This window comes from Dreissena polymorpha, chromosome 1, assembly GCF_020536995.1.
Source record: "Dreissena polymorpha isolate Duluth1 chromosome 1, UMN_Dpol_1.0, whole genome shotgun sequence".
Taxonomy (NCBI): domain Eukaryota; kingdom Metazoa; phylum Mollusca; class Bivalvia; order Myida; family Dreissenidae; genus Dreissena; species Dreissena polymorpha.
In genome coordinates this window covers 156,224,390-156,288,631 of record NC_068355.1, presented here as the reverse complement: position 1 = coordinate 156,288,631, position 64,242 = coordinate 156,224,390, and the positions used below count along the sequence as shown (strand labels likewise).

General features: G+C 36.4%; 2 protein-coding genes and 1 long non-coding RNA gene across 5 annotated transcripts in view; 1 reads left to right on the top strand and 2 right to left on the bottom strand.

Moving 5' to 3' along the window:
• Window positions 1-7,302: 7,302 nt before the first annotated feature.
• Window positions 7,303-8,120, top strand: LOC127857511 (uncharacterized). Its single transcript, XR_008038394.1, has 3 exons — window positions 7,303-7,457; window positions 7,726-7,798; window positions 8,007-8,120. It is a non-coding gene; the product is annotated as an uncharacterized LOC127857511 (long non-coding RNA).
• Window positions 8,121-13,307: 5,187 nt separating this feature from the next.
• Window positions 13,308-24,504, bottom strand: LOC127857464 (beta-1,3-galactosyl-O-glycosyl-glycoprotein beta-1,6-N-acetylglucosaminyltransferase-like). Of its 3 annotated transcripts, none has more exons than XM_052393862.1 (4): window positions 24,209-24,503; window positions 22,900-23,981; window positions 16,604-16,824; window positions 13,308-14,521 (listed from the first exon to the last, which is right to left on the bottom strand). In XM_052393862.1, the coding sequence occupies exons 2-4, from the start codon at window positions 23,943-23,945 to the stop codon at window positions 14,334-14,336; spliced, it is 1,455 nt and encodes a 484-aa protein (XP_052249822.1). In that variant the 5' UTR covers window positions 23,946-23,981; window positions 24,209-24,503; the 3' UTR covers window positions 13,308-14,333. The 3 variants fall into 3 exon arrangements, with proteins under 3 accessions (XP_052249822.1, XP_052249830.1, XP_052249836.1); XM_052393870.1 differs by having other exon boundaries at window positions 24,303-24,503; XM_052393876.1 differs by lacking the exon at window positions 16,604-16,824 and having other exon boundaries at window positions 24,209-24,504.
• Window positions 24,505-52,937: 28,433 nt separating this feature from the next.
• The window catches only part of LOC127857454 (uncharacterized protein C12orf56-like), a 45,485-nt gene continuing 34,180 nt past the window's right edge, over window positions 52,938-64,242 (bottom strand). The window contains exons 11-13 of the mRNA XM_052393852.1: window positions 62,606-62,683; window positions 61,153-61,334; window positions 52,938-58,713 (exon numbers count right to left, since the gene is read on the bottom strand). Of these exons, the coding sequence (XP_052249812.1) occupies window positions 58,575-58,713; window positions 61,153-61,334; window positions 62,606-62,683 (399 nt within the window). The 3' untranslated portion in view covers window positions 52,938-58,574. The remainder of the gene's footprint in view (window positions 58,714-61,152; window positions 61,335-62,605; window positions 62,684-64,242) is intronic.

Below are 64,242 nucleotides of genomic sequence, written 5' to 3'. Positions count from 1 at the left end.
ACAAACGCCGTGTTCATCCGGTCCTCCTCCGCTATGTTCACCTGCCAGTAAGCTGAGTTGGCATCAAGCTTTGAAAACCAAATACTGCCTGCCAGCGTATCAAGAAAATCATCAATCAAGGGTAAGGGGAACACATCCTTAACTGTGACGTCGTTCAATTTCCGGTAGTCGATGCACCACCTGACACTACCGTGTCGCTTCCGGATCAGCACTGGGGCTGAGGACCACTCCGACGTCGATTCCTCGATCACACCGGCCCTCAACATCTTTTCAAGATGTGACTCCTCCTCCTTTACAAACATGGCGGGTGTCCGCCGCATACGCTCGGTGACAGGTAGGGCGTTTCCGGTATCTGGTATCTATAGTATGAGAAATAGCCGTGAAATTTCCCATGTCAAATTCGTCCCTGGCGAACACATCCTGATACTCAGTCAACAGGTCCGCCAGCTGCTTTCGCTCTAACTCATTTAGATGCTCTTCAGAACGTTCGTACAAATCCCGGATGTGCTCCGGTAATGCTTTCATCATTACTGGATCCACAAGAGAGCAGGCTTGTACCCGGCATCCCCCTGAGTCTGGGGTGGCAGAGTCATTGGAAAGATACTCTGCAACCGGATACGCCCTTGCAATAAGAAAGTTCTTTTTAACTAATTGAACGCGGTCCGTAGGGTTAAGTAGGCACAATACGGGGTCAGAACCCGCAGACAGTACCACCCTAGGGACAAGCAACTTTGAATTGCCGAACGATTCCACCACATAGTCTGTCTCAAATTTAGACATATTGCATTTAACCTTTACAACAGAATTGGGGGGTATCACTCTTCTCTTCCCCACTCGCACCTCAGCGACTCGTGGTTGTCCGTCTGTTGACCCAAGATTAAGGCTCAGAACCTGTCCATCAAATATAAGAGTGGCCTCCGCCATGTTAAGGATGGCTTTTCCCGTATTGACCAGAATATCAAATCCAAGAAGCATATCTGTGTCAATCGGGGCTACATACAATTGTTCTTTGTACCAACAATTGCCAATTTTCAACTTAATTGGGCCCACAATAAAACCTTGCATGGACATTTCCTTGCCCGCAGTCAACAGCTAAACGTCGCGTAGGAGGAGGGTGCTTCATGGACTTATAAACTTTTTCGGATATGATGCTGACCTCGGACGCAGAGTCAACAACAGCATTAACTACAATGTCGCCCACCTGCACATTCATGCAGAACAGTGAAATTGAACTTGTATGGCTTACACGAACTACTTCCTGTTGGACCGACTGTTTAGCCATAACGGCTATCGGTACAGGCATCTTCTCCTTTTTGGCCGCGGACGTCAAGGTCGGACATGGGCCGCAGTGCCCGACCTTCTCTAGTTTAAATTTCTTTGTGGGGCTTGATTGGACATTGAACATTCCCGTTGGAAATGGCCTACAGTGCCACATTTAAAACAAGCTCCATTGTTCCTATTGCCAGGGGCCGGGTTGGGTTTTGGGCATTCGCGTTGGAAATGGCCCACAGTGCCACACTTAAAACAAGCTCCATTATTTCTATTATCGGGTCTCCTACCGAGACCTTGAGGCTGACGTACGTCAGGGTTCACCGCCGGCTGGTTGGGATACCCACGATTGACGTAAGGATGATTCCCTCTCCCCCGGCGCCCCTTCCGAAGGCGTTAGGCCCTTGATAACCCCTTCCGCCACCTTTACCTCCAATGAACATGCCCTGACGTTGGGTATTGTACCCTTGGTTTCTAGCGTTCCCTGGATAGGGGCCTTCTTGACGTTGCCCACCATTTGCTCCACCTGTCCCAGGACGGTTAAATGGGACTGGCGGTTTGACATGGGAATCAATACCCGAACTCCCACAAGAGATATTCAGTTTTTCAACCGCACCTTGTAATTGGGCCATGACTTGTGTAAGTTTATCAACAGCCAACCCACTTACAGGCTGGGTTGTCTGGTCTGGGTTCACTATGTGAACACGCTTAGGTTCATCCGATTTGCCTTTATGGCCATCCCTTTGAGAAGGGGCACAAGCCAATTGAATATGATTAAACATTTTAATTTTTTCAATCGACTTCGGTTGCTGCATGCTAAACTGCCTGCCGGTTTCTCTGTCCTGTAACCCGTGCCAGAACTCTGCCACTGCCTGCTTGGTGGCGTATACTTGGGGCAGATCTCGGAATGCCTTAGTGGCTAGCGTTAGTACGCGATCTGACCACTCATCCAATGATTCTCCTACCGCCTGAGAAATCGCCTGGAAACGCCCTTGCGCATTAGCAGGGAGCTCTTTGGCATCGAAACGCTCTTCCAGACGATGCAGTAACTCCTTATAAGAGACAGTTTCACTGCCTTCAGTTAATACAGCATAGAAATCCGCAGCTTTTCCCACCAAACACCAAACCAACCCATCAGCGCGCTCATCATCTGACCATTTGTGCAATTTGGCATAGCGCTCGAACTTTCCCCGGAAAACTGGCCAATTGATACGACCGTCAAAATGTAAGGTTTTAGGTATTCGGGTAATCACATCCCGATAACTCGGAGTAGCAGGGTTTGGTGTAGTTGCAGGCGGGAGTGCAACAGGAAGGCTCGGTATTACCGGCTGGTTGATGCACGCCAGAGTAGCCTGCTGATTGGGTATGCTAGGTTGGTTTATGGGCACTGGATTAGCAGGCTGATTTTGTACCGGATGGTTAATTGGTACCAACGTAGCAGGCTGATTGTACATGCTAGGTTGGTTAATAGGTACCTGGTTAGCAGGCTGATTTTGTACCGGATGGTTAATGGGTACCAACGTAGCAGGCTGATTGTACATGCTAGGTTGGTTGATGGGTACCTGGTTAGCAGGCTGATTTTGTACCGGTTGGTTGATGGGTACCAACGTAGCAGGCTGATTGTACATGTTAGGTTGGTTGATGGGTACCTGGTTAGCAGGCTGATTGTATATGCTAGGTTGGTTGATAGGTACCGGATTTGCAGACTGATTGTATAGGCTTGGTTGATTGATGGGTACCTGGTTAACAGGCTGATTGTATACAGGTTGATTGCTGGGTACCGGTTAAGAAGGCTGATTGTATAGGCTTGGTTAATTGATGGGTACTCGGTTAACAGGCTGATTGTAAACAGGTTTATTGATGGGTACCGGGTTAGCAGGCTGATTGTATACAGGTTGTTTGATGGGTACCTGGTTAGATAGCACAGACCCATTTTTTGGAAAAATAAAGTAAGGTGTGATTTTGGTCGGGAGATTGGGAAGTTCTTGCAATGCCTTCATGAGGGTCGCTAGGGGTAGGGACGTCGCAATTTTTCCTCCAAATGCGCCCCGGTGCACGCGTGATTGGTATGTGGGGGAATGTTCCTCGGTTTTATAGGTGACCGGACTGCGCCACCTAAGAACCGCCTCGCTATCTGTTCTTCCCCATGGCAACTTCCGTTCCTTACGTCCAGCGGGGGTATGGGATAAATATGGGGGTATGGGGGTATGTGACAAAGTCTGCAAGAAAAGGTCTTGACCTGGAGGAGGGGCTGGGTGTCGATATTTGGTCTGGCAAAGCCAACTGGTGTTGTACATAAATAGGAAGGGATCTTTAGACAAGGGGTTGTGACCAATCTTGAAACTGCGATTGCAGTTCTGAGATACTTTCCTCCTTCCTCCAGGGTATTTATCTCCGCGGCAAGCTCAGCCTTTTCTCGAGCGTCTAGCCGGTTCCTATGCGCACCTAACCCCCATTTTTTGTGTGAGACTGACTCACCAGTAAACAACCGCCCCATATCTTCTTCATGGGTTTCTTCATCTTCCTCCAACGTTATTGCAAATAACCTTGGATTAGGACGGAAGTCCAGCATCTGCATGGCCTCTTCATCCAGAGGTCGCCGCATGAGTATTCCCAGAGATACGGGATATAGGTTACCAGCATTCTCCCGGAGATTTACAATGGCTTTAGCCAATTTTGGTCCAATCCCGGAATAGATGTCAAAATGTGAGGAGGGTCAAAGTTTACCTGTACCTTCCTGTGTGATACCGGTGTCCTTGGTGTGGCGGGTCTACTGCCCATATCCGCCATTTTAGTTTAAGATGTTTAATAGACAACAACAACCAACAAAAAAAAACAACAACAGGAATTCAAGAAAGAAAAATTCGTGTGACAATGACAATGAAAATAATGTAAAAAAAAAACGTTTTCCTTTAACATATAACTACCTCAGACTGGCCCACCTAACACGTGAATTTAAACCCCGATTTCATGTAACGCACATGTGACCTGGAAATTCAAATATTTCCCATATCCATTGTTAATTGAGAACTTTACAAATAAATGAAGAAAATTTAAACAAAACAAAAAAACGGACTGGAAGTTACTAAATCCAAAAATTCTTAAATGAAAACTTGTGCTAAAATGGTAAGGACAATAAAAACGTTTTTCAAAAGAAACAATAAATTTCCTACCAAATGCTTAACTTCCACGTGATCTTAAGCCCTAAATTGTGGTAACAACAACAAAGATGGCCGACACGGACGAGTTAACACGTGGCCGGGAAATTCAAATATTTCTTATAATTTAATACAATAATAATAATAGCAGAAATAACTTTGCTATAAAATTTGACAAATGGTTACGATACAGCGTGGTTTCAATGCAGCATGGTGCAATCCCCTATTTCTCAATTTTTTCAAACACGTGGTCAAGCAAAAGATACAACCTACAAACACAAGTCGACACTAAAACCCCACCCGTACTACGAATAAAGTGTTTATCTAGGTTAACTTTTGCTCGGGGATACTAGTACTGGTAGTCTATCAGGAAAACACTTAAAACTATAACACTTACGTTACGTTGAAGCGTGAAGTTCTTCTTAGAATTTTTAGCGCAGTCGGACACAACCTTTCTCGTCAGCAGTCCAGCAAGAAGAGAGCGAGGTTCTCGTCTCGCGCAACGATCTTCGAGAACTCTTTTCTCGTGCCTCGGCTAACTTCCACCAATCATGCTTGCTGCGGCCAGTTCCCTCATCGCAAGCGACTGGTGCCCGGCACAACAATACTTTTATTTATGTTAAGATTTATAGTTTTCTATGAATTGAATACAAAAAGCCTATTATTGTGAAGTCGATTTATGTTTTTGTTGATGTTTGTCAATGTTTACAACTGTTTCTTTTTTCGAAAGCCAAACAATGTCACGTTATGCACGCACCGTTTTTGTGACGACAGGAAAAGTGCAGACGAATGGTTTCTTGAATTTTGCAGATTTTGTTTTGTAAACATAATGTTCATTGATGTAATAGTTAAGTATTATGTGTCCTTACAGAAGTAAGAATGCTCAGAAACCAAATTTAATGCGTACCATATAAAATAAGCATCAGAGCTGCAACTCGGGATTTAGTGAATAACGGACATGTGGTGACCCATATTCAGGAATGTGGGGATTGTCTCAAAGTAAATATAAACTCAATTGATGTTGTCCAATACACATGTGGTTAGCGTGTGGCTATGATATTAACAAGTGAAAACATCAATTTTAATGAAAAATAATCGAATTATAACGGAAAATCGATTTCTCTGAAAACATATTTTCCACTATCAAATCTATATAAAGATTCAACTCAAAATGACCCGAATATAGGGTGCATCGCTTTGAACAGCCATTACTTCATCAATTGTGCAGCGATTTCCATGAACTTGGTCTTATTAAACGCAGAAATGTATTTCCCTTCTGGAAATGTACATATATTGCAATTATTTTTTACAAATGCTGTTTTAAATTTCAAGAAATAACACGATACACATGTAATCCGATAAAGACCTAAGCGATCCGGTAATGGCTGAATCAGTGTACCATGAAATTTGCGCTGTAAACAAATAATATTTTTCGGAAATTTAAAACCGCTGGCATGTTTCGATAGGAAAGACATGTTTCTATCTAGGTTTAATGGTTTAGTTACTGAATGCATGGTTTTTACGTTGAAATGAGACTCGAAGTCCTTAGCTATCCGTTATACACCAATCGACTGTATTAGTTTGCACTATGTTTTAGGTTAATTTTTATGTAATTTAAGATGATCTACAAAAATCAACCACCCCTGCAGGAATATGTAACCTAAGTAAACCAGGGGGTACCATTCCAAATAGTAAGTTAAGCTGATGATTTCATTAGTTGTATGATATTTATTAACTTTTTTTAAAATTACAACGGATTTGTGTTCAGACACATTACGGTATATACACTTATGTATGTATATATATATATATATATATATATATATATATATATATATATATATATATATAGTCAAGTCGAGTGGTTAAGGAAACAACTTAAATAATTTCTGAATTAATTCAAACCATGCCGCAATAAACGATGTATTTTAAAGATTTATTTCATTCCCGTTCAACCAATGTCAGAATTGTTTATTTACAGTGTGTTTAACCACTCAAAGCCGATAGTGCCATACACACCCGAAAATGACATACACTACGCGCGTTGTTTACCTTGAGTCGAGAGGTCACATCCGAAAAGCGAGAGTACTCGATTGCAATAGGCAGGAGGTCAACAAAACTTCGAAAATTCAAATCACTGAACAAATTTAGAGAAACTGAAAGATTAATATAACTTTTTTCATATCTTCTATTTTACCATTTAACAAGTTTCTGTTTTATCTGTCGATCTTCGTTTGAGCAACATTGACACGAAAAAGTGCTCAAGAGTTGAAAAAGAAATAACATTCACAATTTGTTCAAATAAAATTTTGGCATATATATGTTATTATTAAACGATTTGATAAAATTATCATCCAATCGGGACAGGGCTTACCCACTGAACGTGTGTATATCGTCATGTAACCTATTTTTGCGATGTGCGTTCACAGATTGTTTCATGCACCTTTTTCTGGGAATCGTGAAAAAAATAAAGAATTTTCATCCAAATAAATCAAATACATGAGTTTGTTGTGTTTAAACTAGCGCAGTGGTCTTCAATTTATGTGCAAGTTTAATGAAGAGTACCGAAACAAAATGCAAGAAATAGGCATAAATTTGGATTATTTTAGTTGAAGTAAGATTTTTAAATACAATTAATGTGGTTTTTTTCCTCATATTAGCCGTGTCCGTATTTATTTTCAAGCGTAGTAATATTAGTAAAACAAAATACTCGGAGCGCATGCGTGTGACGTCATCATGAGAGCTGCTTTCTAAAAGGTTATGCTCGAAATAAGGGAATCGTACGATATATATATATATATATATATATATATATATATATATATATATATATATATATATATATATATATATATATATATATATATATATATATATATATATATATATATATATACAAAATAAAACAAATATAAAAATTCATATATGATATCGAATATACACATTTTTATTAATTTTCAACAGTGGACGGACTCATCCTCAAGCAGCGAGGAAATATTGGTCCGTGAGAAGACCAACAGCATCGAAATAGTAAGTGAATCTGCTGATTTGATTACTCGTATTATATTTCTTAAATGGTTTCAAAATTTACAACTGATTTGTGCTCAGACACATGACGGCATATAGATTGTTATATAAATATATATATATAAGTATATCTTTTTATATATATATATATATATATATATATATATATATATATATATATATATATATATATATATATACAATACATAGTAAAAAACAAATGAATCATATATGATATCGAATATAAACGTGTTTTATTCATTTTCAACAGTGGACGGACTCGTCCTCAAGTAGCGAGGAAATAGAGGTCTGTGAGGCGTGAGAAGACCAACAGCATCGAAATAGTAGGTGAATCTGCTTATTTCATTACTTGTATTATATTTATTAAATGGTTCCAAATTTACAATGGATTTGTGCTCAGACACATGACAGCATATAAAAAAAAATTATAAATACATATATATAAGTATATCTTTATAAATAGATACATAGTAAAATAAAATTAATCATATATGATATCGAATATACACGTGTTTTATTCATTTATAACAGTGGACAGAGTCTTCATCTTCGTCCTGTGAGTCATCAACACCAATAGGTATTATCGACATTGACTGGTCCCATGACGAGGTATTCGAGTCGCCCGCCCTCGTACATGATGAGGTCTTGGAGCCGTTGACCCTCAAAGTGTCAACATCAACGGACTCCACCAGTGACGCAGACACAGTGTTGTTAAGGGTTAGGTTAAACATTGACCTTTTACCTTGAAGGATGACCTTAACCATTCACCGCTCATAATGCGCAACTCTATGAGATACACATGCATGCTAAATATCAACTTGCTATCTTCAATATTTTTGACCGTAACAATGGCCAGGGGGGATGTCTACGATAGGTTTACCCATAAGGGCTTGAGATATCTCAAAACGGACTTAAGATTCATGTTCAGCATTGAATCCTAACTTAGACTAACACGTAAGGTGTTGTTTGGAGTGTTTCACCCTCAGGTTGAAAATTTTCACTCTGAACTATACATCAGTGTAAGAAATTTCACCCTGAGAGATAGGGTTCTAGGTTGGAATTCTAACTTGGTTTCTTGGGTTAGGATTCAACGCTGAACACGAATCTGAAGTCCGTTTTGAGATATCTCAAGCCCTTATGAGTAAATTAATCGCCTCCCCCCTGCCATTTTTACTGTTCATTATAAATGGACCGAGCAATGTCCTACGGTCCCGGCAATAGAGACTTACCCAGGTAATCGACTTCTCTACAAATTATAGCCAGAACCCCTAGGTCACCCTCTCGGCTGGTACTATATACAATATGGTTATAATTGACCGTAAAATGGCCGGGAGTTGGCGATGGTTTCAACCATAAGGGCTTAAGATATCTGGAAACGGACTTCAGATTCGTACTCAGCGTTGATTCCTAACCCAAGAAACCGAGTTTATATCCCAACCTCGAACATTGATCTCTGGGGTGAAATATTCACCCTGAGGGTTAGGGTTCTAGGTTGTGATTCAAACTTGGTTTCTTGGGTTCGGATTCAACGCTGAACACGAATCTGAAGTCCGTTTTGAGTTATTTCAAGCCCTTATGGGTAAACCCATCGCCCCCTACCTGGACATTTTTACTTTCAAAAATATATGCTCAAACCCGATCACCAGATATGGTTTTTTCAACTACTTTGCACCATCTCAGACCAAAGTATACACTCAAAGTACACTGCATTTTCGGCTAAATAACCGTACCACAACAAATACGATACATGTTTATCATTTATATAGACACATTTCAACCACCTGAAGGCACTTTTGGTCCCAGATTTCAACCAATAACCTGGCTAGGCTTCAATTTCTGGACGTTTACCATCAGTTGGCACTGAAAAAAGGCTCAAAATCCACAGACAGACCAGCACTGGTGTCCTCATATGCATAGCAGAGACTTACAACGTGCGTTACAGGTCAACTTTCACCTCCCTTTTTTCACTCATAAATTAAGCCCTCCCGGAAAACCAAAAGCTGGCCTGAAAGCACTCAGCCGTACCAAAATTCGACAATATAATGCATTCAAAACCCTCTTTATCAAGTGCCATCCATGTAGGGTCAAAGTAGGGGTATTTTGCACCAACAGTACCCTGTTTCAACGCCCCCCCCCCTTAGGTCCCAAAAAAAACGGTAGGCCCTTCAAACGTTTGTTTTTTATATCCTATACATCCTACTACAACATTCAAGCAGAGAGCACGATATTCAGGCAGACAAACAGTTCTACAGGAAAACCAGTTTAAATTTTACGATTTTCTAGGGTAAATTATTTTTTTTATTATCTCCCCTTGAGGTTATGTCCCTTTTTTTCTAGTTATGGACCCTAATAAGAGAGCCAAGGTCACGCCAGGTTTGATCTTACGTTGCAAATAAAAATTTGCGCAGCCAATAAAGCAAGAACAGACTCAAGGCTGTCAGTTTTTATACACATATCACCAGGGGGAAATAACTGTTTTTTCTTACATTTATTATCGCCCTTTAACTATTTATAACAAATTATACCAAGTATAACCTTTTTATTATAAATTGTATTTCATACCGTAAAAATGTTCGAAATCGTAACAATGTTCGCTGGGGGCGTAACAATGTTCGCTAAAGCGTAACCATAAACCACATCCTTCTTGGAAAAATGGTTGTGAAAACAAATGTGACTTCAAGAGTGTTTTTTTATCTTGATTTAGTGACATTGTTTTTACCGCAATTAATCCAGTTTCGATCTCATCAGAGATATAATTGAAACAAAAGTTAACGTCTAGAGTGTTCAGAAGCTTTATATTTAATTATGCTCCCCCCCCCAACAAAAATAATTGGGGGGAGCATATAGTCTCTGCTTCGTCTGTCCGACGGTGTGTCCGTCCGTGCACAATTTTTGTCCGGGCTATTTCTCAGCAACTGATGACCGGAATTCAATTAACCTTTATGGTAAGCTTCACTACCAAGAGGAGCTGTGCATATTATCAGTCGGTTCTGGTCGAATGATTTTTCAAAGAGTTATGGCCCTTTGAAATTTTCCATTAACTTTACATATAGTGCAATTCTTGTCCGGGCTATTTCTCAGCAACTAATAACCGGAATTCAATTGAACTTTATGGGAAGCTTCACTACCAAGAGGAGATGTGCATATTATCAGCGGGTTCTGGTCGGATGATTTTTCACAGAGTTATGGCCCTTTGAAATTTTAAATTAACTTTACATATAGTGCAATTCTTGCCCGGGCTATTTCTCAGCAACTAATGACCGGAATTCAATGAAACTTTATGGGAAGCTTCACTACCAAGAGGAAATGTGCATATTATCAGCCGGTTCTGGTCGGATGATTTTTTACAGAGTTATGGCCCTTTGAAATGTTCCATTGTACATATAGAGCAATTCTTGTCCGAGCTATCTCTCAGCAACTTATTACGGGAATTCAATGAAACTTTATGGGAAGCTTCACTACCAACAGGAGATGTGCATATTATCAGACGGTTATGGTCGGATGCTTTTTTTCACAGAGTTATGGCCCTTTGAAATTTTCCATTGTACATATAGTGCAATTCTTGGCCGAGCTATTTCTCAGCAATTTATCACGGGAATTCAATGAAACTTTATGGGAAGCTTCACTACCAACAGGAGATGTGCATATAATCAGACGGTTATGGTCGGATGATTTTTCACAGAGTTATGGCCCATTGAAATTTTCTATAAACTGTACATATAGTGCAATTCTTGTCCGGGCCATTTTTCCCCAACTACTGACTGGACTTTAATGAAGCTTTATGGGAAGCTTAACTACCTCGAGGAGATGCGCATGTTAATAGTGGGTTCTGGTTAGATGATTTATTTAGAGAGTTAATGCCCTTTGAAATTTTTAAGTTGCTTAACCATGAATCGTATTTTTTTGTCCAAAGTTATGCCCCTCAAGACGTTTTCTTTTGTCTGAATATATAGTGCAATATTGCGACAAAAAAACCTTTGGGGAACATCACCCGTATCCGACGGTTTCTTTTTTTAAATATGTTCAAATCACGAAACAATAGCTCGTGGTTTTCTCGTGGGGATATTTTTTATTGTGTTAAGCTCTAACGTTATGTCTATTTAATTAAAATAATCTAATGTATTGACGGACAAATTTGGCCACACCGGAGGATAAAATGAAAATGAATTACCATATGAGTCGTGTTTTGAGAAAACTGGGAATACGCATGTGCGTAAAGTGTCGTCCCAGATTAGCCTGTGCAATCCGCACAGGCTAATCAGGATCGACACTTTCCGCTTTTATGACATTTTACGTTAAAATGAAGTCTCTTCTTAGCAAAAATTCAATTTAGGCGGAAAGTGTCGTTCCTGATTAGCCTGTGCGGACTGACAGGCTAACCTGGGACGACAGTTTACGCACATGCATTATGCCCAGTTTTCTCAGAGCGCGGCCCATATCTATGAACATGTATACCCAGGCTGAGTTGTGTAATCAGCATTACAAACAGGATACACTTACGACCGCGCTCTCAAACGGATGTATTGCTAGCCTTTATCGAACATAAATCAAATTTCTTAATTATCAATACAATTATTTAAATTTAATCAAGTGCACGTAACGTTATATAAAAGACAACGATCATTGCAAATATTTACAAATAATGAAAAATTTAATGTACACAAAAAGCACACCATCGAACCAATCACTAAGTATCAAAGCTAAGTAGTTTGAAAGAATCGTTAAATACGCGTGACGAGATACCTGTATCATCATATAATAAATGTGCCTTAAGCATACATGGGTATTTCGCATTGAAAACACGTTATTAATTTATTTCTTCACATGTTCTATATAAACGTGTTTTATATAAACAAAAGCAGTGGCATTCAAAATATCATGTGTGCAATATATATAACCGAATATTTGAGGTTTGTAACTGTATTTGAATCCGAAAAAGAATAGAAATGCTTTATACAATGACGAAAAATCGCATGCTATAATAACAACTGGCTCACTTTTCAAATAAACTTTAAAATGGAAAAGTGCATATGCATTTTAAGAAAATAATTTAAAACAAACCACTGCGCAAACCACTGCGCACTCAGACAAGCAATACGAATTCCAGTGTGTTGACGTATTGACCATAGGCAATTGCACATGATTAATCTATGTACATGATATCACTCTGATTTAAACATGTTCAAACAAGTTTCATATAACATATATTTTTCATTCAAGTTTTTATATCAATGATACAATATTATATAAACAGTTTTTTAAACGCATCAATATTCACAGAAATATGTAGAAAAAAGAAGCAAACGCATGGGAATTTTTATTACAACCTAAAGCATGATGTGAAGAAAAGATATCATTGAAATTTTGGTTTCACAATACGGCTTAACTAATAAAAATATTTTACAACGCATTTAACAAAATGCAATATGTGAATACCACATCGTATTTCTTTAGCTTTTGAACTTGATGAAAACCAAAATTTTTTTTTTCTATTTTAGAATCAATTTCCTTGTTTTAAATGTCTTACGTAGTATCCATGATTCATTGCTTCGAAGCATTCCAACCAATGTTAATATAATATATATAATACAATTTATTTATTGCACATTTACATCATTATTATTACGAATTTACGCATATAAATAAACGCAAACTAATATGCTTTCCATGTTAAATTATATTTTGTTCTTAACAAAGCCAAAAGTCCCGTAATATCTTGAATCAAACGCGAGATCGCCGAGGTAAATATCTCGGGTGCGGTTTGCGATGAGCTCCTCAAGGCAATCGTAGCCAAAGGGATGGAAGTTCTGATGGAATTTTTTTCGGCGTAAGCTGAATAAGCCAGCTTTTCACCCTGACTTGACCTTTGTAAGTGTCCAATAATACTCAAATAAAATTTCCCGCGGCTAGGTACGAATGAATACACTTCATTTATTCCATTGGCTGATTTGAGTATAACACCAGAACATTGGAAACATATCCGCGTCTTTGTAACACTGTTTTACTGCATGAAACAATTTTATCTCTAATGAAAAGGCCCAATAGATAGAACAGTTTTACAATCAATTTTCGACATAAATACAGTTTGTGCGTTCACCTTTTATTTTCAGAGAATTACCAGCGCAAAAGCGTTTAACTAAAGGCTATGTTGTCATATTTAGTACTTACTTGCATTGCATTTCAACACGCGAGGTTTCGGGTCAATACGCGGTCATTTTGTGAAAGTCAGAGTTTATATACAGTTCATCACCGGAGTTCGCAAAAGGGGTTGCGATCATTGTGTCTTACTGACAATAACGTAGTGACTGTAATGCATTGCATTCCAATCCGCAAGGTATCAAGGTCAGTTTGCGGTCAGTTGCAGAAATCTTTATATAAACGCCGTCTCGTAAACTTTGTGCACTTGAAGTCTGTTTTGATCAGAAAGATACTAAATAAAGATATTCTGCGATATTATTGTGGTATGTCAATCATCGATTTTTAATATGGTTTCAAAATTTGCATGATAAGGACCAATTTTGATAAAATTAATTAGAAATATTTATCCATTTAGACCAGTTTATTAAGCATGTCCACAATAATTCGCTATACTATAATTATGCAATTAAATAAGATTCGAGTATTGCCGGCTGACCTATATGCACTCGTTTATTTTGATGTTTCTTGTGTTTTTCTATTCTGTAAATATAGATATCTGAGTAATAATATCACATAAAGCAAAATAAGCCACGAAATCTGGCGCAACACCCCGTAATTGATTTGCTTATGATGTAGCTAACAACTGCGCAGAAAAAAAGGCATCCGCTACTTTTTATCTCATAGAGATAACTTTTGATCGTTCAAAAACATCGACCACAATCAACGCCGTATATCTTTTTTAAAGATATTTCTTGTCACGAATAGCTTCTTGCTCTGGGCCAGCTCCGGCAGATCGCCTGTGCCTATGACGCAGACACCACGCACGCGTTTGCCATGACACTTTCTTGCGCCCCAATCCTTGAATCGCGCCATGAATGGCTTTATCACATCGTCTTTCTCGGGTACCCCTGCAGTGAAATCTTTTTTTGAACACAAAATTCACTGATAAATCACATGTGCTTTACATTGTAAACATAATGATATGTACACATTTGATGCAAATTGTGGACGTTACTTTTTTAAGTCGCGATAATCAAGTGCACCTACGGCATCTTTCAGAAACACAACTTTAAGATTGAGCATTATTTTTTCTCAAACATGTTCGCAAATGTAAACTAGCACTAGGCAAATGGTCCACAGCAGTTGATATATATGGACGTGGGTATAAAAATCTCCTGAAATCAGCACACGGAATGGGCCGATTGTTACCGAACCGTTTAGAAAAGAGCGCAATCTTTGATTTTTCCCGGGTTGGTAATTGGTTAAAGATATTCTGGATTTGCTATTTATTTAAGTAAACAACAGATGCATGTAATATAATCTGTCATATAAATCAATATATACACACGTCATATGAATAAATTCATCAGATATATAGACTGGTTTGCGATTCAATCGTTGCTTGTTGTTTGTGTACGTTACCCTCTTTTCACTTTAAGGCTAAGTTTTATTAAAAGTTATAAAAAGCCATTGTGTTGAGTTTTAAAATAGAATTTAATGCAATAAACTAACGATATATTACACTTCAAATTGTCAAGGTTCACATTTTCTGTTTAAAATGTTTTAGTTCTATCCAGTTTTTAAGAACCATAAGCGTATATACGACCGTCTAACTGCATGAACTGCAGTCTACACAATCCGCAGCCTAAACATCAATTCCCTCGAATCATCGTCCAGTTTCATCAATCATTAACATCAAGTTCCCAGTCACGTCAGATATAATATAACAGATTGCAGCCATTTCAATAAACATTGACAGACAACCATAAGACGCCAACGGCCTGTCAGCCTGACTGATCCCCGCTTCGAGTCAGGAACCATGAAAACAGCGTCATACATAATGAAGGGAACCAAAATGACGGAATATTCTCCAACCGAAGAATGTTTTACGTGTTTTTAAAGATAAAGTGAAAATGCTGATTTTCATTTGTGTTGAATTTTACACCTTTTTTCAGTATGGTTGTCAATCTTGAGAAGTGTGTAAGATCAAAATTATATTGACTTTTGAGGGTGATTTTTAAGCATTAAACAATGGCAAATCGTAACCACTGTGAAAGAAAACCTTTCTATAGGTGTACGTGTATCCGTTGCATCTGCTGTTTAATTAAAACATATATATTATTATAGTGCACAGTGAAAAACACTACTGTTGTATATGTAAATCTGAAATAAAATATGTATTCTTTGACATGACAAGAAAAACTGCAATTAAATCGGCAATATTTTTGAAAAAATACTGGTGAGATATAACTCACTGTTGTTATATGTATCATGTTCATATATGATTGATTGAATAGTTATGATACATGCGTATATGCTTGTTCTATAAATATGTTATCAATGGATATACAAACTTTCTGTTATGTTTTCCTTAAAATAATTTTACATTTTTCACAAATAAGCGGCTTAGAACACATTTGCTAAATATACTGAATATGAACCATGAACATAATAACACATTTTTAATTATCATAGCATCAGTATGGAGTAAACATGACATACTTTCCAATAAAAACATGAAATCATGAGTATGATTGTTGAAATAGTCATTAAACAACAGCAAATCAATGAAAGCTACTTAAAAATTAAAACATTAACTGTCCTGTCCAGCACTTCTTTAGGGGGTTTTCACGTTTAAGTCACGATACAATGAGGACGATTGATACTATTAGAATCAGGGATAACATAAATAATGTAAGAACAGTCAATACCATATACACGGTATGGCTAGAATTTTACATTGAACCATTAATAAAGAATTCGAATATATATGGATTATATACACTATTTATTAGTTCCACTGATGCGCCGTTGCTTTATTTCAGTACATGCCATTGCAAGGCTTTAGTAATACACGAAAAGCAATAACACATCGGTCTATATTAATACATTCTCGTCTTCTCCTTACGCCAAAATAGTGCCCTTCCATACTTTTTGCTAGGCGTTGTTAACTGAAGATGAACATACTTGATTAACACTTGCGCACCTACCTAAATACGCGCCGGGTACACCGAGATGAGGGTTATGATTGAGCGTAGCAAAATACGTTTCATCGGGCACGTACGTCTTTCTCGTCCAGTTTAATAGGTCATGGGCTCGCTGATCGTGCAATACGAAGTCCACAAAGCCTCTGTTGACCACAACATGCACAGACCCCTTTAACGCCGTGATGTTGTGAGGTGGCGGACCGGCTCTCTGCCAACGATCCCAGCTGATAAATTAAACCCATATTGAGATAAGTTTGAACATATTTTAATCAAAAAATAAATCTATATCTTTATTTGTTTCTCCTCTTCATAGTATTTGATAAACTTGATTGTGATGTGTGAACAAAACAATGCAGATATATCGAAAACTGTTAAGAGATCATTGTTTTAAATACCATATCTACTACTTCATTTCATTCTTGTTCACAATTAAATAAATATACATATGCTTTGTGAAGCCCACAAACCGTGATCGATTAATAATTAGTAAATAGGCACATAACAAATACTTTGCATGCCAGTATTTCGAGAAGTAATTAATGCATGTTCATATTATATAATTCGGATTGCCTAGAATGCGCACGTTTTTCTATTTCTTTTAATTAATGAAGACCAATGTCAAAGAATGTTGGTGATGAAAAGAAAACTCAAGCTGTTGGAGAACAGTGCGTTTTACTTTTCTGAATTTTGTCAGAGTTTCTTGACTCCTTTTCCTATACATAACTGTTTGCAAATCCAGCAACTCAATATTGTTAAACATTAGTTCATATATCGTGATTAAAAATCCTTGATTTTAAGCGGAAACGTTTTATTATTTTAATTAACACTATTTTCTTATATTGATACTCAATGCGCCTGATATTGCACCCAAAAGTAGGTGTAAGTACACTGTAAATATGCTAGCGGCCCAACAGTTAGACATATATATCATGGATGAAAGAAATAGAAACAAAGTGTACATACACTAAAACTGTAGATTATAACCCGTCTGAGTCAGTTTTGAAACGTGTGTATATTAACAGTCACCACTATGTACGTCTGAGTTTTTGTGATCAAGTCAAGTCAAGTAATATGATAACAACATTGCATATACAATTACATTACTTAAAACACATTATTAAAATGTTAAGCATTAATATTATTAAAATGTTAAACATGACAAAATGTTAAACATGACACAATAAACAAAACATGGCAACACAGTATTGGATAACACAATTGATTATTTATCTAACCAATCAGTTACTTAATTAGATAATTAAACAATTATACAATCATCCAAGTAATCAGCTAAAATTAAAACTACACAAGCACGAATATCTGTAGATAAAGACAATAGTTTTCTATCTTTGCGGATGGAGTAATTTCAATATTGGTACTTAATTGGGTTTTGAAAGACATCCTTCAAGCCTTATCTGAGATGCGAGCTTACTGAAAATCTTAAACTTTCCAATGTTTTGTATAAATGGACAGTTTTAAGTATAAAGTGCCCTTAAAAGCAAAAAACTTGCACTTGAGCTCTAAATCTCGACCAATGATGCCATTTAAATATAGGAAATATATATTATTAGTTTGAATTGAATCCATAAAGGCATTTAAGAGAAACTTCCCAATCAAAAAACCTGAACCTGCATATAAAGTATTTATTAGAATCATCAAGCACCAAATGGTCCCTTATTAAACAATTTTCAAACTAGTATGGTAAATCATTGTATGAAGGGGACATGAAAAGTTGGAGAATTCATGTTTTAAGTTTGAAAATATAGCTTAAAAGCATTTCTTAGAAGTAAGTTTGCCAATTAACGTTAACTTGCCTTTAACGTGTATATGCAAATAAATAAAAAATTGAAAATGGCAAATTATTTTGACCGATGCCATATCGCCAGGTAGTTGCAATGCCGATCTCTAAGCCGCAATCGAGACCATAACAGAAACTCGTTGTCCCTTGAACTGGTCATGTGAAGCAATGTGGCGGATCAGGAGAGTAAATGCTCTAAAACTCACAAAAAGCAGAGAAAATGAAGACCCTTCCTGGAAATATTGAAATAGAAACTTTATCACATGTACCAAAGTCTCCAGTCACACCACAAATATCGAGCACAGTAACGCGAGCAAGAAAGTCATGACAAAAAACCATGGTTAAAGAAAAGTAATATCAGGAAGCAAGAATAAGAACCAACACATATTGGCGCCATCAGACGCAATCAAAGTAAGACAGAGAGGGAGGGGGTGTAGAACGTACGTGCAGTATGCATACGGAAAACGGCATGCATACACAACACTAAAAATGCGTGTACTGTACGTATCAGAGTTGGAAGACTTGAATCATGCTGCAACAAGAAGTCAGCAGAATTATAGGCGAAACCTCCCAATCTTCACACCAGAGGATTCGAAATCATTTGCACTTTACTTAATCGACTCATTACAGCAATAACCAACACCAAGTGCTTAAAAATGTACTCCAATCTAACAACTTTTTACTGTAGATTTAAAACATAACGCGGAGGATGACTAAAAGGCAGACCGAGTCTGTTTAGATGCAACCAACACCATTGGTCAAGTACGTGTTTGAACTTAACCAACACAAGACAAATACCTGTCCTGACAAGAATTGGTGACCATCTTCTGACTTCGAAAACGACACGATAGACTTAATCACGAAATGCACCATGTGGAGAAGCCGAACGATCGGATCATCACATTATTCATAAATGCAGTTTCCACAAGCCAATGGGTGAACATGTATGACCGGAACATGTAAGCCTAAATGAGAATCTGCATAGGAGAGGAAGATACTCTACAGAAGGCCACGCGTTTCCCCATAACCTTATTTGTTTGCTTAAGTCATATGTACCGTTATCTGGTTAGACGGGAGGGGGGAGGGGTAAAATTAATACAGTTATTAAGAAAACCTGTTATTTTATGTATGGATCTGATTTTGCACCAACGGAATGAATACCGTGAGTTTACGCGATGCTCTTCCGTGTAATTATAACAAACGCTGCTTAAGGCGGATTTGACTTTGGTAAATATATTAATATTAAATTTATTATTTATTGTTAAAACAAACAATATTTTATACATGGATTTTGTTTTTAAGCATTTGGGAATCACATTAATTCAAACAACTAAATCACATTGTTGCTTCATTATGCAGATGTATTAATACATTGTGAACTGTTTTAAGGAAATACTAAATAATTAAATGTGCTTATAAGACAAGAAATACAGATACATGTTGGTAACGTTCTTATTACAATGAGTATAATGAAAGACGCAATGTTAAACCAAGGGTAAATTGAGCGAGAAACACGGATGTGCATATCTCAAATTGTATTTTGTCAAACATACTGCACTATTTTATGGACCTGGTTGCCAAATTACTTTGAAAATATTAAACTCAACGGTTTAAAGTACCAGCTGTCAAGAGTAATATAAGATTCTTTTCCTCGATCAGCTGTCAACAGTAATATAAGATTCTATTCATCGAACGACGCTCCTATTGCAATAGTTATCTCCGCACAACATGTGTCGTTTCGTTACTGCAAACTAACACTATTCTTGTTGCATTGTGTTTCAATTGGAGTTTCATGTTGCTTTTGTAGTGTGAATATGAGCACATTTCATGCAAAAATTGCTGTAAAATACCTTTGAGCAAACGACCATAAATTATCAGACATATTATTGTTATGACGCATGGCATTACGCAAAAAAAACAGCTGTTATTTATTGTATAAAACATTAACAATATATAAACGTGACTCTTTTGTAGAGTATTGGATGTACATAGGTTAATCGTGAGGCTATGCTGTCCGTTATGCAAGTTTCATTTGAAGAACATTGGCACAACAGAAGATGAGCTTGACATGACAACTGTTACAAATTAAAATTGTCATTGAACGGCCCGTATTGAACAGTTAACAGACCGTATCTAGTTTGTGTTTTAATTGTTTAAACACTTATAGTGTTAATGTTACAAGGTGGTGGGTGATCCAATATTTAATTAAGAATGTTACAAGTTAGTGATCTGTCCTCAAAGTAATAGATAGAGAATTTTCCCCCCGATATAGTTCCTTGAGCTTCATTTTTAGCTGAGAAAGAAAATATACTACTCAAAATTTGCTAAGGATCACGTTTTATTTTGTTTTGCATAATCTTCAATTTTGGATAACGTTCATTTTAATTTGTTATTTTGCAGGTTTTGATATACGAATGTGTGGTTTTGATTTTATTTTTTGTATTGATTAATCATTGATACGTGACGCTGGCTGAATCTAGCTAGGGGTGACTTTTGAAGGTTTTAGTGCATGTGTGTCAGAATTGAAATTATTGTAAAAGTCTTCAAACAGTGAACTTATCTTTTCAATATCGTGTGTGGTTTCCATTGGCATTGATTACTGATTGGCATCGCCTTCTCATGCTGCTGATAAGCTCACTGATGCTGTCTTGTGGGATTCGAACCCATTCCTCTAGGAGGGCTTGTCGTATGCCCTGGATTGTGATAGGCTTGACAGGGCGTGCAGATATTGCAACATCAAGCATGCCCCAGACATGCTCTATGGGATTGAGGTTCGGAGGCCACTCCATCCTGATGATTGTTTCAGCTTGGAGGTACTCATTGGTCACCATGGCTCTGTGAGGTCTGGCATTATCGTCCATTAAAAAGAAATAGGGGCCTATTGCACCAACATATGGACAGACGTATACATCCAATACCTCTGACGTATCTCTGAGCTGTCATAGTGCCGTTATCAATGATATGCAGATCGGCCTTACCCTGCATGCTGATCCCAGCCCAAACCAATACTGAGCCCCCACCATAACGAGCATGGTTTGCGATGCATACTGGTGCGAATCGCTCATTGGTTATTCTCCACACCCGGGCACGTCTATCTGTAAAGTCTACAGAGAATCTAGACTCGTCTGTGAAGAGTACTGGTGTCCAGTTATTTAAAGACCAGGTTATGTGATTTCGTGCCCATTGGAGACCTGCCTGGATGTGGTTGCGCATCAATGGAATACGAATGACAGGTCGTCTAGCCCTCATGCCAACACTATGCAGTTTGTTTCGAATGGTTTGAGCTGAAACCCGAACCCCTGATGCATTCTGCAAGTCATTTGAAGGGCCGTGGCGTTCATAAGGCGATCACTTCGGGCTTGCACCACGATAAAACGGTTTTGTGCCTGCGTAGTAGCATTCTGACGACCTACCCTGTATCTGGGAATAACATCACCATGCATTTGGTAGCGGCTCCACATCCTGGCTACAACGCTCTGTGAAACGCCAAGCTGATGTGCCACGTGACGTTGTGACGCTCCTACTTCCAGCATCCCAACTCCCCTATTCATTTATTCTAAGGTAAGACGTCTTCTTACGCGATAGTTAGCCATTTCAAACAACTTTCAATATGGATGATTGATCTACAAGTGTAGATTTGAAGCATGTTCACAATGTGCGTGTCAAGTGCAAGGCCAAATGTCATGGCTTTTTCGTGGGTATTGCTTTTCATGAGCAAATTAGCAAGCCTGTGTAAACAAAATCGATGAGACAGGTTATTGGTTATGTAGAATACGCACTCATATATTGGAAAACACAAGCTGTTTTGTTTTTAATAATAAAAACTTCAAATTACACATACTATAAAAAGTGATCCTAAGCAAGTTTTGAGTAGTATATAACGAAATCAAGTTTAATTCGGTTCAGAGATAAAAACAAGGAGAAAGGCACTGATTCAGTGTTTGTATAATTGTCGAATTAATTGCACATATATATATATATATATATATATATATATTATACATATGCGGACACCATGTTATGACACAATATTGATTGTTTTAGTGTATGTTTGAAAACATGTCTCTTTGGGTATATTAACGAATCAACAAATGTCTGTAGTTTTTGAACGCATTGCTTATTTAAAAAAAAGTCTAAATTAATTGTCTCCTTAGTTAGAAGACTAAAGGCACATAACGGCATAAGATGCTGTGGTCAAGACTCTAACTAAAAGGCAAACTTCCATATGATTACCGATCTGTAAAATGAAGGCATATGGCACAAAGTTTTATGGAAAATTACAAATACCTACGAAGTTCCTAGCATTCGTAAAAACCTATGCACAAACTTAACAAATCGATTTAACTTATAGATCGTTTCATTCCTTTTTGAATACGTGTCTATTTGTTAACAACAACGAATCGTGATAATTTAAGTCCATACTTGTACGGGGATTTCATGTGAAACGAAATATTTCAACATAGTTCTTTGAAAACTATATACAATTTGATTTTTAGTTTACCTTGTGTTAGTTCCCACAATATCGTTTGATCCATTGTATGCCTGTAAAATGCGCACAAGTTCGTAGTTTGTTCTCAGCGGAAACTCTTGTCCAGTCAGATTTATAAAATATTTCCACGCTGTACTTTTGTTCCAAAGCTCTTCCATGCAGAGCAAATCTGGCTCGAGAACGGTCATTGTACCCCACTGAACGTTAAATCGTGTCGACGTCATAAAAACGTTCTCAAGGCAACTCGCAATTGAAGTCATGGCGTCGTATATGGCTTGATCTGTTTTGGAATCAACATGTATGCAATAATAGTTATGTGGTCTGTAAATGGCGCGTAGAAGTCTCTCCGATTGTTCAATCTCTTTGAACATGAGAAGACTGAACGCTATTGGAAAGTTGCGTTCAACTTCCGTTAAATGATGCTCAATATATCCTCGCAGACGTCTAAAATGTGAGCAGTTCTTTGTCATTTCTGAGTAGTTTTGAGGATGAAGGAAATTTCTAACTTGTGTAATGTTCTCTGCACGTTTTATTTCATGTTTATCTCCTTGGAATATAGCGTTGCAGTTTACATCAGTAACTATTCTGGAATGATGAAAATAATGTTTGTGTGGTAAGTATATATGTTTTAATTTATTGTCTTGTTTTATATACGGTTTTATGATATTTAACAAATTTGAAAGCCCGCTTAACCTCACTGGACTCGTTGAATTGTTTTTGTCCATGTAACCAAAAAGGTATAGTGTCTCGTCTGTAATGTTATATCCGTTTACATGAAAAATCGGGTTATTTTTATAGTGAGGCGTCGTCTGAAAGCTCGCTCTTATGTTGACATTCTGTCTGTAGCCTTGGGTGGACACATCGAAGCCTTTCGTCACGAGATAAATTTGTTCACGAAAGTCATGCGAATAAAAGCTGGAAACATCCTTACCAGATGAAGTTTGATAAATAAATCCTGTAACGTTCTGTAAGGTAAAGTTGTTCTCCAGCAAGTAAATACACGTCCCAAGGAAAACGACGATTCCAAACAGAATTATGTATCTGGTGACATTTGACATGATGCTGACCCCTGCTTTTGCTGCTATCTCGCAATCCTGTAAGAGGAGAAAACACCATACAATGACTTAACATGATATATCTCTGAAAATATTTTGCACAGCGGCAATATTAATTTCTTTATTCAAACATCTGCGCAAATAATGACAACATAAGAAACGTTGAGAATTTTTTATCTAATTGGCATTTTCATGCTATACGTGAATGTATTGACACAAAATATCTTAACAATGTAGATATAAGTCCGATGACACAAAGTATAGACCTAGTTCTGCCTTAGCTGTTTAGTATAAAGTATTAAATATGCATCCCTCTGCACATATTCTGAACAGTATAATGCGATACGCAATATATATCACCAGATGCAACACTTATCGTTTATTTGCAAATAGCAAATGTATTCCGAGCATGCTAATTATTTAAATCGTGTAATAGTATCGCTTTATCTACACATAACTGTTATTTCAAAATTGAATTAGAATTTAATAAAGATCACCACCAAATTATCTAATATTTGAAACCATATGTGATATTTCGGTTTTTGCGACCTTTAGTGAGAGAAGGAATGTTTTCGATAAGACTTAACGCGAAACTATTTCAATCGAATATTCGTTTCGAGTTTTTTCTTCTCGTTTTGGACGACACGCGTGTCTACCACCGAAAGGAAATCGTCTCAGGTTTTCTTCAGTTGTCCTTATCTAGAATTAAGAGTTTTTATATTTGAACATCTGTGCGTTATCCGAAAATCACATGTCCATAACTCCTCTTTGGTCTTAAAGATGTTTCATATCACACATGTTTAATGATATTCAAACGTGTTCAAGCATAAATTCGTGGTAGCCCGAATTTAATATTATTTTAATTCATATTGACAGACCAAAACCGACATTATTACATTTCCCGCGACGGATTCTTGTTTTTGCACCCCTGTGTTTTAGATTGACCACCTTTTGTTCTTCCCAAATGTGCAGAATATACCATACTGTGTTAGTGCATGTTATGTTTCTGTCATTTCTCGTGTTTCTGTAAATTGCATTCCACCCATTTGCACTATACTGTGTATTACTCGATAATACACTACAAAGATTAAGATTTTATTAGTAAAGGCATGTCCTGCATGTGTTCATTTAATAACTGTCTTGAGGTAGGTTGATAGAACAAAACAAATAGAAATTATTATGAACCGACATAAACAAGACTATTGCCAAGCAATATATGTCCCCTACCGACTCCACCATTGTCAGAATTTGTTTATATTTGTTGCCATAGCAACCAGAATTTTTAACGTTGGAACAAAATGAAATGACGTGCATAATGTCCATATTGCCATCTATCCATGTTTCAAGTTTCATGAACACAATATTAAGAACTTTTAAAGTTATCGCAGGATCCAGAAAAGTGTGACAGACTCACAGACAGACAGACACACAGAGCGAAAACCATAAGTCCCCTCCGGCGAAACCGGTAGGGGACAATTAAGTACCATGACTGAAGTTACATATGTTAAAATGTTACACATACTGCTTCAGTCTCAATGTTTTCACAAACCTTTAGGGTAACGTATAATGTACATATGTAGAAATTAAAATACTTATCATTTCATAAGACAAAGATGTCGTACATGTTGAAAAATTGCGCGTGGATGTGAACGCTTTGTTAGAAAGAAGAAACTATTAGACCTCGACTGAGGTTACTGATTATCCTGTGAACATTTTGTTAGAAAGAAGAAACTGTTAGATCTCGACTGAGGTGACTGATTATCTTGTGAACGCTTTGCTGGAAAGAAGAAACTGTTAGATCTCGACTGAGGTTACTTATTGTCGTGTGAACCCTTTGTTAGAAAGAAGAAACTGTTAGACCTCGACTGAGGTGACTGATTATCTTGTGAACGCTTTGCTGGAAAGAAGAAACTGTTAGACCTCGCCTGAAGTTACTGCTTATCCTGTGAACGCTTTGTTAGAAAGAAGAGTCCAAGAGTAACGTCTTTCTTGTCTACTGTCAGTCGTTATGGTGTGAACCTACGACATCTGGCGGGATCTGTGAATTTGCCCTCGGACTTCGGTAGTCGCAATGCCCCAGAGTGCACTAGTCAGAACTGTCAAATTTGCAAATTTATAATAGAGACTGAGGACTCTGTTGTGCGCGCTTTGTATGGTGCAAATACTGCGGCCTCGGGTCTTCAACTGCCTTACGCATCCAGATCAGCTTGGAAAGACATTCAGCAAAGCTGCCCAGACTTACGCCGCGTTCATGCTCATCTCAGGCAGGGTACTAGACCATCCAAGAAGCTAACTAATGTTCGGGATGTCAAAAGATATTTGAACGATGTTTCCATTTCAAGAGACAATATTTTGGTGGTGACGCGAACTGATCCTCTCGTGTCTTCTGTTAACCTCATTGTAGTTCCGCGCTCTATTGCTGACGGACTTGTGACTGTGCTTCACATTAAGCTTGATCACCCATCTAAACATCAACTTGTGTTAGCCGTGAAAAGACAATTGCATCTTTTAGACTTAGTTCAAGTTGTTGATCGTGTACACAATGCATGTAATGTGTGTGCTTCCTTAAAGTCTGTGCCTAAGACTATAATTGAACAATCATCCGAAGAAGCTCCTGAAATTGTCGGTGCTTCTTTTGCTGTGGACGTTCTACGCCGCAGCAAGCAGATGATTTTGGTTTTGCGGGAAACCGTCAGCTCTTTGACCAAATCTTGTATCATTGACAATGAAAGAGCTGAGACATTACGTAGTGCATTACTCAGTCTTATGGTTGAGTTACATCCACTTGACGGACCAATGGCAGTAGTTAGATGTGACCCAGCACCAGGTTTTATTGCATTACAACAAGACGACGTTTTACGCAGACACCGTGTAGTTTGGGATGTGGGTAGAGTCAAGAACCCAAACAAGAACCCTGTTGCAGAAAAAGCTATTCTCGAGCTTGAATCTGAAATAGTTCGACAAGAACCTGGCGGTCATCCACTTACACCACTACAGTTAGCAACTGCTACTGCGCGATTAAACTCCAGGATTCGACATGCAGGCCTTTCTTCTAGAGAAATATGGACACAGAGAAGTCAATTCACAAATGAGCAGATTCTCTTATCTGATAGGGAGCTTATTTTGAAACAACATGATAACCGACTCGGCAATCATCAGTTTAGTGTTAAGTCTAAATGCAAAAGTGATACTTCAAATGCAGTACCCAATATCAGTGTTGGTGATTTAGTGTATTTATATTCCGATAGGAAGAAGCATCAATGTCGTGATCATTATTTGGTTGTGTCTGTTGATAGTGCTAATCAGTGGTGCTTTATTAAGAAATACATAGGCAATCAATTAAGAGCATTGTCTTATAAAGTCAAGATAAGTGAGTGTTACCATGTTCCTTGTCAATCAAGTGTTGAGTCGCGAGTGCCTTTGTGTCACAATTCAGTGGATAGTGATTCCGAGGATTTACCGGTAACCCATCCGCATCCTCCATCAACGCAAGTCTTCGTTCCTCCTACACTCACCCAGCCCAGTGTGGAGATGGAGTCTCAAATTCCTACTCAGAAAGATTTGACTTCTTATGACAATCCCCAGGAAGCAGAGGCGCTAGTTCCCGTCCTTGACTTGCCTGAAGGACCATGCAGTCAGCACATTTCTAGGCCCCAACGTGCACGAGAACAGCCTAAGCATTTAAGTGATTATGTTTTACGTTGAACTTTGTTCTCGTGTTTGTTACATTTTGTCTAACATTTACACATCACCTTTTTCTACCATGTGCAAATAAATATGTTACTAACTACAGTAACATGTAAGTTTTTCAGTTGTCGTCATTTTCTAGTTCAAATTACTTAAGTTGTGCTAATATAAGCCTGTTTATCATTGTTACTGTTCCTTTATTTTTATTACAAGCTTAGTTACTTTTTTTTACTAGTTTGATGTTCATAGTACATGTCCAGAAGAGTAAATCACTTATTAGCCTGAGATGTTTTTAGATAACCTACATGTATATGTATAGACAGTTATTTTCTTAAAATATTCATTATCACTGGCACTTGAACTATTCCTGGATACTTTTATTGAAGTGTTGGTATGTCCACATAACTATTAACATTTTGATTGCCAAATTGCTTCTCCTACACATATAAACCGTTTTATTTCAGGGGTATGTTTTTTTGTGGAAAATTAAGATTTGTGTAATGTTACTTAACGGCTGGCAACTTTTATTCTCCTGAGTGAGTAATTGATATGAACAAATATGCATATAATATATTATATCAGTCTTTGAGGGGGAGAAAAGAGGTAGCGCCAATATATTTGGTTATTTTTGGTGTTTCGTTGTACTTGATATGGGTAGAGTGACTTCCCTTGTTTATAAGACATTCATTGAAGTTGTCTAATAAACGTTTTGCCGAAGATTATCTTGTCTGTCAATCCTAAGGCTCCTACTAACTACTGGCGTCCTGCTCAATCAATTAACATTAATTGTCATCACATTAAGATGAATACGTACAACATCATTTCCCGTAATGTGCACGATTCTTGTTGAAGTTTAAAACACAAAACCACTTTTCGATCTTTTTTTTAATCGGTTCAAATCACGATTAATGATGCACGCATACCGCAAGATTTTGCTCGTGACTGACTTTTTAGTCGGTGGAGGCCTAACGATATATCTGTGACAGCGAACAATCTTATCTCAATATTTGTTAGAGTGGTGAAACAAACGCAGAAGGATTATGTTACTCATAACATTCAACTCGCAACCAACGGCCATTAGTGTTATCTGCCTTACATACATGATGATATAAAGTTCATTAAATCAATGCATGAAATAATCCTATTCATCATCATAAATGAAATCGCTATCCTTTATAGACAATATAACAACAAAACATCTGGAACAAACGAGCAGGCTGCTACGCAATTATGTTTTCTGATTTGATTCTGCTGTCTCTATATAGATTGATCAACAGAGTTGCATCGCTTTTGAATTAAATGTTGCACCATATGGTGCATTTTGTGGTTCTAGATCAATCTCAATAAGTGATTTACATCGGCATAGCATACATTATCTTCGAATCAATAGTATGAGACGCGTTCTGAGAAAACTGGGCATAATGCATGTGCGTAAAGTGTCGTCCCAGATTAGCCTGTGCAGTCCGTACAGGCTAATCAGGGACGACACTTTCTTCTTAAATTGGATTTTTGCTAAAAAGAGACTTCATTTAAACGAAAAATGTCATACAAGCGAAAAGCGTCGTCCCTAATGAGCCTGTGCGAACTGCACAGGCTAATCTGGGACGACACTTTACTCAAATGAATTATGCCCAGTTTTCTCAGAACACGACTCATCTAAACGACAATTTAAATTTGAATGAATAACTTTAATTTTAAACGCTTTGGTAACCCATTTGGCATGTCATCACATACTATGTATCGTTTGAATAAAAATGAAACACATGTATTTGATAACAAATAGAAAGTAATTACAAACCATTTAAATGTTACATGTGAATATGAGTCTGTGATTCTGCGGAGTTTTCTCTATGAGCCGCGCTCGGGGAAAACCGGTCGTAATGCAAGTACTTAAAAAGTTGTCCTAGATAAGCCTCTGTAGTCCACACAGGCTTACCAGGAACGATAATTTCCACCTGCACTAAAAATCGTTTAGAAGTGACTTCGTCCGAACTAAAATGCGTTGGCAAACGTGGGGCGATATTTAACGCACATGAGTTAAGAACGGATTCACCAGAGCACGGCTCATAAAAACTCCAAAAGTAATGGTATGTTACACAGCTTCACGTCTTATATCATATATTCAAACCTAGAACATATACCTTTACATGTCAAACTCATAATAGCATTGTCAATTATTTCATAAATCAAGTATAGTTTTCACTGGAAATTCAAAATTTGAAAATAAGATACATGTAATATTTTCATAAATCTTAATAGATATTACTCAGATTGAATTAAGCTTTAAACAGCAAAAACGTAATAAACATGAATTAAACAGGATTAGGTATGGAAAGTGCCAAATCCCAATAAGTATTCGTAACACATGTATGTATAATAGCCCCGTCACACCGGACTGGCGTCCTTACGGCGACATAAGACTGTGTTTCTGGAAATTTCTGATTGTCGTAGTAAGAACGCAAGTGTTTTTTTTTGGTAAAAATGCTGTTTTTCGCCGTCCCGTCAGCGTCCTGGTTTATTTCGTTCTGCGCGTCCTCACGGCGTCCTTAATACGTCCCTAAAGATGCACTGGGGTCGCAGTAGGAACGCCAAAGTTGTAGTAGGGTCGCAACAGACGCCGTAAGGACGCAATAAGTCGCATTAAGGACGCCATAGTCGCAATAAAGTCGCAGTACGGTCGTCTTGCAGTTAATAATCATTTTCTTTGGGTTTGAGCGGCGACCACACGACGTCCATAGCGACCTTACAGCGACCCTACCACGACCCTACTACGACTATTGCGTCCTTAACAGAACGCCGTAAAAACGCCGGACTCCGGCGACCACTTTGAACATATTCAAAGTGATCGCCGTGGGCTCGCGTCCTGGGCAATTTTCTGCGTCTTCACTGCGTCCTCTTGCGTCCTTACTGCGTTCCTCCGGCGTCTATGGCGTCCTTACTGCGACCTGGGTCGCCGTAAGGACGCAGTAAGGACGCCAGTCCGGTGTGACGGGGGTATTACAAGTTTGCACTAAAGCATCAATTTATACTTCGATGATTCCAACTAAAACAAGATGTGTTTGTGAAACACTATGTCCCCCCCCCATATATTTGACCTTTGACATTAAAGGATGACCTTGACCTTTCAATGCTCAAAATGTTTAGCTCCATGAGCTACGCATGCATGCCAAATATCAAGTTGCTATCTTCAATATTGCAAAAGTTATGGCCAATGTTAAAGTGTGACGCAAACAAACCAACAAACCAACAGACAGGGCAAAAACAATATGTCCCCCAGTATAGACTGGTGGACATTATATAAATATTACATGGCTGACAGGGTGACAGTAAATTTGTCAACTTGAGGAAATACTGTCAACCAAGGCGAAGCCGATGTTGACAGTATTTTTCGAAAGTTGACAACTTTACTGTCACCCTGTCAGACATGTAATATTTATTTTATTATACCGAACAAACTTTTCAAACATGAACAATTTATAAGAACCATGAACAATTTTAAGATTCAATAATTGTAGTAAAATTCAGCAATGAATAACCATTTATATTTTGATAACAAAAATAAAAGTTCGCTGGCTAACACAGTCGAGTATTCTTTCCTAATGGTGCAGTACAATACCAAATGTCACTGGTCTCTTGAAATGATTCTAACGGTCTTTGCCATAATGCCTCGAGTTTAGGGCTCAGTTTAGATAGGTACTTCTCAAAGCATCAGACTGGACAAAACGTACTGCCAGGCTGCTCGTAGATCTTTCCTTCTCCTGTGGTATCATCAGGCGTATCGTCAATCCTAAAAAAGATGAATTCATTTAATTAGGCACTGGTCTGACATTTAAAATTGCCTGAAACCGAAAATATATTTTTTTTGCTAAAAGATTATGCGGTTTCACCACTAAAATTCCATGTAATTTATGGGGGGTTTTCCTATGTCAGACAAATTAACAGCCCCCTGTTATAGTTAAATTCTTTGCAGCAACTGCCAGCTTTTAGTAAAATTACTACGATTTGAAAGGTTGACATAATATATATTTTGTAATTGAACCTACCCGTGATTTTTTGTTGATTCTGCGACGACCTGGTGTATAAACTTTCTCCCAGTTGATTCAGTTGCTATAGTAATGTTGACTTCGTCATTGACCTTAAATTCTCTTGACCTCTCCTCAGAAGGTAGTGCATTAAGTTAAACCACACACTGTTTTAAAAACCACATGGAGTGTTATTGTGTTAATATTAAACGGTACACTGTTGCAACTTAATTTTTCCAGATCGCTGTCGAACATTACAGGTTTGTGGTCGACACTCCCATGTCCACTTCGCTTAAGCTGCTTAACTTTTGACTTGTAGGTTTTATTACTTGATGAAAATTTCTGGTCTTTCAAATTAATGTTATACGTGCTTAAGAGATGCTTGGAAATTCCCTACTTCAGACTGTCCAAAGTTTTTTCTTTAGTTTCTCGCCGTTTTTCTGACATACAGATGCATAGAAAAAGCGTAACTCAATAACTGGTTGTTAAGTTCCGTTGGATTTTCCGAAGCTAGTCAACTCGTACTTAAGTCAACACGTACCTTCGGTCAACTCGTACCCGATTTGGTTAACTCGCACACGAGTTTTGGTCAACACTTACCCCCACTAGTCAACTCGTACCCAATTTGGTCAACACTTAAAAACCCTCCTAAAAATTATTTATATATATCAATGTTTTTTTTCATGTTTTTGATAAGAATATAGGTTATAATTTTATCTTGCTTTTTTGTGATTTTTTTTTCAAAAGTAGACATGTTCATTATTATTACACGTGTATAATTGACATGACGCCGCCTGTCAATCAAATCCTTATCTAAGAATTGATCTACCAATCAGCGATCGATTAATCGGGCGCGTGAGTTAGCAACGGACTGTCCGCCATTTTCTAGACAAGCTTTGTCTAGGTTCACTTTTATTTCAACGAGTATCTTTTGTTTTCCTCTTTTAAAAACGTAGATGAATTAAATGGTAAAACGGTGTCAATAAGGATTATGTAACTCGGACAATCGATATCCTGACATATTAGTTGGTGGCATTGAATTTATATCGTTTCCAAAGCCGAAAACAGATCTTGAGAAGTGTATGAGATGGATAAATGCAAGCGGTCGTCCCCACGAACAACTGAACGTCAACACTGTCAAAGACAATTACAACATCTTATTATCGAATAAAGTATTTAAATAGTTTATGTTATCGATCTGATAATCACATAATAGTTAATGGTTTTTAATAGTTTTGTCAGTTACTAGGTGATTAATAGAAGCCAGATTCATCTGAATTACTTTAAGAGAAAAAAAAACAGCATGAAGCCTTATTCATGCTGTGTTTTATTACTCTGATAGTAATGCACTTAATTGTCATTATACATGTTATTAGAAAGTGACACGTGATATCTTATCTTAATAACGGTATCTACACATGTGCAGACATGTGGTGTCACCAATGAACGCTTTTAATCCACATTTGGAGATCGAATGCCTAGCTCTATTTTTTTTTAACGAGTTTCGTTTATTTTGTTCGAAAAAAACTCGGAAATGACATATGGCAAAACGGTGTAAATAGGGATTATGTAACTCAGACATTCGGTATCCAGAAAGATTTCCAATGCGGAAATGCGGTCTTGACAAGAGCGAGTGGATGCTTCAATGTGTAGAATTACCGAGATCCCCCTTAAAGAACATGAATTTATTGTAAAAAATGGAAATGTCATATAAGCAATAACTAAGCATTATTAAGTATGAATTATATCACGTGTGCATGTAAAATAATAGAGAATATTGGTACCCACTTTGCGTAACTTAACGAAATCCCCGTTATAAATCGAGTTATTGTGTGTGTCAGAAACAATTGAAAACCATGGTATGTTACTTTTTAATAAAAACGTATCGATAAATGCCATTGTATAAGAGTTATTATTACTGATTTAAGCAATAAATGCGGTAACTTTGGGGAAGTCGGTACCTGCGCGTGCGTCTGATACTGGTAGCTTTATTAAGTAGCCTGACTGAATTTTCGCTAATTTATATCAGACTATGACCAAACTGATTGTGTTGTTTTGCACTTTCAATTATAGTGATTGATAAGTGTCCAATAAGCTATGTTTAATATTATTAATATCACTTTTATAGGTAATAACATGTGGGATTTCGGTACCCACTCGGCGTCAGAAAGCGCGTGAAACTTCACCGGAATCCCAGTTATAAAGCGATATTTCGTGTTAAATACAGGGAAAAAGTTTCGTGAATATTTTCGTAAATAACATGGGTGAATACCGGTGTAGAAGTGTTAATTTTTGCTAATACCACCATTACACGTAGTAACAGGTTCGATTTCGGTAAGCGCGCAAGCGTTTGAGAGCGCGTTTAATGTTCCGAAAAACCTGTTATAAATAGCTGATGTTCTCTATAAACGTATATGTTTGCATTTGCATAATAACTAAATGACACAAATCCCTTTTACAAGTGTTTTATGGTGTGCAAAAGTCCATAAAAATCATCCGGAATATCACGTAAATCTATATGCAATCTATAGGCAAAGAAGCCATTTTGGTGTGAGATGTAAACAGTCGTAAACTGCTGGACTACTGACATCCTCAGTCGAGAGCCAACGATCACTGAATGTTTCGACCCATTAATCTCGATACATTCTCCTGGTGGTGGGTCCGCAGGGGTTGATCAATCCCCTACGTGTCAGTAGACGGCTGCCAGCTCCTCTCTTCTCTCCTTAGCCAAAGCCATCTCGATGCTCTCTCCGCTGCATCCCCAAGTCTGTTGACCGCTCGCTTTCTGTCTCTTCCTGTCAGGCCAAGTGCAGTGAAAAGTCTCCAGAGAGACTTTGACGGAAATGCTCGGACGCCTGTATCTTTCTTGTGTAAGGGCTGTCTGGCAAGATGATAGTGTATGTTCTAGCGTGCCTATCTTTCCGCAAAGTTGGCAGGTTGGGTCGTCACATTTTCCCCATCTGTGCAGGTTTTCTGGTGAAGGTAGCAGGTCGTAGACTGACCTGAGCAGGAAACTGATGCGCAGAGGTTCGCTACGCCAGATATCCACCCATGTCATCTTCTTTCCTGTAGTCTGCCACTTTGTCCAAGCACCCTGTCACCCCATTGCCACTGCCCTTATGCCTCGATCTTCTTCTTCGGCCAGACGTACCTCTGCCTGGACCATCTCCCTCCTTGTCCTACTGTCCGCCTTCTTTCAGCTCCTCGACTCCGCAGAGCCCAGACCTTGTGTTCCCACTGCCGTTGTTCCCACAATGTCTTTGTGTCGCAGGCGGCTCTCGGCTTGCGCTACAGCATGGCTAGCGGACCACTTTCTTCCCGTCCTGGTCTCAACACCTGCTCTTCGGACCATGTCATCCCTTGAATCCTTCAGTGTCATGACAAGTCTGGCCTTTGCCACCTTGTACTCCTCCACCAACGAACTCAATGGGAGCTGTAGTTGATTTGATCGTCGATAGAGCCCAATGTTGCTGAAGCTGGGTGGTACGCCAAGCCACTTTCGCAAATGCTTACTAATGGTTCTCTCCAGTCCTTCCACCACTGTTGTTGCCACCTCATAAAGCCTCAGTGGCCACATCAGACGTGGGAGAAGTCCATTCTGCAATAACCAGGCCTTGAATTTGCCAGGTAGTCCGCTTCTGTCAATCTGCTTCAGCCCTTCAGTGAGCTGGTTCTTGATGCGCTTGATGTTGTTCCCATCTTGGAGTTTAGCATCATACCACTTCCCAAGGCATTTAATGGGGCTGTCCATTATCGATGGTATGTCCTCACCTTGCACTGTCAGATTGAATTTCTTGGTAGGTTGGCCTTTCCTGATAACAAGTGCTCTGGACTTTCTGGGTTTGAACCTCATTCTGGACCAAGTTGCTGCCTCTTCTAGGGCCGAAAGCATCCACCTTGCTTGAATGTGGGTCTTTGCTGTCAGAGTGAGGTCATCCATGAATCCCTTAACTGGAGGTAGGTAGATTCCTGTTGCTGCTTTTGGACCACGTGTCTCTCTCTTCGCCGCATTAATGATGAGGTTCATACCCATCACAAACAGGACCACAGAGATTGTGCATCCTGTGACAATGCCTTTCTCCAAGCTTTGCCATGCTGTTGTCTTGTCTCCCACAGCAAAGCGTAGCTTAATGCCTCTGTACTAGTCTTTTACCAGGTTACAAACGTGTTCTGGTACATGATACTGCTCAAGTGCCTTCTCAATCAACTTGTGGGGTATTGATCCATGAGCGTTGTCAAGGTCTAGCCACACTACAGTCAGGTCATCATGGTTCACTCGTGCTTCCCGAATCACTTGGCTGAGAACACTGGTATGCTCGACGCATCCTGAAAATCCGGGAACTCCGCCCTTCTGAATTGACGTATCAACGTAGTTGTTGTCAGTAAGGAACGTTGTCAGTCACTTGGCTAGGACTGCAAAGAATATCTTCCCCTCTACGTTGAGCAGAGAAATGGTCCGGAACTGACCAATATCCTTCGAGTCCTTCTCCTTTGGGGCGAATATTCCCTCTGCTCTCTTCCAGCAATCTGGGATTTTGTCTATTCTCCAAATAACTCTAAGTAGGGTCCATAGTTTCCGAAGTATGCCTGGGCACATCTTATAGACACGATAAGGAATGCCATTCGGGCCTGGGGCTGAGCCTGTCCTCGCTTTTTTCACCACGTGCTGTACCTTAGACAATGATGGCTCCTTTGTGTCCAAAGGAGTTTCTGTAGGGTCTTCTGGTTCTAGCCTTGAACAGTCACCCAGTGGAACCTCCCGTGAAGGATCACTGTGGACATTGCGTAAGTACTGTTCTATGTCCTCCATACTGCTCTCTACTATTCCTGATCGTTCGTTGTCAAGGATGTCTTTGGAGAACTGGTATGGATTCTGGATGAATCTAGCTCTCTGTCTCTCCCTCTTCCTTTTCCTCTGTCTTGTTTGATCAGCCTTGTTGAGAGTGCTCAGTTTCTCTCGTAAAGTGCTTCGTAACTGTTGGAGTCCTACTTTCTCTTCTTCATTGGCTTTTCTATACTGCCTCTTTACACTTGTAAGCTCCTTTCTGGTCTGTTTGATTAGCCTCTGTCTTCTGCTGATGATTGGGGCTGGCTTCTCTGGTTTCTTCTCAGCCAAGCCAAACCTCTCTTTGCTTACAGTATCGATGAGGCCCGTCATAGCTCTTACCTTTCGGTCAGCTGGACCCTGGAGGGTTGTTTCCAGTATAGCGGAGACGTCTCGATCTAGCTCCTGCCACGCTCGCCGGTCTGTCGTCTTGGGCCATGCAATCCGCGGGCGCCTCTTCTCATCATCTCCCGGAGCTGTTTGTACTTGTGGTGCTGGTTCTGCATGTGCTGGAGTGTCATCGTCCAGTGGGGGGAGCAGATCAAGAAGAGGGTCATGGTCGTCCTCTTCCTGCTGCCTGCCCTGGGTGTTTGAAACCAGATTCTCAGAAGCGTAGAGGTTCCTAGTTCTATGGGATTCTTCCCGACTTGGATCCTCCAACGTCTCACCAGGTGTACCACCTGAGCGTTGCGTCTGGGTGTCTGATTTCCCACAATCAGTCCTGGCTTGATGTATTCGCAGTCCCCTTAGATTCTTGCAGATCTTGTCACATTTGCCACACTTCACTACTGCTACTTCTCCGGTCAATGTCCGTTGTGTTAGCTTGTCTAGGTTTGCTACCCGCTGAGCCACGTGATTAAGTGGGCGGAGCGATCATCGTCCAGCATTCGTCATGTCCATTATAAACGACGTGTTTGTCTTGCCTACATCTGACACGTGATGTAATTGTCGGCGTATTGTTTGATAAAATGTTGACTAATAACACATTTATGACAATAGGACCGTCGGCGATTTGTTAAATAAATTGTTTGTCGTTCATGTATCTAGTCACTTCGGCATCTGGTTACTTCTGCGCCGTAAAAAAGTGCCACTTCGGCACTCGGGTTTTACCAGTTAAGCATTCACAGTTAGTCACTTCGGCACTGGTATATTATAACATATTTAATTGATGTTGAATCATTTTGCAAAGTATATACACAAGTCGCGTTGCCAATTAAAATAGGTGTGATGTATTTTTCCTCAGTTGGCCAGATCAAAGTTTAATAGCAATTAATTTAAAGGCAAGTTAATTGATACATAAAAGAGTTTGGTATAATTAGATATAGCACATCGAAAAATTGCGTGTTGTTTGTGTATATACTAGATTTAATATGTGATGGTATTTTTTTATTAGCGTACTAATTGTTAATGTACTTTTGTTTGCGTTTATTTTTTTATTATTCCATAGAATTGTTTTACAATAGCTTTTTCTTTCTAACTTATGTGTGACTAGATGTGATATTAGATATGAACATATGATTATTTTTGGCTATATCAAGTATTTATGACTAGTGTTTGCATTCAAAAGTGAAGACCCATCATATTTGACTAGTATTTTATGACAACAATATTTAGTGTGGTTTGCTGCATTGTCTGCCTTTAAGAATATTTAATGGGCCCCTTTGCGATTAGGGTGTGAATAATAGTTGCATTATCATCAAAATTCGTTAATTACTGTCCACATGTCACTCTGTCAACTGCTCGCGGCATAATAATCTCGCTTAGTACCAAATAAGATGTAGTGGGTATTTTGTATCCATTGATTCTAAAATATAGACTTATATATAGTATGTGTTTCTGCTATAACGATCGACGTAATTTTGCCGACATGTTTTGAATTTTTATTTTCAAGTCGATTTCACTTCTTTGTGTGTCTGTTTTTACTATAAAAATATTGGCTTATGTTAATTATTCGTAACAATAATGTTTCAGATAGATTTCCAAGATGAATATATTCCTGTAAACGTAATTTGTGATATTTGTATGCATCATATGTATAAAATGCATCGAAATGCTGTATTTAAATCTATGTATACATTTGTGTAAAATGTTTAGTATGTTTTGCTGCATTGTCTGTCCTTTTGAAATATCTGTTGGTAAGAATATTGCATATATGTTCATGTTAATTGTTATCGATGTTTGCCATGTATGTTTTTTTAACTTTGTTCAAAAAAGAACAATTAATCAGATTAAAATCGGAGAATTATATGTGTTTGGTCATGTACATTTTATCGATGTTTGCCATGCATGATTGTTTTTACGTTTTTCGAAGTAGAAAAATACAAATTCGACATCTTTGTATCAGAAATTTTGTAATGATATCATCTTGAAAACGTAGAGTTTATATCTGGTGCATTTCAATTGCATAAGTTGTGATTAGTGTGTGAGGTTTGTTATCGTAAATAATTAATTTGTTTAATGTTGTTTAAATTAACAGTGTTGACTCTTTTAATTAGCGAAGAATTTTCGACGAATAAATTGATATTAATTTTGATATTTTTTTTTTACATTTTTTAGTTAAAAACAACGAATTTTTGGAAACTCAAAAGAAGATACAGAAAAATTACTTTTACGAATCTGTTTCTATTATTTTCTGAAATATGCTAATTGAACCACATAAAACTCAAATGAAGATACAGAAAACTAACTTTAACGAATACATTTACTATTGAATATCTGTTTCTATTGTTTTCCGAAATATGCTAATTAAGCCACACGATAACAGATTACCAGATTACGTAAATATTTGTAAAACATTCACATACGCCTTGATAACAGGAAGCGGAATTTGGCTACAGCGGCTGTCAACCCCGGGAGATAATTTGCAGGTTTATGGAATTTAAGGATTTATGAGTGACACGTGTATAACATATGCCCCAGTCTGTGCATGATTCATCCGCTCATATGCAATTAAAATAGAATTGACGGAATTGTCAAATACATGTAATGCATAGAATTATTATGTCCCATATCAGACAAGAAAGCGAGTTTTGCGATTGTAGGACAAACGGCATCAGGTCAATCGGCACCCAGTGTTTTTTTGAATACGCGGACAGTCGGCACCCAGTAAATTTGTCGACGCGGACACTCGGCACCCGATATATTTGTATACCCGGACAAACGGCACCCGATTTATTTGTATACCCGGACAAACGGCACCCGATTAAAGGCGATCGGTAAAGCCCGTCAGCACCTTGTTGAACTAATTAGTCTAATCCGCTAATTGGTTTGGTAAAAGAGATGATTAATAAATCCCGTTAACAAACTGTGTTATCAAACGTTATCTGCTAATTGGTTTAATAACACCTCTAAACAATATACATACATCAAAGACGCTTTCTGAATAAGTAAAGTACAGATATTTTTAAACCAATAGATTTTTATTGAAGCACCGCATCAACACTGCAATGTATTGTTGTATCATAAATGGTACAGCCCAGTAAAATCGGGCTGACCATATTATAGCCGTTTTCGGCTTTTTAAACGTAGAGTTTTATGTTAAGCAGTGTGCTCGGACAATGGTTTCTAACCAAAGTCCCGAGGGTAAACAACCCCATTAGTCAGTCAGAAAACATTTCATAACAAAAATGAAATTCATCACGACACGTACAGTCGATTGGTGTATAACGGATAGCTAAGGACTTCGAGTCTCATTTCAACGTAAAAACCATGCATTCAGTAACTAAACCATTAAACCTAGATAGACACATGTCTTTCCTTTTGAAACATGCCAGCGGTTTTAAATTTCCGAAAAATATAATTTGTTTACAGCGCGAATTTCATGGTACACTGATTCAGCCATTACCGGATCGCTTAGGTCTTTATCGGATTACATGTGTATCGTGTTATTTCTTGAAATTTGACACAGCATTTGTAAAAAATAATTGCAATATATGAACATTTCCAGAAAGGAAATGCATTTCTGCGTTTAATAAGACCAAGTTCATGGAAATCGCTGCACAATTGATGAAGTAATAGCTGTTCAAAGCGATGCAAGCTATATTCGGGTCAGTTTGAGTTGAATACCTTGTTATACAGTCGATTGGTGTATAGCGGATTTTAGTGAGTAACGGATAGGTTAAACGTTTTTTGCAATATACTTTTATTTATGTTAAAACTTATAGTTTTCTATGAATTGAATGCAAAAAGCCTATCATTGTTAAGTCGATTTATGTTTTTGTTGACGTGTGTCAATGTTTACAACTGTTCCTTTTTTCGAAAGTAAAACAAGGTCACGTTACATGTACGCACCGTTTTTGTGACGACAGTACAAGTGCAGACGAATGGTTTCTTGAATTTTGCAGATTTTGTTTGGTAAACATTATGTTCATTGATGTAATATTTTAGTATTATGTGTCCTTTACAAAAGTAAGAATGCTCAGAAACCAAATTGATGCGTACCATATAAAATAAGCATGAAAGCTGCAACTCGGGATTTAGTGAATAACGGACATGTGGTGACCCATATTCAGGAATGTGGGCATTGTCTCAAAATAAATAAATATAAACTCAATTGAAGTTGTCCAATACACATGTGGTTAGCGTGTGGCTATGATATTAATTAGTGAAAACATCATTTTTTATGAAAAATAATCAAATTATAACGAAAAATCGATTTCTCTGAAAACATATTGGAAATTACAACTGGATTGAATTCATGATTTGTTGCATGTTTAATTATATTGAATTAGCTTTATAATCTGCTGCTGATTACTTTAGGCGCTTTGCTTTATTTGCAATTGATTATACTATTTGACAACAAATACAATTATAGTATGGAAATTACAATTGGCTTGCATTTTTCTTGCGTCTAATCCGTTAATTCTTTGGTCAAAGAGATGATAATAAATCGAAAGTACGGTTGACTTAAATGCTTTATTTTTCTCTTTCCGCGATATTGTGTTAGTATGCTGCATTAACAAATACAAGTGTATTTGAAGTTAAAACACCAATGATAAACAACCAGTGCTCACGCTGACGCCAGACATTAACGACAATGGCGGTTATTTGATCGGTATCGAGATTACTGTGTAAACACTCGACCCTGTGTATTGTCATACACGCGTCAATTAACTTGTGCGACGTCGTGGCCTAGAGCGTTTTTCTCAATCAGTGTCCGACAGAAGTGATTAATTTCGGAAAATTTCTTTTATCTCCCCGTGCTTTACCAAGTATCGGTTACTGTTAATTCTTCATATTTTTTCGCAAATTATTATTTAATCGTCATTATTGAAAATCGCCGCGAATATTGTCGGCTGATTTTGTTTTGCACGCTGTTTGTTTTCTGCAATTAGATTACGTTGAACATTGCTTGATGAAATTTTATTTTATCGCTATCAACTAATTATCCCCGTAATTACCGCTATGTGTCGTCACAATTTACAAATACGCTTGTTTTAATCAATTACATGCGGGAATCGCTTTAAAATTTAAACCGATTTCAACCGGATTTTCTTGATATCATAAATAAAAACAACGATTCTGTCCATACATAAAGCTATAAATAGGGTGCCGTTTGTCCGGTTATACAAATAAATCGGGTGCCGTTTGTCCGGGTCGACAAATTTACAGGGTGCCGACTGTCCGCGTCGACAAATTTACTGGCTGCCGACTGTCCGCGTATGCAAAAAAACACTGGGTGCCGATTGACCGGGTGCCGTTTGTCCGGATACCGAGTTTTGCATTTGGCAAATTCATAAAAGCCAATCAGATTCGTTTTTATGTTGTCCACTTTAAGAAGGAATATAAATATGCATATACTGTTGAATTATCTGTTAAAAATAATTCACTAGCGAACGTTTTATGTTGTATCATTAATATAAAATTAATTTCTAAGTATTAATCCCAATGGACGTGTGTGTAGCGTGTTCTCGTGGCATCCTGATCTTGAAATAACAGATGGATATAAGCAAACGTTTTTTGTTGTTGTCACATTTACGAGATGAATCCGACATAGTTTTTCCTTATTTTCAGGATGGCACCGTCACCTCAACCACAAGGTCAACGACAGATGTCCGCCGTTCTATCTTCTGGCGAAGCTTCTCCATGACGAGGCCGTCACCGCTACCAGAAACGCGGAGCTCGTGTCGGATTTGAAGCTCCGCCGGTACCAGAGAGCTAGTTACGCCACTCGTCAGGGGAAGACGTTCGCTCTGTGGAAGCGGTATAGAGAGAGCAACCTCACCTCCACAGGCCTGCTGAGGCGTTCAGCTGCCTGTACAAGCCAGCTGTTAGAGTTTCAGACGCAGAGAAATGGAACAATGTGTTTGTGGAACTGCGTGAACAAGATTATGTAACTAGATCAAAACGTGTAATAAAATCTATTAAAACATCTAAATACTCATTAAATCCATTTTGTTTTTAGTAAATAAAGTAATGAAATAATTTGTTTGTTGAACTGTGTCAACAAGTTTATGCTGTTAGATAAAAATTTATAATATATGTGCCCAATAAAATCTTATTAAAACATCTAAATACTCGATAAACCCGTTTGTTTTTACTCAAAGGTGCTCTTTATTTTTACAAAGGTACAAAGGTGTAGATTAAATCAATTCAGATATCAGCGACCCGTATCGAGTAATGTGTCATTCAATATTTAACACAGGTGCAGATTAGGTAAATTACAGTATTAACTAGCCGTGTCACGTAGGTGTGAATAAGTAATTTAGGTGTTAATTGGTTTAATCATTGACTACTCGAGTTTCAGACGAACCATAATTCGATTCAAAATTTGTTAATATTTAAGTATTTTGTATGTATGTTTATTTTTATGCTTTACTTTAATTTCATAAAAAATTCATATCGTTACTGCCGTTTTTTCCATTTAAGTTAATGTTATCTTACTTAATCCTAAAGACAACCTGTTATGTTAGTCTATGCCAAAATATAACTTTATTTGGTCAACTTATACCTGCAACAAACACAAAAACATCTAATGTGTGCAAACACCCATCGCAATTTTTTTTCATAAAGAACACAAAATTAAATAGGTACGAGTTGACCAACCGGAAAAATGATTAAAGTACGAGTTAACCAAATCGGGTACGAGTTGACTAAGGTACGAGTTGACTGGAAACCGGATTTTCCACGAGATCACTAAGATCCATGTAATTGGAACGAAGATATTCGTTGTACAAGTTCATACCATGTTTAACTACACGTTTAGTGTTTTAGAGTCCTTGTCACGATCCAATGCCTTCAAAACCTCCTCGCTTATCGTTGAAAAAACGTTTACTTGCCATTGTGTCGTCTGTTTACAGCGGCAAGGCAAAACTGCGTACTGCGCATGCGCGAATGGGACAGTATAATTTTCGAACATTCCGCACGTGGTTGCTAAGGCAGCGGGATACAGTATTTTTTGTACAGTAAATTTTTTCCCGCTGGTGGCACGTGATTGCTATGGCAGCGGGATACAGTCTATTTTGGACAGTAAATTTATTTCCGCTGGGTCTGACAGTATTTCTATGTCACGATGGCCTATGGGAGTTTAGCATTGTGAATAAAAGTGAGGTATAATAATAAAAAAATCGATACGATATACAAATAAGATGTTATGTTAGTCTGTTACATATACATGTAACCAGAGCCACGCATATAAACTGCATTTAATGGGCCTCTATACATAATAATCGGATTTGTATTGCGCTATAATACCATATTACGTTTGCAATCCGCTGTACTAAAATATGTATGTGACCCTTTAAGCTATTCGGCAATTAAAAAAGACTGTGTAGTAAGACCAGTTGCCATTAGTAGAGAATCACATGCTTGATGCACATGAAGTTTTAATGTGTCTTTATTTAAGCGAAAGTTCAACATTTGATTGGCAATTGTAGCAGGTTTTACAATTATTTTTGTTTTCCGACGTTGCATTTCGTCGAGTAAGAGGAAATGCAATAATTTAAAAATAAAACTTGTTCAAAGTCTTTTGCAAACATGATAAATTGTTAGACTGTAAGAATTCTGAAAGAATTGTTCTTGACAATTATTTCATAAATATTTGTTTCTGGTCTAACATTTTAATTTCACGGAGGATGTTTCTATTGCTTCGGGTTAAAATTGTGCATACGGCTATGATGTTTGGATTGCAATTTTGATCTTTCCTCATTGAAAAGATGAGGTCACCATTCAAGGTTAGGTTCTTCCTTTAACTCTAAATGCAAACAATTATTTCAATATTAATTTGGACTGTGTTTCTCATGATGTCCGAATCAGGTATTATGTATAATGAGTACAGTATGTCTTTAGCCGAAAACTACGAGCGCATAAACACAATAATGTCTTTCTCATATCATACTGGATTTCTTACTGAAATCTACACAGGGCGCGAACTATTGACGTAGATGTTATATTTGATGATAGTTGCGATCAATTTCCAGTGAATTAATTTGTTGTTACTGAAGCCGATTAATGGCTGTCATTCTTAGATATTTCACCGATAATTTCCTACACAGATTGAAGTCTCACTCTGAGAAATTAAGATGTTACAGACCAGAAACAACACAGTTTTATGATAATCATCTAAAGTTATGTAAGTGCCCTCGATTGTCAGGTAATATATACAAAGCAAACACGATTTGTCACAATCTTTGATGTTAAACTGTGACCCTAACATTTCACAGAAAACTATGGAAGTTACACATCGTCGTGTAGTTGGAATTAAAACCTGAAGAAAAATCTAATTAACCAAATAATCTAACAGCTGAAGATCCGAAACTTACATTATTTCATAAATTTGATATCGAACAGCGGCATTGTCCTTTATTCAGCAACTTTCGACGATTACCCGACATAGTGTCTTGTGATCTGGTATGATAATCCGAAGTGAAATAAAACAAATAACCACAGGCATGGTTTAATTACAAAGCTAAATCAAAAATATGACAATAACATATTACTAAAAAAATTCAACGAGGTAACAGTCTCTGTTCATGGGGAAAAACTATCTGAAGTTGAATTGATTCCTCTTTGGAAAGCTGCAGTAAAGGAGCCAGGGATTTTGTTTTTTGATTTGGGAAAGGGTCTGGCCTTCCATGTTAGGGAAACAATTATTGAAACAATTAAGAAAGGGGGAACATTCAAAATTAAAGATTGAAATTTCGGAAAAATTGCATCATTAAAAAAATTCGCGTTAGGGAATGGGCATTTCTCTTAGGGGAACTGCAGAGCATTATACAGGCAACAAAATCCGGACGGACTTGTTCAACTACCCACGAATGCACTAGGAACAACTATTTGACCTCCACGTGAAGCAGTTTCGGTAAACATTCAGCGCGTAAATGAAAAGGGTATGCTGTATACAGTTGATGCCTAGATTTATCTGTCTGCTGTAATACACGAGTGTACAAAGATTTAACCAACCGACAACTATGCATCCCGTAGACAATGTCTCGTTGGCTATTAAAACGAATGTTTGAAATGGATGAACATTAACACATGTGATCCGATATTGGCAGAATGGTCTTTAATTAAAATAACGATTAAATGGTGAATATGTGCTCTTATTTGTGACGAGTTTCTTTTTAACTCCAGGCTACAATATGCATGTCAAATGATGCCGTATCAAATTTACATTTTTCGCATTTTCAGCGTACAGTAGTCATTTTAATTTTTATGAAGTGTTGGAATACGCTTAAAGTAATGCGCACAAAATGAAAATATATGTTTGATTTGAAGCCTTTAAAAAGACCAGTACTGACGTTACAATTCGCATATAGATATAGTCACCGCTGACTTAATTTTCCGACCAACAACTACTATGGCAAGCGGTTCGACGCATAATCCCAAGAAACTAGGTTTCTCATGAGAACACACTTTTTTGTAGAATCGCGTATAAAGAAACACTTTAACCTTTTATATAAAACGTTGTGGCCATGCAGATTCAGCCCCATACAAACAGTTTTGCGCCATATGTAAATACATGTTTTCGTGCTGTTTGCTGAATTGTCGGGATATTCGTCGACATGCAAAAATTAGAACAGTTCATTTAGAATGAGTATGATTGAAAATTTCGAGGATTATCTTAAATAATAAACACAATCTTACCTTAAGTTCCTTTATTCCTTTCTGTAGGTATTTTTAGACTCTAGTCGTTTATTAGAAAGTGATTATTTCATTGACGTCGTATTACACAGTTTCATACTTAAATATTCCAAAAATATATGTTCACATTCACGTGAGTGTTATTGTGAGAATAGGGTAACACAACAAATTATCGGCTCTGTTATCAACTAAAGCTTTTCATTCTGTCGACAACGCTAGACTGAATTATACCAATTCATAAGTAGGTTCGAGATCCATTTGCGTGGTTTACATTCATCATGCATTCGTATACATGTAGTTTAATTGACTCGAAAAAAAACACGGTTCATTTTAATAAAGCTATTCAAACCAAAACCAATCTGTTACAAAAGCGGAAATATGTGTGTTGGTTTGAATAGATTTATTATAATGAGCCTACAAACAAATAATTTGATATAAATGTATGCTCATTTTTTCTATGTTAATACTTTGTTGTGATGTGTCTGATGTAATTTATTTTGAAAGATTGATTTTTGAAAGATTGCTTTTTGATATTTGTATAATATTTTGCATATTTTGTTTTATCATAATCATCATCATCATCGTAATAATCATCGTCGTCGTCGTCGTCGTCGTCGCCCACGTCGTCGGAATTGATTAGGAAGTTATCATAACATTTAACTGTATAGTTCTTTTTTTCCTTGTATGTTCGTTTGCATGTTTCAAACTATATACTTATGTTATGTTACTGAAAACCACATTGTAAAAAAAGAAATTATTTCTTAATGTGAATTCTTCATGAAATAAAGTTATTGTTATATTATTATTATCATTATTATTATTATTATTATTATTATTATTATTATTATTATTATTATTATTATTATTATTATATACTTTATAAAAAAAGTCTCTGAATAGTTTTACAAATTCTATTTTATTTTTCTTCTGATTTGAAACAACTATGACACAATTTCTGTTTATAACAACAAGTCTAAAGTATTCGTTTAAACCTAGCCGCAAGTGTGTTTTGTGCGTGATTTCACGCATCTTATATACTCATAAATTGAAAGGCATGTACGCAAGCGTGACCCGTATACTGCGTCGTAATTTAACATATTAAATGACTAGTTGATTTGTTTATACACTCAATACTCATGCCTGTGGTCTAATTAAGACGAAATGCATCACACTTACCTAATGGCGACTACTAAACATAGTAAGCATGTTAAGTATGTTTAGGAAATATAATTTTTACATGAAAATCTGTTTTATGATTAACGATGAACAACTCACTCATAGTGATCTGACTATACAATATTGTGTACAGTATAATAAATATATTGTATTGTATGCCTGGTATGTGTCCTTAAAATAAAATCACTAATACTGTAGAAGTTCATATTGACGTCAAGATATGTGATGTAAACATATGTGCTCATGTTATGTATACATGTATATTATTTTTTTACTGGTAAACAAACATTTTGTTGTGTTACGTTCAATCTGTGATGATGTGTGCCATTAAATATGTAGTGCTAATTGCTATAATTTTGTTTTAGATAAAAGTCATGTTTTTGAACCTCTACATATGAAATGAGAAAATTTTGTTTTCTATCTACACTTATGCTAAGATTAATAATATATTAACTATAAATATATTGTTGATAACAAATAGCATGTATATGCAATTCCATAACAACTGAAAACGTTATTAATTTTGTCTAATTAATTGTATCAATCATTGCATAAAATATAATTGTTTAATAAAGAAATGTCTTGCAGTATCGATGCACAACAAACATTGTATCATGACCAGTTATTAATTTTAGTTTCAAGTTTGTAGCTCAGCGATATTTCTTCCCCAATTGGGAAAAGTACCTGTACCATACCAATTGGAAAACAAGGGCTGTTTGTAAAACATGCATGGGCTGTCAGTTGTTGTGGCAGCCATTGTGTGAATACGTTTTGTCACTGTGACCTTGACCTTTGACCTAGTGATCTGAAAAGCAATAGGGGTCATCTGCGAGTCATGATCAATGTACACAATGAAGTTTCATGATCCTAGGTCTAGGCATTCTTGAGTTACCATCCGGAAACCATTTAAGTGGTTCGAGTCACCGTAAACTTGACCTTTGACTTAGTGACCAGACAATCAATAGGGGTTATCTGCGAGTCATGATCAATGTACCTATGAAGTTTCATGATCCTAGGCGTAAGCGTTCTTGAGTTATCATCCGGAAACCATTTTACTGGTTCGAGTCACCGTGACCTTGACCTTTGACCTAGTGACCTGAAAAGCAATAGGGGTCATATGTGAATCATGATCAATGTACCTATGAAGTTTCATGATCCTAGGCGTAAGCGTTCTTGAGTTATCATCCGGAAACCATTTTACTGGTTCGAGTCACCGTGACCTTTGACCTAGTGACCTGAAAAGCAATAGGGGTCATATGTGAATCATGATCAATGTACCTATGAAGTTTCATGATCCTAGGCGTAAGCGTTCTTGAGTTATCATCCGGAAACCATTTTACTGGTTCGAGTCACCGTGACCTTGACCTTTGACATAGTGACCTGAAAATCAATAGGGGTCATCTGCAAGTCATGATCAATATACCTATGAAGTTTCATGATCCTAGGCGTAAGCGTTCTTGAGTTATCATCCGGAAACCATTTTACTGGTTCGAGTCACCGTGACCTTGACCTTTGACCTAGTGACCTGAAAAGCAATAGCGGTCATCTGCAAGTCATGATCAATGTACCTATGAAGTTTCATGATCCTAGGCGTAAGCGTTCTTGAGTTATCATCCGGAAACTATTTTACTGGTTTGAGTCACTGTGACCTTGACCTTTGACCTAGTAACCTGAAAATCTATAGGGGTCATCTGCGAGTCATGATCAATGTACCTATGAAGTTTCATGAGTTATCATCCGGAAACCATCTGGTGGACGGACCGACCGACCGACCGACATGTGCTAAACAATATACCCCCTCGTCTTCGAAGGGTGGGGGGGGGACATAAAATAGCGCGGAAAACCATGAAATTGGGAAAATTCGCGTCGTGAAATCTTCCAATTGGGAATTATGTGTTTTAATTGCTTGGTATCAATAGCACAAATCAACTAAAATATTGATTTACATTCATTTTGGTTTGACATGTTAAGTGTCAGTGCTCATTTTATTTGTTAACTTGCAGATAATGCACTTTTGGAAAAAATGGACGAAATTTTCCTTCCCTTTGGGGTTTTTTCAAACGTTAATTGGGACTTTATAAAGAAGGGAAAAAATCGCTGTAGCTATAAAACCTGTTCAATTTCTGAATACACACCTATTTAAAGAAAATGTGCATACATTTTTTTATAAACATGTTTATTATGTTTCATATCTGTCTAGAGCAATGTTTTTATTTTGCTGTTATGTTTTTGTCTTAAATACTTTAAAATTGTAATAAATTTGAAAAAATAACATTCCAGTTTCCATGGCAACCATGAGTTTTCATGATTTATAATACTACAATTAATTCTGTATTTTGTAATCAATTATGTTCATCGACATAAGAGAGTAATGGAGTTATTATCAACACAAACTGATCAGCCTTACATGTAGTGATACCTATTGAATTAAAACGTCATTTCATTCAAAACGGCGCTATTTGGCATTTATGACATGAAACACAAATATGACATAACTTCGTCGTTTTTAGATATTGGATGCTCAACTTTAATTTGATTGTGCTCAAATCAGATTTTGATTTGTCAGATGTAGCTCTTTCATAATATATGCCAGATGGGTCAACATTTCGTTCCCAGACACATACATAATTTCAAAAATTACCTTATTTATACATAATTATGTAGTGTTAAATGATGTTCAATAGAAGTCATTACGTGACAACGCGCTTGTGATCCAGATGTGAAATGAGTGTCATAACGGAACATCGTACTATGTGGTCGTGCCAACCCGCAATTGAAAGTTCTTCTCAACATCAACAACGATCTTAAAGGGGCCTTTTCAAGTTTTGGCTAATTGACAAAATAAAAAAAGGTTTCAGATCTGCAAATTTTCGTTGAAGTTATGACATTTGTGAGAAAACAGTAGCATGTATAGTCTTCCGCGCCGCGAAATCTTTCTCAACGTGACCAAAATAACGCACTTCTTTGAAAAACGTCAAGTATACCTCCGGAAACTATTTCTCCGCGCGGATTGCCTTCAATCCTCGATTTTTGAGTGATTTGGGGAACGGTAGTGGTCTGCATACCGATTTTCAAAACACCACTATTAACCTTAGTTTTTTTTGCGAACAACTAAAAATCGTTCAATTTTTATTCATCGTTTTCTTTTTAACCAAACTGTTTCTTGTGCTTCTTACAAGATGTGATAAATTGTTGTTGTTTTTACTACCAAATTGTTTACATTTTTGACATAGTGTTTTTAAACAACTGGAACAATTTTCAGACTCGCCTTGCAATAATATTTCCAATTCAAACAACAATAAAACCTGTTAAAATTACAAACCTTTCATAATCACAAACAAATAACTGACTGCAAACTGTAGGCTTAAACATTTCAAGTTGGAATCTATCTTTCAACTTGTAATCTATCTTATGAATGGTGTCCATCTGACATCAAGACAAAGGTCTTTGATGGGAGTGCCCAGTTAATTGACGCCAAATTTCCAGGGCTATTTACGAAGGCATCAATCAACACTATTGTACTGCAATAATCCAAGCACAGGTATTAATGAGTTTTATAGAGAGTATAAGTTAATGAAAGGTCAAATAAGATTTATGTGTAATGTTGTATTTCTGCAAAAATAAAGATAACAATCTGAAGTAATGACACTAATTAATTTGAGTAATGCAATAATTATAATTAGATATTTGGGTTGTTAAATTGTTAATGTTTATGAATTCGTTATCAATATCATCATCACCATCATCATTGTGCATCAACATCATCATTACAACTAGAGAGTTAACATGGTCTTAATATAGGCATATTAAGAAAACTGCCGCTCCCCTGGCGGCTATGTTTTTCAACGAACTGTAACCATTTTCGAACTTAGCCTAGCTTTCATTAGAACAAATCTTTAGACAGTCCAATAAAGTTCAATAAAGATCGGACTATACATGTGACTTCTAGATTGCTAACAAGGTTTTACTATAGCCATATAAGGAAAATTGCCCCGCCCTCTGGCGGCCATGTTTTTCAACGGACCGGAACCATTTTCAAACCCAGCCTAGCTATAATAAGAACAAATGTTCTGACCAAGTTTCATGAAGATTGAACTATAAATGTGACTCCTAGAGTGTTAACAAGGTTTTACTATAGCCCTATTAGAAAAACTGCCCCGCCCCTAGCGACCATATTTTGCAACAGACTGGAACCATTTTCAAACTCAACTGAGCTACCATTGAGACAAATGTTATGACTAAATTTCATGAAGATTGGACAATAAATGTGACTTCTTAAGTGTTAACAAGGTTTCACTATAGCCATATAAGCAAAACTGCACCGCCACCTGGCGGCCATGTTTTTCAACGATCCTGAACCATTTTAGAACTCTGCCGATATATCATTAGAACAAATGTTGTGACCAAGTTTCATTAAAAATGGGTAAAAAATAAGACTTCTCGAGTGTGAACAAGGCATATAAGGAAAACTGCTCTGCCCCCTGGCCGCCATGTTTTTCACCTGCCCGGAACCATTTTTGAACTCAGCTGAGATATTATTGGGACAAATGTTCTGACAAAGTTTCATGAAGATTGGACTATAAATGTGACTTCTACTAGTTCTAGAGTGTAAACAAGGTTTTACAATAGCCATATAAGCAAAACTGCTTGCCCCCTGGCGGCCATGTTTTTTAACTGACCGGAACAATTTTCGAACTGAAATATTATTGGGACAAATTTACTGACAAAGTTCCATAAAGATTGGACAATAAATGTGACTTCTAGAGTGTAAACAAGCTTTTTCTTTAATTTGACCTCAAGTGACCCAGTTTCGAAATCGACCAAGATATCGTTGGGACAAATCTTCTAACCAAGTTTCATGAAGATCAAACAATAAATGTGGCCTCTAGAGTGTTAACAAGGCAAAATGTTGTCAAAAGACAACAGACAACTCACAACGGACAAAAGGTGATCACAAGAGCTCACCATGATCACGTTGTGCTCAGGTGAGCTAAAAACAGTTTCTAAGCTCTGAAATATATTTCACACACGAATTGCATGAATAAAATGAGTACATTGCCAGATAATATTAGAATTGCATTTTCGCGTTCAGTTCATTTATCTTCTAATGATTTAAGAATAAGGCGCAAATGAGGGAAACTACGAAGGCATAAGATAAACAACTCATGTTCGAAATAAATTTCCTAAACCTATGACAAACACTGATTTCTTTAAGACAACGCTTTATTTGGAAAAAAAGTGCAAAATTGAGGAAAGGCAAAAATACAAAATCTTCCCAGACTCTTTGGAACCACCTAAGTGTGTAGTACATATATGTACTTCTCTGAACGATCATATGTTAACAAAGATTAAGTTTGTAAATAACTTAATCAAACTAAACATCACAAAAACATATATACGCTTCATCACATATTAAAATAATAATATACAGACGACAGTTCAATTGTAAATTGTATCACATACTTTTTATAAATAAAGCTATTTATATGGACATGTTAACTAATTTTACTATATAATCTTAAGATGCCATATAGATATATTAAAAGTGGGGTCCACAATTAGTTTAATTTGTGTACCATTCAATATTTAATGTCAAGCATTAGAGAAAAATAAAATATATAATTTATTTGTTTAATTAAAGAAATTAATTTTGTATCTTATAACTTGTTGCTTCTCTGGAATAACATAATTAAGAATGACCATTAAAAAAGGTATAAATATTGAGACGCCTTTAAACAAAAAAGGATTTGTGATGTTATAAATAATTATTGTATTTTCTCTGCTATATTCTAAGTTCCTACAAATTACAGAGTCATATCTAAATACAATGTATGAGTGCATCATGCGAAATGGGTCTTATGCCTAATGCCATATTCAGCCAGCATAATTATACATCTTTAGACCAGCGTGAGCACTAGTACAGTCCAATCAAGAGCTGCCCTGTCTGCTAAGTTAATCAAGGTGTCTCGGTCTCATAAGTTGACAGAGCAGCTACTGATCAGACTGCATGTGTACGCAGGCTGGTATAAGGCTACGCTTGCCATAAATGGCATAAGACCAATTGTTGCCTGACACAGCTCATATGTGACTATTGAACCACAAGTTGGTCTGCTGTAATGGAATGTTAACACTACAGCTTTTAAAAATTCATTATCAGTCGTTTTTTATCTAAAATAGAAATAATGACACCACATTGTGACATAAGTGCAGTATTTTGACCAAACACCAATGTGATGTGTTATAAATCACACGTTTGAGAATGAACATTAATTTTGACATAAATAATAAAGAAAAAAGCCAATAACTTCTTTTAAATTCATGTTGTACATAAAAGTACAAAATACTTTCAACAAGAATTTAAATATAATTATTCAGCAAAAAATCACTTCAGCATATCTTGTTTTTTATTAAAGCAATTTAATTAAACAAGGCACTTAAGTTAATAGGTAACTCAAAACATGATTAACATAAATGAATGTAACTCCACAGAAAATTATTTTAAGTACAACATGTAATGGTGCTACACAAAATTATAATAAGAACTTGACATAATATCCTACTTGATGACCTTATGCAACTGGTAATCATGACTGCCATAGTGGTATATAACACAATTTTAGTGTTGAATATACGTGTATATCTAATGACACAAGATGATTGAGTCTAAAGGATGTTTTTCAACATTAAGTTCAGTTAACCAGTTGCATAATTAATTTCCGCTATATCTTTACAGTAACAGTCAGATAACATAATTTGTAAGAGAACATAAATTTTACCTTATAAAAATATATATTTCAATGTAAATTTTCTATTGTATTTAAACAATAATAAAATCTTTAAACAGGCAACAAAATTTTATAAAAATGTCATGGCTTAAAAATGCACATATAATAATATGGATAAAACTTAAGTATATCAGCAAAAAAATCAACAAAATTGGATCTTTACTTGGATAATCCATGTGTTCTATTGTTAATGTATTATGTACAAAATATGTTCACATTAAAACAGCTGATCATTTGAATGCTGATCAACATGCTATTTGAAATTGTATAAGGATTAAAATGGATCGCAAAATTATATAAACTGATACGATTCATAGTTTAACAGAAAGTTATCAATTATAAAAGGTAAGGAAGAACAACATGAGCAGTTGGTTTACATGATGTGAATTCAATGTTTTTAAATACTTATAAATAAAACTTTTTTATGAATATATTTTATGAGAAGTAAAAAAGTTTTTAAAAATAAACCAACAATAAAATAAAAATAAAATATAATTCAACATTTAAACAAATAAAATATTCAAAACAATAAAAATACAAGAGGCATATTACTAAGAGGACGGAACATTTAAATGAGACAAAATGTGCAATTGTATAAACATCAGTTTTAACTGATTCAATCAACCACTTGAACAACTCGTAATCTCGTTAGTAAAGTAACATAAAAATGAAATAGATTTGCACATACCAAGTTATAATGGATTTAGCATGCTAATGTATACAGATGAATGATTATTACTGAAGTTGTATGATGGCTGACAAGAAATTTGAATTTAGAATGAACATGGTATGTATTTAGTTAATAAAATGATAACTGATGTTAGTTTAGACATTTTATTTTAGCTTGAATGCATTAAAAACTTTAGACTTCTACAAGCACTCCAGGCCCTGTCTTTAAAAAAAAAGCAGTTTGTGGGCTGATTTTAAATGATATTGAAAATGGTCATATGTAGGTAATGATTATTCTAAAAAAATAATGTTATCTAAATAATGGCTTCAAACGCTGTAAACTGAAGAAAAAAAAATTACCAGTGTTAATCCAACCTGATTATAAGACAATAAAATTCACAGTTGGATTTTCAATTTGCTTAATTTCAGATTATGGAATAACACAGTCCACAAAGCTACAGTGTTTATGCCGAAATCAGGTGCAATATTGCATGATAGACAGCTCCTATTATACTTAGTTGCAGATATTTTGAATTCACAAAATAAATGTGATGTTTGTTGATTATATAACATAATTGAGGCAATGATGCATTTCAACCGTATACATTTTACAAAATCGAAAACTTATAGCTGTACTCAATACATAACTTATCAGCTATCATTGGAAGAAAAAACAAATGCTGAAAATGACAAATGCCCAAATAACTTGATACAATAAACATTTCTGCTTTGAACAAGAAAAGAACAGTGCATAATGAAAAGAGTCATGGTCTTTATACTTGTCTTTATTGTATTGAATGTCTATGATTTTATGAAGATTCATTAAAATCGTTATAATATGCAGAGTTATGCTTTGCACAATTAACAGACCATACAAAAAAAAGAAAAGTACCATAAGTCCAAAAATACTGATAAGAAATATGTGATTGTTGTACCCTGCTCTTCCAAATAATGTCCTCGATCAATCTACCAGGTTTCATTTAAATACCATGAATACTAAGCAGTTATTCACCACCCTAAAATGATTTAAGGGCAATAACTCTGTAAATCCTAAAGAGAGTAGTGGTTCTTGTACTCTGTAATTCCCCTTACACCACTCTATCATTATACAAAAATAAATTGAAATCCCCCTATGTGCAGAACATGCATTACAAACTGACGTAAAGAAGGATACAAGGAAGAACAGATGATGCAATTACTATATGCCTCCAAGGAAAAATAACCATATTTCCAAACTAAGGACTAATTCAAAATATTTATTAAAAAAACTACGATTAACTAAGCACACTTTGTAGCTGAGGTTTCATTTGCATGAGTAAACCCTATTAAAAATGATATACATGTAAATAGAGGGGCCAGCACATGACTTTCATTTGCTATCTTTTCACATTAGAGTTCTCTCCCCTGGGCATACTCTTTGAAACTAGAACAGCAATTCCTACATTGTATGTAAATATAAAATTATTTTCATAAAAGCATTCATTACATTATTTTTTACAACGATTATATAAGAGTTCAATCATTCCCAGCACTGCTTGGAATATATTATTTGAATTTTATATTTCATTCTATGGGTATGACAACAAATGCTCAACAATTGCAAAATGTATGCATGATCATTGTGAATTTATTGCTTAATAATATATATCACAATGTTTAAAACCAATTGCAAACTTGAAACTTGAACAAATGTTAAAAAATATCTCTTTTTTTTTACAAATTCAGTTTCAAATTTACCAGATTGATATAAGTCCTATAGAAAAGGTGTTTAAGTTCATAATGTATACACATTACAAAGGCAAAGATTTCAATTAAAGTAACATAAATACTCAAAATCAACGAATATCATGCAACATATGTCGTAAACAATTAAGTAAAGCCATTAAAAAACAGTGTATCTTAAAGCGATAGCCAAAAATTTCAATGCTAAAGTAGATGTGGTAATGTTTCATAGATTTAATGGGATACAAAATGCTCATTTTTATTTTTTTGCAACAATATATTCCATGTTAATCTTCCACCACGATATCCAAATTTTTGCGAGCAAAGGATAGACTGGCTTTGGTTACCGTCAGAAGAACGATGTATTCATAAGAACTACATTGTGCTTCCGAAGCTGCCCAAAGCCATTTTCGTGTTCTTTTGTAAATTTTCTGATATGTAGCCAGAAATTCACATGGAATATATTGTGACACAAAAAAGTCAAAGGCAACATTTTTGTATCACATTACATGTGTTTTTCCAGAAAACATCTAGCATTGAAATTTTGGCTATTGCTATAAGAAACATTATTTTTTATGGGTCTATTTTATTTTTTGAAATATTGTACAAAATATTTTTTTATTTTAAGCTTATATGGTCTTTTCAATGTCACAAGTATTTTTGTTAAACACATTGTATACTGAAGCTCAAGTTTCGAATTCATAGCACAAAAAAATAACATTGAATTGGAATATAAGAAAATAATAAATACAAAAATAAAGTTTGATCACATACATGTTTATAATATCAATACACAAGTCATGATCTATTTGTATGTTAAATGAAACACTATTCTACATGATGTTGGACAGTGTTAGAGCACTTTTTAAAGGCATTTGTTTCAACCTGACAATTATGTTCATACGTGATAAGGGATGAGAATGCTCGAAAGACATGGAAAGTATTTGATCATTTAAAAAAATTAATTCATAAAACAATACATCCATAACCCCTGTACCTTTATTATATATGGAAATAGTATAATTACTATATGCTGAAGAACAAAAATATTCAAATGTTGATCTTGTTCTTTCTATTAAAACCTACTGATACATTTTTTGCAGTTAAAATAGGACACCTATTTCACACTTAGGTATCAGATAATATCAAAACATAGTAAAAGCAGAGAGCAAATTTATCATTTTATAAAATGTATAATGGTTATCTTTTATCTTTATCTTTTATCTTAGTTTTGTTACCACACAAAATCAAATAAACTAGTACTTTCTTTTTTAGTGAACATCAAGAGTAAACGTGTAGGAAAGTTCTTGCTTACATAGTGACTGATTTCATGAGTAAAAACAATTTGGTATGAACATGAAAAATAACTAACTAAAATACTATCACATGAAATACATCCCTTAATTAGAAAAATAAATAACTAAAATACTATCACCTGAAATACCTTCCTTAACTAATTCATGTGAATTGTTTGCCTTAATTGTTTCATGTGCATTATCTCCCTTAATAATATTGTTTAAACTGTCTCCCTTAATAATTATATGTACATTGTCTCCCCTATAAAATTTCATGTGAACTATATCCCTTAATAATGTCATGTGAAACGCCTCTCTTAATAATTTCATGTGAAACGCCTCCCTTAATAATTTCATTTAAATTTCCGCCCTCAGATCTTGGCTTGCTTTGCAGTCTGTGGAGATGGCAGCACCTTTTTAACGACTTCTTCGACAATCCCGACGAGCATGTGGTAGAGAGGATACGTCTGGGGCACTTTCCGCATCACTAGATGGACCTGAACAAAGTACCTGTAACACGCAAGCAGTCAATTTACTTCCATGGTGCTTGCTGACTTTCCTTTACATTAAAGGAGATGATAATAACACTACCCAATAACAGTGCTGAAAGAAGCCCAAGCCTGAACACAGCATATTGAATTTTTTTATTTTAATTGCTAAATTTTTGTAAGATCATTTTTAATTAAGAAGGTTTAGGCATTGTATAAATAATTGTGTATTGGCCCATCAAAAACCTTTGTCCTTTGTACCTTTGTATGTTTTAAATTGCATTCTCTTGCAACAGAACTCCAAATTGGTAATTGGCAGATAAACAATGTTTGTGCAAACACTACTTTAAAAGTAAATATTTGTCACAATAGTAAATATCATTGGTAATTAGCTTTTAATGGAAAACTATCATTCATAGAACTTATCCCAGTAGTGACTTAGCCCCCGCAGCAGCATAAAGTAACATGTTATATTAGCAAGTTGTTACAAAATGTGTACCCTTGGGCTCAGCAAGTTTTCACCACAGAAGCACGTTATGAACAGTTTGCAGATAACCACAATAAAATGTTACATCCCAAATATTAAATCCTTGGTCCTTGTGGTTCAAAAGAAAAATATTTTAATGTTTTTTTTGTTATGCAAGTCTATCTAAATTTTTCGCAAACCTTGGTGTGGCCAGTAATGTTTTAAAGGTCATGATTTGATGAAAAACACTCTACCATGGTACATACCAAATAAAATATGTAAGGATGATCTAGTTTCAAAGAAGCACATTATTGCTACTGAAGTCTTTAAAAACAATAATAATTGTACAGATATTATAAGTTGGAAAAGGGGCATAACTGTTGTAAGTCTTTATAAAAGATGAAAAAAATGCAAATCCATAAATTTGTATTATAAGAACAATGACTGCTATTTGGAATGTTTTATGTAGAAAAGCATGGGAAAATGTATGAGTACAGATGTGTGTCTACGGCTAGACAGACGGAAAGACGTCCACGATGATTTCAGGATACAACCCTTTACTTTGTGTTCAAATTTTAATAACACTCAAATAATATCTACCGTAATAACTCTATGTTTTCGGACACTTAAAAATAATAAAATATTTTCGTGTCCGAAAACTTAGATACGAAAAATATTCACAAAATACAGGTGTCCGAAAACATAGAGCCGAAAATTGAAGTGTCCGAAAACAGCGTCAATTGTATCGACTACCGGTAATAGCACGCGCTTGTAAAATACCATGCAGTATAGTATAAATTACAGTTATATATTTTTGCACTGCATTTTAAATCATTTTAAATGCTTAATGTATTTGACAGAAAATTACTACAAGGTTTTACTTTGACCAACGAGTTCAAAGATGAGCAAGTGATGTACCGATACTCGCTAGTATGAACATGTAATTAAACTCAATAAAAAAGCAAACTATGATTTCTTTGTTTGTTCATTTCCGATAGTTGTAGTCTAACACCTTCCATTGTTCGTAAAACATGCAATTGGGTGTATCACACTTTGAAGCGTTTAGTATTTGTCACAGTTATTTTATTGAGAAGGGGTAGTACCATTGCGGTAGATAATTGAACTGTTAATTGGCAATACCCCTGGTAATTGTCATAACGCTTACCGGTATGCTATCGGGCGAAACCATTGTTTAACACTGGTTTACAAGGTTATTTACCCAATAACGCAAATGTAATGGTCCGTTGCCCTCAGGCATGCACCTGAAGTGTTTTATGATGTTAATCTGGTAGTAAAACCCCATGATCGAATCGTCATTAGATATCAAAAACAGGACCGAAATTTGGTAAAATAGCGCTGTAAAATATACTGTCTGAAAACTTAGAGACATTAATTATGGACGAAAACTCGTGTGTCCAGATTAAGAGTCACGAAATATAATTTTTTTTGCTAAAATAAGGGGTCTTCGAAAACTTAGAGTGTCCGAAAACATAGAGTAATTACGGTATTTTCTTGGAGGAAGATAGTATGTAATATGTACACCATTTATTAAACTTTTTATGATAATTCATAAACTTGATCTTTGTTTGACACATTTGTTCATATATTAAGGAACACAGTTACTGTATACTATTTTAAAGGCAATAAAAAAAATTACGTTGAATTAATACACACTGATACAAAATAACCAGACAGTATTTTTAAATCAGTAAGTACATGCAGATATTAATATAAATGAGCCTCACTCAGCGTAATCTGTGTTTAATACATGTGTGTAACTAAAGTGCTGTCCTAGATAAACGTATGCAGTCTGGAACCACACTTTCCACCTTCATTGGATTTTTGCTAAGAAAAGGCAAAATGAAACAAACCATAAAGGAGGAAAGTTTCATCCCTGATAAGCCTTTGCCAACTCAACAGGCTATTCTGGGATGAAACTTGACACACATGCATTAAGCCCAGTTTTCTCAGAACAAAGCTTATTTCTAAACGTACTTGAACTCTTCTGTGTAAGTGGTGGCAAGAAATGACTTGAGTCTTCGACTGTATTCCAAGAAATTATCGAGAACAAAGAACATCTGGTACAGAAGCACTGAATCTGGGGGCAACAGCTTGTCACCTGACGACTTTGAGATCATTTCTAGTAACAGGTCAACCAGTCTCGCCACAAACTTTTCCTAGAAAGGAATCAAAGCACTGAAAGTACTGGTGGATTATTGACATGAAATCTCACAACGTGGCCCTGATTCAAAAGGAAACTAAGTTCATTTAGAAAAACATTCAAGTTTCTAAACCCTGTCTTCGCCACTGCGATGTTTAGTGTGTTACTAGTCTCGGACCAGCTTCAATAGGAAAGAGTTAAAGGGAAACATACAATCTAAAATATCGCCTGTGTGAATCGAGTATTGTACATTCGGATACTTTTTCTCGGTAACGGCTTTTATCGTTATATAGAGAATACTAGCAATGCGCATGTACTAACATTTTCACAACACCCAATCAAATTGCGTTGCGTTAACAGAGAGTTAGTTCTGCGGCGTAGACAGAAGTGCTCCGAAGTTTGCAGTAATATGCAAATTAGGCTGAAGATTGGCTACTGTGTATTATTGCCGCTTTGCGTCAATAATCCAAAAATGGAAGTAATTCCCCATTGTCATATTTGTATGTTAAATTTATATTGAATATGGTGTTAAGCATGGAATAGCAAGAATGGAATGTCAACATAAAATACAATTAAATAAATTATAAAACACTTTTAATCATTGCCAGTATTTAATTTTGTGTTTGTAATAATTCATAATAGTAACTTATTTCAATTTGAGATACATCCTTTTGAATCCAGTATATCCTTCCCTCTATGTACACATTCTATCATCTGGCTACACTTTTCCAATTAAGTTTATAAGACATGGTATTTACAATCTGTCTTAAATGTTTCAGCTGTTAAAAGCCTCTATAACGCTCAAAATCAATGAAAATTTCGTAAAGTATTTTGTAACACCTAAACAAGCAGTGTTCCTTATAGCAACAGCCACAATTTCAAAGCTAGAAATGATATGATTACATAGATTTTTGTAGATACAAAATGCTCGTTTTTATTTATTTGTGACACAATTAATTCAATTTTAATTTCCCGCAAATATATCTATTCATATGACACACAAGTACTAAAATGGTACCATGTTAGTTTTCATTTGTCGTTGCAGGAAATTAAAATGGAATTACATATGCAAAACAATAATAAAAACGAACATTTTGTATCTACAAACATCTATTTTACCAGACCACATCTGTCGTTGAAATTTCGGCAATTGCCATAAGGAACTGTGATTTTTAATTGCTCAACTTTATTTAACAAAATATTGTATGAAATTTTTCGTTGATTTTGACTAGTAATAGGGCTTAAAATTCTCATGCGCAGTACAATTGAATCCCAATATCAACTCACAGTGTCTCTAAGTTCCTCCAGAGTGGAGATCATCCAGCTAATGTTGTAAAAGCTGCCTTCCAAGTGGCCCCAGTTAGCCTGTAACAAAGTGATGGCTTGAAAATTGTACTACAATTGCAGTTCCTGATATGAGAAGCACTCTGAGAAAACAGGGTTTAATGCATGAGTGCAAAGTGTTGTACCAGATTAGCTTGTGCAATCCCCACAGGCTTATCAGTGATGACAATTAACGCCTTAACTGGATTTTCGTCAAGAAGAGTCTTCCTTTAAAAAAAAATAAAAAAATAGAGCTTTGTCACAGACGTGATGAATACCCCCACATGCCGCGTTGACACATAATATTTTGCATGTTGTCTTAAAAAAACAAACAGTGGACATCATGCTCAATTTTTAAAACGCACTAAGTGACCCCTTGACCTAGTTTTTGACCCAGAAAGGCCCATGTTCTAACTTGGCCTTAAGATCATCTCCATAAAACTTCTGACCAAGTGTGGTGAAGATCGGATTTAAACTACTTGAAATAGAGAGCGGACACCATGCTCAATGTGTATAACGTACTAAGTGACCCTGTCACCTAGTTTTTGATCTCGCATTGCCCATGTTCAAACATGGCCTTCAGATAATCTAGATAAAACTTCTGACCAAGTTTGGTGAAGATCAGATGAAAACTACTTGAATAAGAGAGAGGACACCATGCTGAATGTTAAAACACGCACTAAGTGACCCCGTGACCTAGTTTTTGACCCGGCAAGGCCCATGTTCGAACTTGGCCTTAAGATCATCTGGATACAACTTCTGACCAAGTTTGGTGAAGATCGGATGAAAACTACTTGAATTAGAGAGCGGACAACATGCTGAATGTTTAAAACGCACTAAGTGACCCCGTGACCTAGTTTTTGACCCGGCAAGGCCCATGTTTGAACTTGGCCTAGACATCATGTAGATACAACTTCTGACCTCCGGTGAAACCGGTAGGGGACTAAAAACTTTTCGCATAGCACAACTCATATACTTACTCCACTTTTCATTTAGATCAGTAAAGTTTAATTATATATACATTAACATCCAATAAGAGTTTTATTACAAAAAACTTCATGTGTTTTATTTATTAATTGAGTTGTGTTCTGAGAAAACTGGGCATAATGCATGTGCGTAAAGTGTCGTCCCAGATTAGCCTGTGCAATCCGCACAGGCTAATCAGGGACGACACTTTCCGCTTTTATGACATTTTTTATTTTTATGAAGTCTCTTCTTAGCAAAAATCCAATTTAGGGGAAAAGTGTTGTCCCTGATTAGCCTGTGCAGACTGCACAGGCTAATCTGGGACGACACTTTACGCACATGTATGTTTTTGCCATCAAGACCTTACCATCTGGAGTCCTATTGTAGGAGAAATTTATTCAGAGACACATACAATTATCATAACACTCTGTTCTGATAATATCCAATGACAACAAAAAAAAAAACAGAATTCAATGGTTTAAACATCCATGCTTAGGTAACATGCCCACAACATATTTCACAGTGTTAAATGTGTATGTATAGAACCAGACGACCAAGCTGGGCTTGGGTCACTTATATGAGAAAAATGAACCATAATGATTTTAACTAATGTTACAGCATTTAAGCATAGGATT

What these genes read in the sequence shown, in the direction of transcription:
- LOC127857464 (XM_052393862.1), bottom strand. Translation starts at nt 23,945, where the DNA reads ATGTCAAATGTCACCAGATACATAATTCTGTTTGGAATCGTCGTTTTC. An exon ending in ATTGTGGGAACTAACACAAG is followed by an intron (nt 16,825 to 22,899) that starts GTAAACTAAAAA and finishes TTAATTTATCAG; the next exon opens with CTGGGATCGTTGGCAGAGAG. An exon ending in TGTACCCGGCGCGTATTTAG is followed by an intron (nt 14,522 to 16,603) that starts GTAGGTGCGCAA and finishes ATTTCACTGCAG; the next exon opens with GGGTACCCGAGAAAGACGAT.